Here is a 72,089-nt window from a genome sequence, read left to right on the forward strand (position 1 = left end):
AGTCAATCCATAGGCCGAACAGGAGAAGGGGGAAGGGAGGAGGGAATGGGGTAGGAATTGGGGAAGGGATAAATGAATGATGTGTTTATGTATGCCTCTATCATCTTGTACCCCATTAATGAGCCAATAAAAACAAAGAAAAAAATTATACGTCTAGAAAGAGAAGTGAGGAACATGTTGGCCTGTTCTGTGCTAGAGAACTAAAATTAGAATCAAGCCCAACAATACACACATGTTCTGATCACCGACAAAACAGGACCCTCTTGTGGTCAGCGACTCCTGAGCATGAATCCTCACTCATTTGAGCCTGAAACCTCTACCAGAGCTCTTTGCCGATATCTAATTTCATGTTTCTACTCTCCAAACATACTATATTCTCAAGGACTCTCTTGCAAACATGACTATAAGAAAGGATTGGTTCTTCCAACTCAGCAGAAGAGAAGGAGGACCTGAGAATAATTTCCCAAGAGTATCTGCTTCCCTTTGGTTGTTTTCTTGAAAGCTTCAGAGGTGTTTGATAAGTCAGCCCAAATATGCTCCCGATGTTCATCCCATGCTAACACTGTTTCCAATCATAGAAAATTTATTCTTCGTTAGTAATGAAAAAGACTCAGTAAACCCCATTCGCCATGCTTACCTGAACATCTGGAACTAAAAGCATATCAAATTCATTCATTTTAATGTGCACATTTAAAATTGTGGATTTATGGCTCTCTATCTTGTAATGCCTCAAGAGTTTCAAGCTGGTCCTCATAAAAAACACAACCTTTGGAAATTGTCTTCAAATACCTGCTACCTTCCTCTTGCTACAGCATCATCATCATCATCAACATCCTCATCCTCCTCCTCATCATCATCATCATCACCTAAGCAATTACTACTAAGCACCTATCCTATCAGAGCTCTTGGTTTAAAATCCAGCTAAAATTTACATACAACAAAATCTACCTTTCAAACTGTGCAGGTGGATGAGTATTGGCAAATCGACATGTAAACATTTTTAAGCTAAAACATCCTTCGTGCCTAGATTTTTTAGTCTTTTTTCCCAACTCCTTATCCCTGACAACCACTGATTTACTTTCTGTACTATTTTTTTGTACTTTTTCTAGAATATCACATATATAAACCACACTGAGCGTGGTCTTTTGTGTTACTTAGAGCAATGTTTCTGAAGAACATCTTTGTTAAACACACTGATTCTTAATTCTGACTGGGCCTCAGAATCATGAAACATTTAAAAATTATTCAAATCTTTAGCTTCACACCCATAAAATCAAATTCTTCTTGCATAGGATGAGAATCTTTGTTTAAAGCCCCCCTGTTGAGATCACATAGAAGATTAAGGTGGCCATGGATATGGTAATGATATTTCAGATATTACACCAAAGGCCTAACCTATAAAGGAAAAAAATTAAAAATCTAGACTTTATTCAAATTAGAATTTCCTTGAAAAAGATCTCTGCCAAGATAAAGAAAGACATAAGACATGCCCAGATAGAAAATATTTACAGAAGACATATCTAATAAAAAGACTGTTATCCAAATTATAAGAAACTCTTAAAAATCAACAATAGAAAAACAAACAACCTAATTACAAAAGGAGCCAAAGAACTTAATACTTTGCCAAAAATATAAAAATGTCAATTAAGCATACAAAAGGATATTCCACAAAATAGATCATCAGGGAATGTTTTAAGTCGTGAGATCTCATTAGACATTTACTAGAATGACCAAAACAACTGGAGAATTAATATTATTAAAGTGTTCATGCTACTTAAAATATTCTACAGATCCAATGCGATCCTCCGATGAAATACCAAAGACAATCCACAAAACTAGAAATAAAAACCTAAAATTCATATGGAAGCACAAAAGACCCCACATAGTCAAAGCAGTACTGAGCAAAAAGAGTAATGCTGGAGAAATCAGATTTCAAAACATACAACAGAGTCATAGTAACAAAAACAGCAAGACAGCCTCAGCTACTTAGTGAGGCCCTCTGCAACTTACTGAGACCCTGTTTCAAAATAAAGAATAAAAAATAGGGCAGGGGGTATAGCTCAGAGGTCGAATGCCCCTGGGTTCCATCCCCAGACCTGCAAAAAAAAAGTATGATAGAATAACCAGAAGATAGAATAAAATGCATCTTCAGCCAATTGATTCTTGAGAAAGTTATCAAAAACATACACTGCAGAGAGAACCTCTTCAACAAATGTGATGGAAAAACTGGATATCTGCATTTAGAATATTGAAAGTAAATCCTTATCTCTCATTTAGTATAAAAAGTAAAATCAAAATGGATCAAAGACCTTAATGCAAGACCTGAAATTATGAGCACACCAGAAGAAAACGCAGAGGACACACTTCAAGATACCAGTACAGGCAACAATTTCCTAGATACAACCGCAGTAGCTCAGAAAACCAAAGCAATAATTAACAAATGTAATGCTATCAAATTAAAAAGATTCTGAACATCAAAGGAAACAATAAACAGTGAGAGAAACCCTACCAAATTGAAGAAAATCTTTGACAGCTATGCATATGACAAAGAATTAATATCTAAAATATAAAAAGAACTCAAAAAATCTTAAAAACAGAAGTAATCGATTTTAAAAAAATAGGCAAATGACCTAAAGAGATATTCATCAAAAGAAGCAAAAAAAAAAAAAAAACCAGCCAGTAAATACATTGAAAACTTATCAAGACCTTTAGTCATTAGGGAAATTCAAATAAAAACTACACTGAGATTCCATCTTACCCCAGTTAGAATGGCTATTATATATATTTAATATTTATACTTAATACATAAATATTAAATGCTAAAAATGATTTGAAAAAAGGAACCCGTATACACTATTGGTGGGAATTGGTGGGAATGTAAATTAATATAGAAAAGAGTAAGGAGGTTTCTTAAAAAGCTAAAGTTAACCTATCGCATAATCCAGCTCTATCTATTCTGGATCATGGGAATGGAGTCAGCATACCAAAGAGATACATGCATATCCATGTTCATTGGAGCCCAATTCACAATAGCCAAGATTTGGAATCAGCCTAGCTGCCTGTTCAACAGATGGATGGATATATAAAAAATGGCCTCTATACACAGTGGAGTGTTACTCAGCCATAAAGAAGACTGAAGTCTTGTTATTCGCAGAAAAGTGGATGTAACTGGAGAACATCATGTTAAACAAAATAAGACACAGAAAGACAAGTATTGCATGTTTTCCCTCATATGTAGAAATTAAAAAAATATTTTAAGCAAAAGGTGACCTGAAAGTAGAAGAAGGACTATTAAAAAGTGAGAAGATGCATGGAGAATAGAGAGGAGAGAGGAAACGGAGTAAGGGTAAAAGGGAGAGTGGACATGATCCACGCACAATATATTCATGTCTGGAAATGTCACAGTGAAACCCATTACTTTGTATAATTAACACATGTTAATAAATAATAATAAAATGATCAAAATCTAGAACACTGACCACCCCAACTGCTGGGAGAATACAGGGCGACAGGAGTGCTGCGGGTAGGAATGCCAAATGCACATCCACTTAGGAAAATAGTCTGGCAGCTTCTCACCAGCAAAACTTACTCTTAGCACGTGACCCAACAATTGTGCAATATGGCCTTTAGGCACATGAGTTGAAGAGTTGCGTGCACACAGAAACCAGCACTTGGGTGTTTACAGCACTTTTACTCATAAGTACCAAAATTTGGAAGCCATGAAAATGTCCTTCAGAAAATAAAAAGGTAAATGAAGTGGAGTACATCCAGACAATGGGGTGCTATCCAGTGCAGAGGAAATGAGCTACCAGGCACAAAGCCTGGGATGAGAGAAAGAAGCCAATCAGAAAAGCCAGTGACTAAGAGAAAGAAGCCAATCAGAAAAGCCAGTGACTAAGAGAAAGAAGCCAATCAGATAAGCCAATGACTAAGAGAAAGAGCCAATCAGAATAGCCAATGACTAAGATAAAAAACCAATTAATACATACTGCACAATTTCAACTATATGTAATTCCAGAAAAGGCAAAACTGTGAACACAGTTAAAACAATCCACAGTTGCTGGACAGTAAGAAATAGGTTTCAGAGCAGTGAAATTACACCTTAAGATACTGTACTGATGGATGCATGTCACTATATGTACAAGACCAAGAGTGAACCTCTGTATGAACCTTGAATTCTGGGTGACAGTGTGTTATGTAGGCTCATCTGTTGTAAGAGAAGTTTGCTCTTCTGGGAGATGTTGATAATGAGGGAGGCTATACATGTATAGGGCAATGGGTTTTTGAGAAATTTCTGTACCTTTCACCAAATTTTGCTGTCAGTATAAAATTGCATTAAACAATAAAGTCTAAACAAAACAAACTCTCTAGGCATCCAGGTTTGAGAACCAGCAGCCAAATCACCCCATTTTGCTGGACGTGGTGATGCAGGTTTATAATCCCTGTACTTGGGAGACTGAGAAGGAGGATCACGTAACACTGTTTCAATTATTGTAGCTTTATAAGGTTTGAAATCAGAAAATATACGTCTTCTAGCTTTGTTCTTTTTCAAGATCGTTTTGGGTATCTAGAGTCCATATTCCATAATAGGATAGATTTTTTCTGAAAAATAAATAGATAAATGTATGATAGTTTCACCTAAAAAAAAAAGAAAAAAAGATTCTCTGGTAAGAAAGAAAGCAAAAAGAAATATTGAAATGGTATCTTTAAGTCATCAAAAGCTTGGTATAAGACAAATGAAACTGTTATGTGAGATTATCATTGTTAATTTTGGATAAATTGCTATAATACTAGATGTCAACCACTAAGCCAAGCATGGGAAGGAGGGATGGGGAGGGAACAGAGTGGGGATCGGGTAGGGGCTAACTGGGCGATGTGTGCATGTATGTCTACAAAAGTTTTTTTTTTTTTATCCCATTATGATGTATGAATACAGTGCACCAATAATAAAAAGGGGGATAAAAAAGAGAGACCCTTTTTCCAAATAAAATATAAAATAGGTCTGGGAGTATAGCCTGGACGTAGAACGGTTCCATCCCCATTACCACCAAAAAAAAAAAAAAAAAAATCACCCAATTTTACTCAGCTTTCTCATCATTATGACCAAAGTTCCAGATGAAAGCAACTTAGAGAAGGAAAGATTTACTGGGGCTCGTCGTGGTTTCAGTCAATAGGGCTAGTTCTGAAACATACATGACAGCCACAGCAGCAGGGTGCATGGAAGGGTACTGCTCTCACAGCATGCAAGCCAGAAACGGAGAGAAGAGCCAGGGGAAGGGATCCAAACATTCTACAATCCCCCAGGCCACCCGCTGGCTGACTTACTTTCTCCACATGCCCTACCTGCCTAAGTTACCACTGGATCAATCCATTCAAATTGTTAATTCATCAATGGGTTAACCCATTCATGCAATTATAACCCTCTTGATTCAATTATTTCACTTTTGAACATTTTTGTATTGCTAATACGTGAGTTTTTCCAGGGGAGAGTCTATATCCGAACCCTAAACACCCTCCATCGATTAACCCATATCAATTCCAATGCTCAAACTTGAAAAGTTTGATTATCCTGCTTATAAGTCAGGAAAACACAGCTTTAAAATGTCTAACCAAAGATCATACATACAGTGCTTGGAAAAAATGTGATTCAAACACACGTCTCTTTTTACACAGCCCAGGCTCCTTCTCCTGTACTGCTTCAGGGGAGAAAGAAAGTCTCCTACTGTGACAAAGAAGTACTTCTTGCACTCAAAGGAGGCCAGAGAAAATTTTTGCTTTAAAAAAAAAAATCTCACTCCTGATATTTGGCTGGAGGTGGTGAAAAGCATCTAAACAATTTTCAGAGCATAACTATGTGTCATGCTTCACAGTATAAGCATAGATGAGCAGAAATTTACCAAACTTTCAGGAGAAACAAAAAAAAAAAATCACCTTTGGGCTTAGAACAAGCCTGATAAATTCCAGCCCAAAGGGTTACTTGAAGAATACTGAAGGCTCCCGAGCCAAAGACTTATAATAAAAACGCCTCTGCAGTGATAACTATAGAAAACCAGGGCTGTCCAACAAGCAGCTAGTCTCAGAGGTCAGATTGGTTGGAAGAAAAATTAAAAGCTCCCTTCTAGCCTTTGGTTTCTATATATACACTGTTAACTGGGCCTGTCTGTCGAGAAAGAAGTTTCTCTGCTTTGCTGACTGAGTTCTACAGGAAATGGCAGTGGGCCTGGTGGGACCCTGTTTGTCAGAAAGAATATTGAGTGCCGTGAACATTTTAGAATGAAGTGTGGTTTCTTTCAAGTTAACTAGCAAGCCAGGAAAATATAGTTTTTCAAAGTGCATTCCAACTCTTTGAAATCAGAAATACTATCATGTTTAACAACCTTTGCACTGTGTGTAGTCAGCACAAAACCAGTTATTGGGAATACAGTTGTACATTTGCCTCTTTTGTATTTGACATAATGTAGTAGGATGGTACACCAGCTTCTTATCATTTTATTGTTGTTATTATTGTTATTGTTATTATTATTATTATTATTTTGACCTGAGAATCATGAACAAAGGCCTATTGAACTGAGTGAACAGTCCCATCCTAGATGACTAATTTGGTCATTGTCCACACATCCCACACACCCCTGAAAAAATGCTGTGAATCAGCAAGGGTAACAGAGACTCATGTAAAGGTACCTGTGGATCCCCAGGGACAGAAGCGTGGGTGATGGAACTCTGCTTTCTAGCCATACTCTGTCCTCAGAAGCCACCAAAGTGCTGGAGAGGAGTCCGGATTTCTGGGTTTCACCCCAAAGACTGCATTTGTAAAGGCTGGGTAGGGCCATGTATCAGTTTGCTAGGGCTGCTATAACAACCATCTGGTTTCCACCCTTTATTCTCAGAGAATATGTTTAAAGTTCCCCATTAGATGCCTGAAACTAAAATACAGTACCAAATTCAATGTGTACTATGTTTTTTCCTTATATACTTACCTACGATAAAGTTTGATTCATGGATTAGGCACAGATTTGTCCACAATGATAAATACTAAAATAAAACAATTACAACAACCCAGAGCAAACAATCACTATACTAAGTTAATAATCAATTATAACAACTGGCTAAAGCAATTATATAATGTATCCCTATTCCTGCACTTTAGGACCATTATTAAGTGAAATAAGGGTAACTCGAAATAGCTCTGGGTGCCATGATAGGCAAATCTGATACCTTGGAAATATACTAAGTAGAATGAGAAGCAGAAATAGAGTTGATAGGCTGAACAAAGAGGTGATTCACATCCTGAGCTGGATGGAGCTGGATGGAAGAGATTTTGTCACACTCCTCAGAATGCCCCATAATGTAAGATATGAATTGTTTATTTCTCAAATTCTTCATTTAATGTTTTTGGAACATGACTGATCACAATTAAATAAAATCTCTATAAGGAAAATTCATGCTAAGGAAGAATAGCTGTACCACAAACAAAATAGTCTGAACAACTGGGATTTATGTGGCCACAGTTCTAGGTCCAGAACCAGAGAACAAAGAGCTGCAGCTGCTGGTTCCTGCTGAGGGTTTTTACTAGACATGCGAATGTCTTCAAATTCCCCCTTTTTATAAGGATGCCAGTCACATTGGATTTGGGATCTCCCTACTCAACCCAACTTTATCCTAACATTAATCTCATCTAATATGGCCTTATTTCCAACCAAGATGACATTTGAGATGCCAGAAGTTGGAACTTCAACACAGGAATTTGGGGAGTCGGGGTGCAATTCAGTCCATACCTGGCTGAGTTTGTCATCTCAACAAATTGGCTAGAATAGCTTAGTAACCTGGTTAGAGGACTGGTAATTTGTAGGGGAGGAATCACACTTTGGTAAACTCATCTCTAGCACAGGAAGAAACTAATACACACATACACAAAAGCATGTATTTTTTTTATTCCTTCACTCTCCTCTTATCCCCCCAATGCCTCATCTGTGTTTTACAAAACCCATTTACTATGACCAAAGGGTAAATACTGTAGGGGTGTGGGGCAGGTGTTCTACAAATGGTCATTACAGAAGAGATGTACATTCACATCTGGGCATTGGGGGCCACCTTTACTGAATCCCCACTGGTGGCTATAGTAAGAGCCAGTGGTTATATTTACCAAGAGAGTATTCAATATTACATAGCATTCACAGTTTAAAAAACTTTTCTCTTGTCCCTAAAGATGTTAGCTCTCTCAAACGCCAAGCAAAATTGGACATCAGTAAATAGCATGCTCTACTGTGTGACAAATTCAAAGAAATGGCATCTGCTCCTCTGTAGCTTGACTTGCATTCCATTTTCTTAGGAAAGGGCATGGCCCAAGGTCAAATATATATCATTGTGTACATGGAAAACATCACGGTAGTGTTGTGGATTCAATGGCAAATAATGAGGGAAAGAAAAACTATACATCTGTTATTGTGAGTATAAAAAATATTTGCTTTAATATTTATAGTACAAAGCTCCTTTTTAAGTTGAAGATAGTTCCAAGCCAAGATGGGACATATAAAGAATATCTACAAAACAAAAAGTCTTCTATGCATTGTTACACACCTTTGAGTTTTGTCTAAAAGGGTGGTTTTGGGGAGATGGAGGCTACTATGTAAAATTTGGAGTCACTATTAATCTCGTCTACACACAAACCAGGGTGAGCTTTGAAAACATAAATCAGATCACATGCTCCCCTGCTTAACATCTTTCAAGTATTTCTAATTCTCCTAAGAACAATGCTTAAAGCCCTTCCTGAACTTGGACACTGCCAGCTTTGCCAACCTCTCCCCTGGATTGGGAGAGGTATAAAGCTACAGAATTCCAGCCTTGGGGTGAAGACTGGCAGAGAAGAGGGAGCTTTTTTCTATTGATGACAAGAATCCTGATAGCAGAGGATGAAACTGTAATAATAAAAGAATCTAGTAAAGGCCTCATCAATAGGTAGCCTCTTCAGCACACTCACTCACTAGAGCTGGGACTGGGGTGAGTAAAAGCAGTGTCCAGCATTCAAAGGTTAAGGAAGACATTCTCAGAGCCTGCATGGATGAGATCCTTTAGATTTTGTGCACCAGAGGCCTCTCTGGCCTTATCTGACTCTCAGCTCCATCACACACAACAAAGATGTTATACTCAGTACCACTTGATATTTTATTTCAATCTACTGTCTCGTCCTGTACCCTGCTGGCTTCTGATGAATCCTGGTTGTGTGTGTGTGTGTGTGTGTGTGTGTGTGTGTGTGTGTGTGTATTATTGAAGACTGAACCCAGGGGCACGCTACCTCTGAGCTACATCCTCAGCCCTTCTTTTACTTAATTTGAAATAGGGACGCTCTAAATTGCTAAGACTGAACTCAAACCTGCAATCCTTTTGTTTCAGCTTCCCAAGCATTGGGATTATAGGCATGTGATACCACATACACTGGGCTTGGTCCAGCCGTTATAAAGGAAAAAGAAATGAATAGGAGTCAGAGCTTGAACTGACAGCTTATGATCTCACAAGGAATGAAATACAATTTGCTAGATCCTCAGGACACCCTGACAAGTTCTCTAACAGAAGGGTCAGCAGTAAATGAGGATGACATAGGAAGAGAGAGCGCCTTGGGGTTTGGCGTGGCTTTGCAGAGGACATCACAGTTGGGAGGTCCACTGAGGGAGGCACAGGATTTCTGATGAATAAAGTTGGAAATTGAGAGACTCCGGCAGAAAGGGTGTGAGCGAACATGCTAAAAAAAAAAAAAGGGATAGAGTGTAAAATAAAATGATAGATCGCATTCTAAGAGAGTTTGAAGGGCACCTTGTTCATAGTCTGCAAATATCTGCATGTCATCCAATCCAACTTACCTCTTCAAGCCTGACATTTTGTTGTGTTTTTTTTTTCTGTCATTTTCTTTCTAATTAGTACAAGAGCTGAGCTCTCAAGTCTTAATTTTACTCCCATGCCTGTGTTAATGACAAGATTGGCTATTAGATGGTATAAAAGGCGATTCTCTTCCACATAAAACATTTAAATTGTGCTCAGGGTTAATTCCTTCATCATACACTAAGCTGGAGTTTCTTCATCCAGACCTAATGAGACTTTGCAAAGAAAGGTACTGGGCTTTGACGCACCAACCAGGGGACTAAATGCACTCATTAAAACGTAATGCTGCCCAAGCTGCCCAGCTTCCAAAGATCAGCAATGCCAAGAAGCCAATGAGGCTCAAAGTTCAAATTGGCTGGTGGAGAGAAGAGCAGGGTCCCAGGCGCTGGAGACCCCGGAACAGTGCCAGGCAGCCCTGCAGTTCTTACTTGGAGAGATGAAATGCTTTCTGTGGGCTGTGTGTAACTCATAATAACATAATTTTATTCTTAGAAGCAATTTCCATTACTGGCCCTGTTTATTATCACATTATTTTCTCAATAGCAGCAATAAACACACTAAACTCTCCCTGTGTCCTCACATTTTTATTACTGTTCACAGTCGTCAGGAAAGAGTAAGCTGTGAGGAATGGAGTCATTATCCAGGAGCCCTGGTGTGCTTGGTTTCACCACCAGTCCCAGAGCCCTGACTTCATGGCATGGGAGGCGAGCCTGAGGCCCTCTGTGCTAGTGTCAGTGATGCCAGGACCCACTAGCTACAGGTCCACGCAATCAGGCCCAAGGCTACCACCAAGGAATGCAATTCAATCTCTCTACTTGTGGTTCTGACCTAGTAGACAAGATTTGAATAAATACCACCAGCAAATACTTGAGCATGCTGAAGAGTGTTCTTCAAACTCTAGGACATGTCCCTTCCATGGATTATGAAACCAAACTAATGGATTGTTCTAGTTGGCATTCTTGTGGCTAGAATTTAAATGACTGACCACGTAACTTAGAGGAAAGAAGGTTTATTTTATCATGGTTTCAATTTCAGTCTATGTGAGGCCGGGGACCACAGCTCTCGGGACATGGAGGTAGGAGGTGGAGAAAGGGAAAGCACATGGGCTGAGCTCCTCACATCATGGAAGCCGGAAGCCAGAGAAAAAGCAGGGAAGGAGGAACTACATATAATACCCAACACTGTACCCACAAGAATTCACCCCCTCTAGTCACACCCTACCAGCTTAGGCCTCACCCCAGATAAACCCATTACAATGAATTTATCCACATCTAGAATTAAAACCCTCATCATTCAACTCTACCAAACCTGAATATTAGTAAATGAACTCTTTGGAGGACATTTTATATCTAACTATAATATGGGTCATGACCGGCATTTCTTAAATGGTAGAATAAGATAGAAAGTAGAGTGTGTGGCAGTGACACATTTATTTAAAAAAAAAAAGTCAGTTTTACATCTGTGTGTGTGTCTGTGTGTATGCACGTGCCTATGGGTGGACGTATTGAACTATGATGATTTCTTATCACGCTTTGACGTCAAAAATGTTTGGGAAGCGCAATTTATGATTCTAGACGTCAAGGGAAATGGCAGTCATGAAATCAAAGAGCATCTGGCTTTAGAGTTCAAGAGGCGTAGGTTTGAATCCTCGCCTTCCCTCTTCCTAGCTGGGTGACATAGAGCTCGTCACTTCTGCCTTGGGCTCTGCAGTCTGTGAGTGAGAGGAATGCACCTGCTCCACAGGGCAGATGTAAGCACTGGAAAGAGTGGAGATTCTGAAACCAGACCCCAGGCACTGCTCAGTCCTGTGATTCTTTAACCACCTGTGGTGGGTACCTGGGACATGCAGGTAATGACGTCAACCTCTTAGGTTTGTTATGATGATTAATGAGATAAAAAGATATGAATGTGCTTAGTGAATGGAAAAGTGCTCTTGACTATGAGGGCTTGTTATCTGCTTTTATGTCATGGCAGAGGGTGGAGGTAAAGGCTGTTCCTAATGCTTTCTGGCCGTCCTTCTCAGGAGGTGATGGATGAGGCTGTGGTCTGTGTGTGCAGCCCAGTGTCCCTGGAGGTAAGAACATCAGGCAAGTAACAGGTTCTCAGACCGAAATCCAGAATTCAGGTGCCTCTCCTGAGCCCCACTCTCTTCTACAAGGACTCAAAGGAGTTTACAAGTGCTTTAGGACACATCTATTGATTAGGAGACCTTTCCATGCAGAGATAAATGGTGTCAGTCAGAGACAGCCCAGAGACCTCATTCTAAATGTGTCAGGTTACCCAGTTAAACATTTTTCTCTCTCTTTGTTCCAGCCTTTTAAAAATATTTCAATCTAGTTTCCACTGAGCCATAGGATGATAGTTCCCAAGCCCTGAAGAATATCAGGGCTATCTATACAATCATTTTGGAATGAAGACTCCGAGGCTGAAACCATGTCGGAGGGCCTGGTGTGACACGTAATATACTGTGCTCTTTCTTACATACTTGCTGGTCATGATGATAACATACTCAGTTTCAGAGTCTTTGCCTGAAAAGGTGAAAGCATGACCATTCTGAGAATTAAGTTAGTTCTCTATAGAGAACATTTCTTTACAAAGTGGCCTTTGCACCTTAGCATGGTTAGGGCTTTCCCCAGGAGTAAGGAAGCTTGAAGGATACCCAGCCTCATCTCCCAGATGTTTCAGCCAATGTTAGACCCAGAAGTCTGCAGTTCTAAGCACCTCCAGAAGCTTCTCAGCACAAGGACAGAAACCAACCCGTTGAAGAACACTACAGATTACTGCCAAGTCACTGTATTTCCCAGAGCCTTCCTGCAAATTGGAACAGCTCTGCTGTCTGCAAGTCCAGCCTCCTCCACTGGGCAGTTGAGAGGGTTAGATGAGAATGGTAACTTGTAAACTGCAAAGAGCTGTAAAGTATGCATATTATAGTCAATCAAATAGCTGTGTAACTCAGTGCAGACAGGTCTGCAAGGGCAAAAACCACGTTTCCAGTTCATCAAGAAGCATATCCTTAGGAGACAAAAAATGTCACAATTCCACTGAAGACCAAAAATATATAGTGGAAAATCCAAGCCAGTGCAGGCAGTGTCTTATTCATTCAGCTACCTGGTTCGTACTGAATATGTCCTTATTCATATGGTCTCAGACCCATGTGACAGTGCTTATTACTATCTTATAGATCTTTATGAAGATCTGTAAATGTAATATAAATACAAATTAAATAAAGAGAAATGATTAAAAACTGCACATGTGCAAACTGCTATGGGTAAAAGACATGAGAGCTAAAGAGTCACCTTCAGAGACCATGAGTTGATGAAAGCAAGTCCCAAGGAAGCCCTACCATAGAGTCCCAAAGTCAGAAATACTTCCCTGGAAGGGTAATGTTAGAACAATTCAGGAAGATGTAGCAGCCTCTGACATAATTGGGGATAACTAATAAAAATAAAGGGGTGACTGAAACCTCAAGGTAGATCCCGAGTAATTTTTTTTCTGACAAGTGGGCAGTAAGCCAATAGTTTGGATACCTATGGGTAGATTCAGATTATCAGAGCTAGAAGGCACCTGGAGTTTCTTATATAGGAAAAAAAGTGAGACTTAGAGAAGGTCACACCATCAGAGATACAAAATCTTTTTTTACTCCTAAGTTACTGGTTCTCTCACTACAGTAAGACTTACACATTTTTGGAAGCCCAACATACTTTCTGAATGTGCACCTGGGATTCAAGGATGAATAGGATATAGTCTTGTCTTATAGAACCTCATGGTCTAAATAGGGAGGTAAGAAAAAGTAGTTCAAAGTCAACAACTCAAGTTCTTTCAAGCAATTGTCAAATCAGTGCAAAAGAGGTATGTTAGGGATGTATAATGAGTCAGGCAAGCCCAGAACTTGGCTTGGCTTGGAAGGGCACAGATGGGGGGAAGTAGGGAGCTGTGCCAGCCAGGCGGTGCCAACCAAAGACTGTTCAGAGGCTAATGGAGAGCAGGGTTCTCCAGAGACCAGGACACATGAAAGCAAGAACAGCTGGAGAGAAGGCTGAGTTAGAACATGATGAGCCCCGAAAGTCCTGTTGACAAATTTAGATTGCCTGTGGAACTATTGAAGATTTTTGAGCAAGGTTGCAACCTGATATTATAAAATCTTGAAATGAGAGCCTAAGAGATCTCAGCAGGGCTTCGCAGACTTACAGTGGACTGAATCACCTGCGGTTCTTACAGATTTGGATTCAGCAGCCTGGAGTGGGACCCACGGTGCTGCACTGTCTGACAAGATCTCAGGCTGGGTAATGCTGCTGGATCCCACTTTGAGTAGCAACTTCAGTGTCCACTCTAGCCCAGGGGGATTCCCTTCTGGCAACATACCAGCATCGCTTGGAGAGCTTCCCCTAAACTACCAATGCTATGCCCTACACTGAAAATCAATAAAATCAAAAGAGTTGGGTAACAAAGATATTGGCCATTTTAAATAATTATCAGTGATTCCAGTGTGCAACCAGAGCCAAGATCCTAACTACTGTCCAAACTTTCCTCAGTGATTTCCACAGGACCACACGTTTCAGGGAAGACACTGATATAGGACCAGGTCCCCCCAGTCCTTACTCAGTATCTTTCTACTATGCCACACAGACATTAGTGAAGCCGTCTTAAAAAGTGGGGAAATGGATGGAACTGGAGGACATTTTGCTAAGTGAAACTAGTCAGTCACAAAAAATAAGAAATCTGATGCTCTCCCTAATATGTGAACGCTAAGGAGGAAATGGGTCATAGGAGGGACTCTAGATGAAGAAGGAGATACTACAGATGAGCAAATAAGGCGACCTAACTGAGAGTATGGGAGGGAGAAAAAGGAAATTCTCTAATGTTTATGATGTACATTAACAAACATCAAAACTGATCACTGAGCCAAACATTCGAAGAAGGAAGAGAGAGGGGATGGGGCAGGAATTGGGTAAGGGATAATTGGGTGATGTGTGCATGTATGCCTCCACCATCTTGGACTCCATTAAGATGTATGACTATAATGCATCAATAAAAAATTTTTTTGAAAAAAAAAATAAAAAATAGGGCAGGGGGTATAGCTTGGAGGTCAAATGCCCCTGAATTCCATACACACACACACACACACACACACACACACACACACACACACACACACAAAAGCAACAGGAAGCTGCAAGTCTTATTTGGAGTATTTTTCTAGCAATAGTATTTGGTGGCACACTGCGAGGTTATTCTTAGGAATTGCACTCTAATTTCTGTGATTAATGAGTGAAGCGGAAACCCTATGAGTTCCCTTCCCATTCTGGCAGCCCCATGGTCCTCTAACAAAGTGTATAGAAAATGTAACAGGGAAAACTGGTAATATGCCACAATTATGCTTGGCTGACTAGGAATTGAATTCCACAATAGAAATGCAAATAAATTAAAATTTAAAGCAGTTGGTGACTGGGGTTCTCATTTAGGAAAAGTAACACATTTGCCCATTGGAGTTTTTTTCCTCATGCCCCAGAGATGGCACTGCCTTGGGCACAGAACACTGCCCTAAAGTTGTACTTTGGGGCTCTATGCTGTGTGGCCTTGTGCAGAAAGCTACAGATTTGAGCCTCATATTTCTTGTCTATGACATAAAGGGGTGGAATGAGGTGCTCCATAGAACTCAATGGGAAGGGGGCAACTTAATTTGTTTACAATATGCAGAGTAATGAATTTATTCATTTATATTATTTATTCATTCATTCATCCATTCATTTTTGTGGTACTGACTATCTGTTTCAGGAGCATTCTATTTCTAAGCTACATCCTCAGCCCTTTGGAGTTTTGGTTTTGAAACAAAGTCTCACTAGGTTGCTGAGAGTTTCACTAAGCAGCTGAGGCTGGTCTTGAACTTGCGATCTTCCTCTCTCAGTCTCTCAAGTACTGGTATTATAGGATTATAGGCATCAGTCGCGATGCCCACCTCAGAGGTATGAATTTCAAAGTTAGCAAAAAAGGCAGTGAAGTAAAACTTCAAGTCTGGTAGAGACAGTGGTCTTTGCTTTTCTCATATTTGATTTCTCTTTCTTCCTTAGAACCAAAACTCCAGTCTTATCTCAGATCTGTGGACCACCCTAAAAACTACATTTCCCAAACTTCTCTGCAGCTAAGACTGGCCATATGACACAATTCTAGCCAAGTAGAGAGAAGCAGAAGAGTGCTGACAACTCTAGGTAAAGTTTTGTTTTCCCAATATAGGTGTTCTCTCTTCCTCCCTTTTATTTAAGAAACTGATTCCTTTTCCCGCATAAATCGCATTTACAAAATTCTAACCCATGACATCTTCCAATGCTTTCGAGTAGTTATTATATACCAATGCAAATAAACCCAGTAAGTGTACAACTTCATTATTACTGAGAAGTTCACTATAGCATTGTTATAGAGATCATGCCTCAAAACCCAGGTCAACTAAGTCATCAGTAATAATTAGCTCAGTGATTCACCAAATGACCAATTTGCTAAATTACCAATCCACTCAAAGAGTCGTATTAACCAATTTTAAAGTTGATAGCAATTTTGCTTTCTTTGATGATAATTATTAAAGTTAAGCATAATTTTGGCTTGCAATGTCTTGTACCTTTTGAATTCTACCTGTCAGGAAAGTCATAAATGTTAATTATTTTATAAATGAGACAGTAGCTTTCCTTCATTGAATGTATTTTTATATACTTTTTTTGTGGCAGTGGAGTTCCTGGAAGCCCTTTTACCTCCGGGCTATAATCCCAGACCTATTTTATATTTATATTTTTATTTGGAGACAGGGTCTCTTAATCCAGCGCAGCTGGCTCCAAAGTTGCATGATACTCCTGTCTCTGCCTCCCAAGCACGGGGATTACAAGTGTGCGCCACCACGCCCAGCTTTATATACTTTTATTGGTGCATTGTAGCCTCACATAATAATGTAGTTCAGACTGATATAAAATTGGGTTGTGGCCATTTCTAATTCATTGACTTATTCATTTTCTTTCATGACTGAGCAAAAAGAGGTGGCATCGTATAGTTCACAAAAACTGAGACTATTTCACTCATCTATCTGCATATACCACATACCCATCTAATCCGTACACACCACATCACTACCATAAACACAGAGAAAGACACAGGCAACACACGTCTACATAGACCTGATGCTTAGTGGGGCTGACATGTACGTATTATGACTCTACAGACTATGTGTAAAGAAAGAATAGACCGTACAAAAGTAAACAAATTACTCTCTAATTTTTATTGATCCTGAAGTTATACAGTACATACAACACCAGAGGAAATAAACATGGAAGAACAACACGTTAGCCAGTTGCACCCCATCTTTGTGAGACAAGGAAAGCAGCCTTGTTTTACTAGATGTCGAGGACGATTTGTAGACTATTCAAGGATAAAGAACAGCTTGGCATCGGCTACAGCATCAGCAGGCATGTATCTGAGTGATAATATAAAAGGCGAGTAAAGTCACCTTTGCAGCATCACCCCCAAACACAAAACCCAGTGCACACCAATTCCTTCATTTCTTCCCTACTCAACAAAAAAAGTTCATGTGCCAAGAGAAGTAGGGAAAGCAGGAGATTGAGTTTGAAATGTGGTTGGAGAGTCCACACATTCATTTATATAATTCTTGACATTCATTCTGTGTATTGTGTTGAAGTTTGAGACTCACAAAATATAAAAATAATGCACTAAATATCGACTCTCATTCAGTAAAACACATATTTCCTATAAACTTTCTAAGTGGTTAATTAAAATAGAGGGTTTTTTTTATTTGGTAAAGTAACTATTACGTGAATAAATAGATCTTATTGGTCATTTGCTATTATAGAACTGGAATTGGGCCAATGGGTCATTCCAAGGTCACCAAGTTAACTATTAAGTGAATCTATGATTGATTACCAGTGAACTCACCTAGCACTTTCCATATCTCCTCATTAGCATTAATAACAGATTATTCTTAAGCATTATAGACATTTTCAATTATTAACAATGCCACTGTTTTACTTAAATGATTATTCATTAATGAAAACAATCCCATTACTTATTACATCTGGTGTTTGTGCTTGCAAGTAATTGATATTACATTATGATCTTAATATGAACCTATTTTTATGACAGAATTTTAAATTGTATTGTAAGACAGCATCTTTTATATGCCATTTTTCAGGTTATAGGACCATCTTTATGATTATAATAGCTGCAAAAACTTTCTTGCATAGAATTAAGAAAATTCAATTCTTTTTTTTTTTTTTTGGTGGTACTGGGGGTGGAACCCAGAGGCTTTTTACCTCCGGGCTATACTCCCAGACCTCTTTTTATATTTTATTTGGAAACAGGGTCTCAATAAGTTGCTGAGAGCCTCACTAAGCAGCTGAGGCTGGCTTCAAACCCGTGCGATCCTCCTGTCTCAGCCTCCCAAGAGGGGGAATTACAAGCGTACACCACCATGCCCAGCTTATTTTTTTCTTATTATTAAACATTTAGTTTCAGTTATATACCATTACTAATAATACTGCAGTCCGTGGCTACATGGAATCTATGTATTTCTCTCAAGTTATATCAAAAACTCATTATGCCAAGCATAGTGTAATTCTAGTATTTGGGAGTTTGAGACCAGAAAATCACACATTCACAGCCAGCAACTTAGACTGGGTCTTGGCAAGTAAATGAGACCCTGTTTCAAAATTAAAATAAAAATGGATCTGGAGGTGTAGCTCTAAGGTAGAACAACCCTGGGCAATCCCCAGTAACACACACACACACACACACACACACACACACACACACACTTATTAGGAAACAAGTTCTTTCATTGTTCAGAACCTACAAATGATCTATGTATTACATCATTACATACCATTCTTATCCTACATTACCTACATTGGAATTATGATTTCTCTTTAAGAGCTATTTCCGGCTCTGACTATAACTTGTTTCAAGTTCCCCATTAGTGTTCCATTGCCACCAAATGCATTTATTTAAATGCAGTCCTTGAAATGTGAGGCATATTTATTTATTTCAGAGAGGCCTTGGAGATTTCACTCTCTTTCTGGGTATACTGCCACTGTGTACATTGTGTTGTGTGTGCATGCTCACGTGTGTGTGCATGTGTGTATGTATGTGTGAACGCACTGATAAGTCATATTCTTTATACTAAAAAAGGTAGCATCGTGGTTGATTCCAAACTGAAAATGAATCTCTCAATGTTCAAGCACAAAATCCATCATACTTTCTGCACTACCGCTGGCATGCTTTTAAACATTTTATGCCCTCTACCTTCTGGCGACACAATTATGTAAATGTCAGGAAGGAGGTTACGAGCCATCCATCACCTCTTCATTTATCCTCTAGGACTTCTGCTGCCTCCTGAGACTCCCCGCTGGAGCTTTCTGCATTTATGTTTCCATCAAAAAGGTTCATCTTTCTAAATTTAAAATCCAAATTTGCTAACAGACTATGTCAAAAACTCTGATGAATCCCCCCTCCTCTCTATAGGACAGAGGGCGGAGTCCTAGAAATGGCGCACTTAAACCGGCCCAGCCTGGACTGGAGACCCTCTGAGGACACACTCCTAGGCATCGTGTTCCCAGTGCTTGCTGATGACTTCTCACACACTGATGTTGCATTTCTCCTAAAGAATGTCTCAAAGCAGAGTTGGTTGTTTTTGTATTCTAAGTGTCCATGTGAAGACTAAGAGCGGTGATATTAGTATATTGAAATTTCAGTTGTGCAAACAGTATGATCTTTTCTAAGCTTCTGAGATAAAGTCTTTAAAATAGGACAAAGCCAGACATGATGGTGCACACCTATAATCCCAGTACCTGGGCAGCTGAGACAGGACGATCGCAGGATAATGAGACTCTCAGCAACTTAGAGAGACTCTGCTTCAAAATTTAAAATATAAAGGGCTGGGGTACAGCTCAGAGTTAGAATGCCTATGGGTTGAATCCCCAGTACCAAAAAACATACTTAAATAAGATGAGGACAACAATAGTACCTAATTTAGAGTGTGCTGTAAATATTAAGTTCTATTATCCTCAAACACATATTAAACTGTATTAGTTGCCATCTCAACAGTATCTAGCCTAAATCCTAGAACCCATGGATTCTAGATTAAGATCTCTGGTTTCTAAAGAACCTTAGATGAGAAATTGTTTTTAAGAGGCCGTGACAATCTCTGCCCTGCCAGGCACAAGGCATACCGCAGTCCCTGTGGCATGACTACCCCTGGGCTTTGCAGGCTGGAGAACGCACGGCTGAGCATACAGATTCTCCTGTGGAAATCTTGTAGAATTTTGTGCTATGTATCTCCTGCCACACCCCTCTATGCAATCACTGTAGGGTCTCTGAAAGATGAGCAGCCAGCAGTAGAGGTTTGCAGACCCCTCCCCTAGGCCGGCGGTGCATGTCACAGATCCTTGCTAAGGTCTCCTAAGTAAGAGTGTTCCTCACATACACAATTTCCTCTGGCTTTCAGAAGCTTCCAAGAACCTATCCAGGACCTGTGAGGTCCACAGACCAACTTAGCTCTCAGAATTGGCCTATGCAAAGCCACAAAGCCACTGTTGAATGTAATTCCTTTTTATTCTTGTTTATGTTTTAAGTTGGGCTTCACCCAGTGTAGGCATATAGTGCCCTCTAAATGCTGACTGGTGATCGTATGACAGACTGGAAGCTCCTTGAAAGTATAAACTATGTCTTTTTTTCATCTTCGCTTTCCAATACAGTACAAAGACATAAATAAAAGAGAGTCTTGCAAACTCCAATAGGGTTCGGCAGACATGGGTTCGGAAACAACAGCCATGCCCTCCTGGATTCCAAAGCTTCATTAACTTTAATCTTTAGCCAGCTTCTTGTAGATGTAGTGGTGCCACTGGAGTAATAACTATCTTGGAAAATTCCTGCTTATGGGCATCTTTACCTGGAATGTGTAAGTAACCACTGACCAATCAATGTCTGGTACTATTCTAGTCCACCAATCACCAATCATAGCAACTGGTTTCCTGTAACTTCCTTTGACTCTTAAATTCTTATCTATAAAACCAGACCCTGAAGATGCCATTTAGGAGCACTATCTGGATAAGTAGACTCCTGATGTCCATCCCCACTGGGGCTTTGTTGACTTACGTGGTGTGTCTAGCACTGACTTTTAGATTGATACAATACTAGGCACCCTGAAAGACACCAATGAACAGTGCTCCTATTAGCAATTATGATCATAATTAGCAATTGTATAGTAATTTATAATACATGCAGATCTTGCAGATTCAAACTCTAATTATTTTTGAAATGAGACTGTGATATCATTTGCCTTATTTTCTTCTGAAAATTGTGGGAATCAGAGAAGAAACATGACTTGCCAAAACTACAGGATTAATATCGACGGAGCCAAGACTCAACCCCATGTGTTGTTTTGCTTTGTTTATTCCTTGTTGTTTTTGTTTTGAATCTCAACTGTTTTCACTACACCGTAATTTGTTGGATTAATTTGTTAATTTTGACATGGAGACATTATTTAGAGGTAGATGCTGCCAAAGAAAGGCTTCTGATTTTCTGGTCTCCCAAAGACTCCACTGGAGTTTTCTTGAACCTCGGAAAATCCCTTATATCCACGATTCAGAACTATAACTAATCCATAAGCTATACTAGGGAGAACGTGAAAGGAAACATAGACGTCATTATCTGCAAAGAGAATAGTCTGAAATCACTTCCATCAAGCGCAATGCCAGTAATCTCAGCTGAATTTCTGGAGGGATATATGTAATTGGGTAGGTAGTTTCCAAGAACATTCAAAAGTTATAACACTCCTGCCATTGAATATATGGGAGTATGTTACTCTTTCAGTAAATCCTGACTGTATTAAAGGTTCAGATGATGAATGGACAAAATGAAAACAAGTCTAAATGCCCCTTGTCATTTTTACTACGGACCCACTCCAGGAAGTTCCAGTCAACCTATTATTTTCCAGTTTAAATATCCTTGGATACTAAAGGTTCCGAAAACCCATGCCTCGTTCTCAAGAACATTCTCATAATTTAGACGCAAGCTTTTTATTAAATGTATAAAGGTGTAAAATTTATAAACCTCATAAAAATCTTCCCACTTCAGCTCCCGCCTGTGACTTGCCTCGCCCCCCTTCATACCACGATGCTATTAATGCTGCTTTACATAATGGAGCCATGTAAAAGGCAGCCTGGATGATTTAAATATTTTAAAGCCTCTTTTTAAAGGAGGAAATGCATCCTTTTATGTGTCTAACCAGTGACCTTTTAAGAATTAAAATAAGGGCAGCCAATTCCCAACACTCTTACATATGGCTGGGGAGGAGACCAAGCCACAAAATGAAACCTGAGATTGTAGGAGGTCAGTTCTTTAGGTAATGATTTTTTTTTACCTTCCTTATTAGCATCTTGAATCCAACATATGGATTCAAGATAATTGAGAGACACAGCTGTAAGGTCGTGTCAAAACCTCCAAGAAACGGACAGATAACTTGATGAGAAATTATGTGACTGTCCTCAGGAGTGGATGGGAGAGACATTTATCCCTCAAATATCCCTCCCATAAGACACACTCCTCGGGCCTGAGATGAATCTTCTCGTTCTTTTTTGGAAAGAGAGGTACAATTGTTATGTGGATCCCTGATAATTCATTAAGTGAGACAATGTGTGTGAAATTACTTTATTACTCTAAAAGGCCTTCATTTCAGGTGTAGTGTTGTGAACGCTCTTTGAAAATTATAAACCATCACATTAATTGAGGATAAAAATTATCATGGAGAGAGTGTTCTGCTCCTCGGTGGTTCTTGTTGATGGAGAAATGTATCTTTATACTTTGCTCATTTCCCTCATAGAGACTAATGAAGAAGATCTATACTAAGAATTTCATCTGATCCAAGAGAACTAGAAACTCACTCCTGATCTTTTCATAGCTAACTAAGAGCTACTGAGGAGAAATGAGAGACGTTTTGCAGGACATTATTTTAAGGCCCATTTTTACACATTTAAATAGATCTCTTGCAATGAACCAATGCACACCAAGAAAAGGATTAAGGCTAGAAATGAAATGAAAACAGCTTCATAATGTAAATACTATAACACCCTTGGGAAAGGGAACAATACTCGTAAATTACATATGTTTGGGGAAAGTGTTTATCTTTAATTCATTCAGGCTGTATTGTTTCTGAGAATTATTAACTGTCCTGGGAGGGATGTGTGCATATATGGGGAGGGGCCATCAGCCCAAGCTTTATCCACATGGAACCAAAAGACCCTAGGCAGAATGAGGATGTGTTTTTTACCTCACCCTGGTAGAAAGACATGAATGAATAGCGAGCAGTCTTCAAATGCAAACACCTAGCTCACTGTTCTTCAGACATCCCATGTGATACTGGTCTTGGTAGAACAGTGTGGGCTTTAGGAAATGCATTCACTTACACATGATTGTGATCGCTGTTTGCTGCAGTGGAGAGGGAGGGTCAATTGAGGGAGACCAATCCCTGCAGATGGGCAGGGGTCTTCTGATGGAAATCTGAAGCCCACACTGTGAAGGACTAAGGGAATGGCTATCTCTCTGAGATATTTACCCATACTAGGACCACTGTAAGTGACATTTCTCACTTTCTTTCCTGGGTTACTAAAAACAATCTATTTAGCATCTACTATTAAGGTTTGGAAATTTATATTACTATTAACTTTGCCATCAGTATTGCAGTTTCCTTTGGTTATCCCCAAACTTTTATGGAGGCTCTGAGAAGAACCATAAAATTACATGAGTCGAGTTCTGCATAGTTTAAGGCCAGGCAGGAAGGGGAGCATGGTCATCACACAGACTGCCTCCACTGAACTCAGTGTTCAATAATATCTGAAGGAAGAAAACAGTGGCCCAGAGCTGTAGGCAACAAGCCGCAGAAAGCAAGTAGCCAGGGTGAGCACATGGTTCTGCAAAGAAGCCACTGCCGCCTGCACAGCTCCTGAGCAGACACCAGAACAAAGCCCTCTCTCTTCCCACAAGTGCGCCAGAGAAGTTTTCTCTTGTTTCCATTATTATTGGATACCAGGATTCCAATTATCATTAAAGTATTCCATAAATATTTATGGGGTTGAATAAATGGAATATTTTGTTCACTCTACCTACAAATACTGGCTGAATTCTGACTCTCAGGATATATGATACACCCTGCAAATATCCCCAAATATGTACATGCATAGTCTTGTGTGCATACCCAGGCACACGGATTCCCACACCCACCCATATGAAGGGTTATTTGTAGATACTTGGGCACATTCACATGTGTGCCTAGTCATCCAATGTACACCTACATGTTCATACAACAGGTTACACACTCTAGATACTTGGCCGTGCAAACATTAGCTAGTACTGATGAGCAAAAGTCCCAAAGCCCTTGCACCAGCAGGCCTCCTGGCTTCCTGGCTGCTGCTGTGGCCCTGTGCATTCTGGCAAAGGGGTAGAAATCCTTTTTCAGGTACCTGGATCTTTGATCAAAGATTACTTCTGTTCAGTGGCTGTGAGGTCTCTCTTTCCTGATCAGCCTTATCATTTAGCTGAAGTCCATGGTGCCAGTTTCTAAGCTGATGGTTGGGAGCATTTCTCTAGGGGTTGTCCAGGCACAGCTAAAGCCATTACAGAGATCAAATTGCAAGTAAAAAGAAAGCTAAAAATAAGTCAAGTGGAGATTCATATGGAAGAGTGAAAAGAAATGATAGACAAGCAGTAAGATCAGCTGTCAAGGACATCATGGGATGGTGCTGGGGGATTCAAAACTGAACGTGTCAAATCAAAAGATTCAGAATCTCCATTGATAAATGCTGAGAAAGAGCAGGGGCCATTTCCCGCTTTCAACACGAGGTGTGTTTTGCCAATATGGGAGCGGCTCTTTAACACTTCAGTGAGCAGAACCAGCTAAGCAGAGTGAAGCAGGTTTTGAAATTCATGTTAAAAACAGAAAGTTCAATGATGAGCATTAAAAAAAGATAGTGAAATCAGAATATGGTGGCACACAACTCTAACCTCAGTACTTGGGAGACTGAAACAGGAGCATTGCAGGTTCAAGGCCAGCCTCAGCAAACCTAGTGAGACCCTGTTTTAAAACAAAAACAAGAAAAAAAATTAAAAGGCAGGGGGTGTAACTCAGATGTAGAATGTCTCCATTTTAATCCCTAGTACAATATACACATGCAAAAAATGATATTAAAGTCTATATGTGTACTTGGTGGATTTAGAGTTACCATTTGCATAGACACTGAATGTCTCCCAGGCCTGAATGGGTGCAATGTTATGTTTTTCTTTGGGTTTGGGGTGTTGTAGGCCCTGCATCTGTACTTTTACATACATGGTATGGCAAATGTAGGTTCATGTAAACCACAACAACCTACCAGGATAAATAGAATAAATGGAATTTCTAGAAGAGAATAATAAATTACAATGCTGAGGCTTTCTTTTGCAACTCACAAAAATGAATATATTAAGATTCTATGCCTTTTTTTTCTCTCTCTCTCCCTTTCTCTCTCTTTGGTATTTGTTCTATTTGAGGGAACAGTGACATTTCATCTGAGACATTCTTATCTATGCAGGCTGTTTCTGGTTCAGTTTCTCTACATTTGAGAGGTTTTCACAATGACAAAATCATTGTCTCTCTCACCTTTTGTAAAATGAAAATTTTGGTAATTCTATCAAGGTTATAAATATAATCAATGACATTGTAAAACTGATGTGGTTACATATAAAATGTGATTTATCTTATGAGTTTTTAATTATTATCTAACTTGTTTAGAAACCATTTAAAGGACATATTACCCATTACCCAAAAAGTTAGGTATTAATAATTTGACTTAAGTTGATCTATCTATGTAATAACTACTGTTTTAAGAAAATATTTGCTGTATAAAAATACATATTAAATATTTTCATACTAATAGAAAAATATCCCAGAACTTACTCCCAATTTTTTTTTTCAAAATACCTTATAAAACTTAGTATAGGCCAAAGGAAAAAACTATTTGACGGACATATTAGTAATAGAGTATGTGTGTAAAGAATGATTTCAAAAAAACTTCACAATTTAGAAAAAAGGAGATCTTTTCTGCAGACCTTTTGAAGAAATGAAGACAGCAAGCTCTGGTTGATTAAAGGTTGACAAATGGGAAGTGGAGAACTAGAGAAAACCGAAAATAAGTAAAAGGCACAATTCCTTTCTGGATAGACACTGTGGTAACAAACAACTCCAAAGCATCAGATTTATTAATGCAACACAGATTTCTTTTTCACTTATGCAACATATCCAGTACAGGCAGGCAGGAGAGTCTGCTCACTGTACACAGGGACCCCAAGCCCAGGTGTCTATCTCAACACACACACCCACATTCTCCATGGTCAGGATAAAGACAGGAGGGTCCACAGGAGCAATCAGAGCTACAGCTTGGGGAAGGCACAGCTACTTCTTCAACACTGACATAAGTACCTCCGGCCCCATGCATTTTGCGTCAGCATCCCACTCAGCCTTGAGCATATGTATTTGTATTCACCTGGGTGTTTGTTACTCGATTATGCCATCCTGAGTCTAAGAAACCTGCTGATTCTCAACTTTCTATCACTCCTGTCCATTAGCACACATTTATGGTTATTTCAACTCAAGATTGCTGTGTCTTTCCCCTCTTTTTAAATAATCTTACATAGACCGGGAGCCCAGCTACAGAGCTGACAGATGGCACTGTATATATCACCAGACATCATAGAATTTGGAGTGTCAGAGAGAACTGTCTTCACATAATCCAGGGATGGATGCAAGGATTGGTGGGTAAAGATGCAATAGTCATTAACCAGTATATTCCAGCCTTGTCTTCAAATCGCTTCCCCACTTCACTGTCTACTCAGAATTCCCAAGAGTCTTTGCGTATTGCCCCAGAGACAACTTATCTACAAATCAGAGGATGTCAGTTCTGGCAGGGATCCTAAAGGGCCTCTTAATCCTCTGGTTCTCAAAGTATGCTTCAGAGGAATTTAGAGCTAAGCATAGATGATCTGTCACTAGAATAATATGAGACAAGCCTTAGGAAGATTCTACTTCCTATCATATAATGGATTAGATATGCCATGAAAATTATCACATTCTGCTCCATAAGCAAACCCATGTGACCTTTTCCTTGAACTCATGTAAAAAAACAATGTTAATGAATAAAATTTTTTAGATTGCAAACTTTCCTTGCACAACTCTTCTTGAAATTTTAGCTCCTGGTCTTGCTTGTCTGCTGGCAGGCAACAAATTAAAAGAATATTTAGTTGATTATTATCTCACATGACATCAAATATCATTGTTCAATTTTACAGGCTCATTTTTTGTTATACATGCAGTAGATAGACCTAGGTTTTTAGACTGCTCATATATGCTTTTGGGGGGTGGTCTGGGGATGGAACCCACTGGCATTCTACTGCTGAGCTACACCCCCTGCTCTATTTTTTATTCTTTATTTTGAAACAGGGTCTCACAGAGTTGCGAAAGGCCTCACTAAGTAGCTGAAGCTGTCCACAAACTTCAAACCTCCAGTCTCGGCCTCCCAAATGCTGGGATTACAAGTGTGCGCCACCACGTCCAGCTTCATATACGGTTTTTAAAATATATTTTAGATGGTGTTCCCATTCATGATTTGGAAAGGTGGATATAGATATAAGTTTAGAAAATGAGATCTTTCTTCTGGAAATACCTTTCTTGTTGGTATATATATGGATTAAAATGTTTCCATTATATTGGGAATATGACCATCCAACCATCCTATTGCTATACTATCTAAGCAAATCAGCGAATCTGAGAACAGTGCTCTGCTCCCAGCTCTTCATCCAATTCCCCCAAACTGAGAGCCAATACTCAGCTTGAACATGTGAGGAAATCAAAACATATAGGAGAAAAATGGAAATGGTTTCCAACAGTCTGGAGATCAAATCCAGATGGAATCCCTGGGAATGTTATTCAAACTGCAAATTTAAATTCTCGACCTGTGATTTGGAGATCATGAGGTTTAAATAAAATGACATAGATAAGGTATTGGCACATGGCAGATGCTTGGAGACTATTAGTTACTTCCCCCTACCCCCGACTCCAGGGCCTTCATGTCCATCCTAAAAACCTAAGACCCTCTTCTCATTCTCTCATACCAATGCTTTGCAAAAGCCCCATTCTGAAAGCATCCTCCTCCCACCAGGGTTGCCTCCCCTCCAAACCAGTAAGCCAGAGCCCAATGCAGAAGGACCAGCCACGTTGAATGCTGACTCCGCAAATCTGAAGTGCTCTTTCCTGAGTGCAAATGCCAGCCCCAAACGTCTATTGGAAAATCCTTTACTTCTCAAAGCCTAGAAACCTCGCCTTCTGAAGCCAGCTGAAAAGGCTGATGAGAAATCAATAGCGTTTGATTGTAAGCCTGTCAAAATGATAGTGACGGCAGTACATTAATGGTGGCTCCTAAGTATTGATTCCTCCCCCGCCTTCCTTTCTCCATCATCGCCCATCACCTTCATACGAACAACAGATTCTTTTTTCTAAATTAATCTCCAGGCTTGGGGAAATCAATAGCATTTATTGTGTGTAAATTTTCCTCTCCTCAGAGCTAACAGTTTGCACTGCTTTGAACTTGAAGTCAGGTGGCATCTACAGAGCTTGGGGTGAGACGGGACTTTTCGACCATCCAAATGTGTGCTGAGGCTGAGTCCTTAGCACAGGGGCTGTGCTGCTGCAAGTAAGTAACAGAGAGAAAGAAATTCCACGAGTCTCCATGTATGCTGAAAAGATAGAAATATGCCGGGCATCCTTGTTATACCAGTACTTGAGAAGCTGAAACATGAGGATTTGGGTTCGCAGACAGCCTCAGGTTCTTAGTGAGGCTCTCCGCAACTCAGTGAGAGCCTGTTTCAAAATAAAGAATAAAATATAGGGCTGGGAATAATTACTGGCTTGCAATAATTATTAATGGAAAGAGTCATGAGTATAGCTTGGAGGTAGAAGGTCCCCAAATTTAATCCCCAGTACAAAAAGAAAGGAAAGGAAAGGAAAGGAGAGGAGAGGAGAGGAGAGGAGAGGAGAGGAGAGGAGAGGAGAGGAGAGGAGAGGAGAGGAGAGGAGAGGAGAGGAAAAGGAAGGAAGGAAGGAAGGAAGGAAGGAAGGAAGGAAGGAAGGAAGGAAGGAAGGAAGGAGAAAGGAAGGAAAAAAGGAAGGAAGGAAGGAAGGAAGGAAGGAAGGAAGGAAGGAAAGAAGGAAGGAAGGAGAAAGGAAGAAAGATGATCTTTATGCAAAAATAGATTTGGGTGAGATGAGAGAGATTAGTTGAAATAGTACGGAAGCATTTTATAAGAGGAAATAGACCCAGGTGGCTTTTCTTCTACCTCAAAAGCCACAGAATTGGGCCAAATATTTGATCTAGAAGAGAGATGAGAGGATTTCTAGTGTTCTAAACACCGGCTTTGAGCTGTGGTTTGAAAATAATTATTTTGCCTCAATGATTGCATGCCATTCTGAGTACAGCATTTAAGTTGTTCCTTAGTTTTGTTACTAAAAACAAACGTGAAATCTTATAAAAGGAGTAGAAGTAACATGTCTTTTTGAAAGCATTTTTAAAATGCTGATGTAGTTCAGCTCCATCTAACTCCCTCTATCTAAAGTTGAGCCCAGCACAAAATAAGTCCTGAAGTTCACCTTGATGCTAAATAATTATTTTATAAAGGTAGTAAAGGTTGAGCTATAAGCTCGGCATGGTGGCACATGCCCATAATCCCAGTACTTGGGTGACGGAGACAGGAGGATCTCAAGTTTAATGCCAGCTTCAGCAATTTAGCAAGGCTCCCAGCAAGTTAGTGAGACTCTGTTTCAAAATAAAAAATCAAAAAATAGGAATGGGGGTGTATATCAGAGGTAGAATGATGCTGGGTCCAATCACCAGTATCACACATGCACACAGACACACACACACACACACACACACACACACACACACACACACAAAAGTGGCAATAATTTACTAACCAGCTGATTTTATGACCAGTCTACATAGCCACTTCACATAAGTATTTTCAATCCTTAGAACAATTTCATATATTATAACTATTTAAGAGTTGGGGATTGGGCTCAGAAATGTTATGTAATTTATCCATGATCACGCAGTGACTAGTCCAAATATTTTGGATTTAAACCTAGTCTTTTTGACTCTGTATCTCCTTTTATCTTTCAAGAATCATGCTGACTTTGCAGATATTTACAGAAGTCCAGATACTTGTAGGAATTTATAAAAAAAAAAAAAAACAGAGACTTCGTCTTTCAAATGATTTGTGTACTGTGCTCAAGAGTTGGGATTATCTAAGGTATAGCTGATGATATATTTCCCAATAAGATAACCTTATTGGGAAATAAGACATGATTATATAAAGAGATAAATAACATGTCATGGCATAAATGTTAGTTGTTCATTGAATGGAAAATCAGGGTAAGTAGGAATAGCAGGAAAGCTTTAAGGAAGGATTGGGCAGGTTGATAGGAAGAATGAAAGGGAGATTATTTCAAAGAGAAGTGGCTACTGCAAGCGATAGAAATAGAAAAACATGAAATATGGTGGTGATTTTAAGAAAATGCTGGAACCAGGAGGTTCAATTAGAATGAGAAGAATGAAACTAGGAGAGGGGGTGACATTGCATTAGTGAGCAGATCACTCTTATAAGTGGGGCTAGAGTGAAGATGATGGATTGCAAGGATAAAAGAAGGGCCAGGTAAGATCCCCAAAAGTTATTTCAGTAGTCTTAACATTACTTACAAGGACTTGGACTCCAGTGGCTAAAGAAGAACCAGTAGGAGAGATGTTGTGAAAAAAAACAATAACTTGGATAAGATCAGAAAAAGTAGAGAATGGAAGAACAAGATAAGCAGATGTTGTACAGGATTCACGTGAATGCTCCCGGACTGGGGATTATTGTAGCCTCGTTAAGGAAGTAAAGATGGTGTTAAGAAGTGAAGAAGAGCAAGTTGCATGTTAGCCTCACCATCCTACAAGCGAGTACTTGGAAGTCCAAAGTTCAAGGGATCTACCCAAGACTATCTGATCTTTTGATTTGATGTGGAGTCTGAATTTCCTTAGAGAACTCAGCTAACCAATGCACTGAAATGTTAGACATCATGTCACTATAGCATGCCAACATCCCAGGGCTGAAGATGAAACAAGAGGTGCTGTGCATCTTCTGGACAAGAGCACTAAGCTCCATTACAGTCTGCCACATCTCAAGAATAAATGTTTTGGTCCACCTCATCACAGATCACTCTCCTGCACCAGCACAGGGGCCTCTATCCGGATCTTCCTGTTTCTACCTTGTCTCGATGAAGCAGTCAAAACGGGCTTGTGAAATATGTTAGCTCACATCAGTCCCTGGCTCCCTCTGAATAGAGTCCAAAGTGATGTCCAAAAGTGACTCTTTTGATTCCAAATTAAAAGAGTCCAGGCCCCAGTGATCAGCCCAGTGACCTCTATGACTTTATTCTTTAAGCTTCCTACCTTGCTTCTTCCGCCTTGAGAACAGGCTGCGGCTCTGACTCAACCCTCCCCTCTGGGCCTTTGCTTCAGCTGTTCCCCTGCCTAGAACAGCTTCCCCAGAGGGGCTCTCCTCCAAGCCTCACCTCACCAGCCCTTCCTGTTTGCTCTACTTAGCTAACAACAGCCCTGCCACCTTTATCAGCGACAGCACTCTCCACAGTCTTGTCTCTATCTTGGCTACTGTATATTATATTTATTTACTTATTATCTGACTCCCAATGCTGGGTTCTTGCCTGATGAAAGTAGATTTTTGTCTGTTTTTTTCACTGCTATATCCCCAGTGTCTACAAGGTTTCTTGCATATGGTAGGATCTTAAAACACATCAACTGGATGACAGAATGAATTAATATCCACCCTTAAGGGTTTTTTTTTTGTGTGTGTGTGTGTGGCCTGTTTTTATATCTAGGCTCTATAATTTCTGCATGACCAGGGGGTGCATTTCTTTGTCACTCCATCACTAGCCAGACCTTAGTTACCTGCTGAGTGCTAGTCACAGTGACTCCTCAGCCTCACCCATCTCCTTCTCAGGCTCCTCATTTTGTCTACATCACCTCTTATTTGGAGAACTGGAAGAGAGGGAATAGCAACTTCTCCAATCCAGATTTAGTCTATTATGCACCATGGAATACTGAACCTCTCCAAACCTAGAGACCATTTCAGTAAAATGGAGAGAGCAGTAGCTTCCTCTTGGGCTTGAGAGTTGACCGGTTTAATATTAAACACAATTTTCAAATTTAGTGTAACCTATGGGCCTATACTTTAATTTAAACACACAAATTGTCTTTTAAACCACAACACTTAATCAGGTAATTTCTCTTCATGCAGCAGAATTAAGCCTGGACTTGGGAGTCCATCTAGAAGTCGATATTTCCTGCAGAAATAAAATTTCATGAGGGGAGACCTTGTCCTATCTCTACTAAGTTAGGCTTTCCTTTGATTTGAAAAGCTAGCAATTTCTAGTATGGCACTGCCACAAGGAAAGATAAGCATGAAAGGTATGTTAAGAGGTTAGAATAATTTGATAATCATTTGCTTTCCTGAATTGTACAGTTAGCCATGATTTTTGGAAAAACGGTCATTGGACCTCTTTCAGAAAGCTTGCTTTCATAAAATGTTTGGCAGAAGATGAACCATTTTCTTTTAGACTCCCGGACATTCTCACAGGCCTGAAGATATCTGGAATCACATCTTTATCATGCAACATCGTGTTTCATCTGCTTTTGGGTCTTATACATCTATTTCCTCCACTAGGCTGTGAGTTTTTTAAGAATATAACTTGCATTTTACATCTTTTTAAATGTGGTCACTAATAGTGGCTGACATATTACGGGGGCTTGGTCAATACTTTAGGGGAAAAAAAGAGGAAGAAAGAATAAAAGAAAGGGAGGAAGACTGGAAGGGCAGACAGAGGGCCGAATTTACTTGACATTTTGATATGCTTTTATTGGTGCATTATAGCCTCATATCATAATGTATTTTTGTTTTAAAGGGTTTTTGGTTTGTTTGTTTGTTCTTAGCTTATTTTTTTTAAAGGGGTTCTTTTTTTGTCTTTTTCGGAACCGGGGATTGAACCCAGAGCGCAACACCTGCAAAGCAGGCGCTTTGCCACTGAGCTATATCCCAGCCCTCATTTCATAATGTAAATCATGTTGACAGTGACATATATGCACACAGCACTTGGTGCCCCTCCCCCGTGCTGCCTTCCATCCCCCATACAGAGTACTGAGATTGACATTGGAGTCAACTGGAGTTGGATCAAAGACCTGGAAGTGAGATCAGAGACTTTGAAGCTACTGGAGAAGGGCATAGGTCTAACGCTCCAATGTACAGGCACAGGTAGATACTTCCTCAACAAAACCCCTGAAGTTCAGGAAATGATAACAAGAATTAATAAAGGGGATGGCATTAAATTAAAAGGTTTCTGCTCATCAAAGGAAACCATCAAGAGTCTAAAGAGAAAGCCTACAGAACAGGAGAAGCTATATTCACATTTTTAACTCAGCCACTTTGGAAAAAGTACATTTCATAAGATACTTTTCCTAGCTGGTAACTTGGCATTATATGCATGCTAGAAAATCCACAGCAAATAAAATGAAAACATTCTCTGCCATTTCCCCCCTCTGCTGAGATCAAAATGATGTTTCTAACAACTAAAAGACATTTTAAACTTGGAAGCTTCTTTGGTATTCCACAAGATTTCCTGCTCTCACTTGAACAGACATCAATAACATGAAAGTTTCTGTCCCTGTAGTGTCTTTACAATTTAGCACTTGCAAAAAAAAAAAAAAATAAGGCTTTCCAGCTCATTAATTTGCTTACGCAAATAGAGCCCAGAACCAGTTAATTCTGGGGGGGAAAAATGACTACATTGTTTTCATCTTTGAATAACTATTTCATGCCTGGACTTCAGAGTAAGCTCCTAAGAAATGCCTTACTCCCCACCTGGTTTGCTCAAGAGAATTTGTAAAAGAAAAAATTTAAAAAGGTAAAAGAAGAAATATTCTAGAACATGGCCACATCCTGGTCATTTCTTTCCCTGAAAATGGCAGAGGACATCATTTCTCAGCCCAAAGAGAAGGCTGTAGCAGGCAGGTCAAAATGGCTTTCAATCAAAATGAAGACATAGCAAGGTGTTTTCTATAACATTCCTCAGAGCCATGATCATATTGGAATCCTTTATCATACATCCATAAGACCTTCCCAAGGGTGCCATTATAAAGTACTCTCTGGTTAAGGATAGATGTCTAAGGACCACTGTGACACACAAAAAAACTGAAATTATATAAATATGTTTAATTTTCCCATCTTTTAAAAAGCAGAGATGCAAAGAGTAGAGAACTAATTGACACTTAAAACAACTAGAAGTTTGTTCCTGCAATTCTCACCCTTAAAAACACCGGTTCTTTCTTCCCATAGCATGAAGTCCAGTCAGTCCTCCTTAGCACAAAGCTGAGGACCCAAGTGACTTCATCGCAAAAACATTTCTCTACTTTACCTATACCTCCTCAAGTTCATGGTCAGCCACACCAAGTGGTAGGCTGTTCCCAAGACCTGTCTGCCACTATCCAAATCCCTTAGATCAGGGTATCTTAGTTCATTATAAATGCCATCTCTCATTTGTTTCTTTTCAGCCCTGGTCAGAATCCTCCTTGGTCCTGGGATAAGGACCAAGGTTCTTCTGCAAGCTTTCTTCTCCCACACCACTCTGTGTTTCTCTTATAGCACGGTTCTGCTTCTGAAGCTAATCATTCATTAATTAGAACATGCTCCTGAAACTGTATTTTCTACATTCAGGCTGACAATGAAACGGCAAATTGACTCTGAATGAACTTCAGGTCACCTTGTTATAACTAAACTTACTGCAAAATGAAACCTCAACCTGACTGTTCAATCTAGGCAAATGATAGGGCTTCAGAAGGAAGAATTTCTCCAACTTTTAAGACCCTGACCTCCTAGAGGTATCCAGAGCATATGTTTCCAGAAACCTTTTTAATACTTTCCAAACCTTAATTTTTGAAAACTATTAGGACAATTAATAGCCTTGTAGTTATTTATCACTTATGACCAAAACATGTAAGCTCAGGCATCTTATAATGAACAAATGAAAATAAAATAATCCTAAGACCAATTTCCCCAAATAGGAGGGATGCTTGCTTTCCCCCGGCTTCTGCATCTTAGACTGATCCAGTTGTTTGTGGAGTCATCTCCCCATTAGATCAAGCTCACTAAGAACAAAAGGGACATTTTGCTCATGTTTGTGACAGAAGGGGCTCAGCAGTTGTTTAATGAATAAATTAAGGAAACTGGAAGCTGGACCTAAAAGAAGATGAACTTCTTTTCCATAATGGAACAGGAATCCATCTCAGCTAAAGTCGAGCAGTCCGAGGCATGGCAGGAAATACATCTATTTAGCTTTTACTATTTGCCACGTACTGAATATAGATCATCTTACTGACTCCTCCCAACACCACTAAATACCCACAGTCAGGCAAGATGAAGGACTTGGGTCCAAGATTATACAGCCAGGAAGTAGCAGAGCTAAAGTCTGAACCCAAGGCTCTCTGAGTCAAGGACATATTTAACTACTGTGCCACACTGTCCACTCGCAGCTACTTTTTTGTAAATTTAAATAGATTGTTACCTTGATTAAGTCTCATTTTTTTTTCACATGGGCAGCAGATGAGGTTTTGGACAAACTGTTTGTTCCCTGTCTCCTCAAGTTCTGATATTATACAGTCCTATCAACTATAATTAAGGAACATTTGCTTCTGAGCTAGCCTCTGTGACGAGATAAAATAGTTACACATTTACAGATTCTTCACATACCAGCCAAATAGCCTGTTTTGCAATGTAAAGGCTCAAAATTTCTTTCTAAAATCCTTTAGGACTCTTAACAACAGCCAAGACGAGGAGGCAATAAGGTTTCTTGATGGCCCCTAAAAACCAGAATTCATAGAAAACTATATGAAAGCCATTCTCATTCCCGTGAAGACAGGCACTTCCCAGAGAATACATGCCTTGTGTCTATGTCTTTGGAAGTTTATCTCTGCTGTACAGTTGTCAAGACCAACCTGTCAGTGAAGAGTAAAAACATCTCCCCCAGCACTCTGAATGAATGGGACACACACTGAGTAGCTCCCAGGAAGTGTCCACTAAGCACCTACCATGTGCAGAATGTTTTACCAGGTGGTGAGATGTGGGCAAGAAGAGCAGGGTAGGAATTAAGCAGGGCAGGTGAAAAGAACTGAAAAACAGGGCCAGAACCAAAGGGAATCATGGGACGAGAACCATCTTTGTCCTCATGGACCTAAGACTTTCTTTCCCTACCCAGAAACACTGGAGAAGCCTAGGGAGGAGCGTTTAGGGACAGGTATAAGTAGGGGGTCTACCATATCATTCCCCCATGGAAAGATTACAGCTGGCCTCACCTAGAAAAATCACTTCTGCCCTTCAAAAATCAATAAAAAGGGACCAAAAGAATCCCAATTTTACCTGTTAACCCAAGCAGATCAAAACAACACTACACAGATTCTAAAGTTAGATTGTCATTGGAAGGAGAGTCCCAAAGTAGACTGACACCTACATGCTAAGCCTGATAAGGGTAACTATGCATGAAAATTAAAAACTTAAATAGGACCTAAAGTCCCCAAACATGATAGGCAAATGTCTAGAATACAACTTATAAATCATCTGTCATTCCAGAACCAAGAAAATCAACTTCAATGAGATAATGCTGTTGATTGACACCAACACCAAGAGAGGTCAAATGCTGAGATTATCTGACCAAAGCTTTAAGTCCATGCAATGGACCATGCCATTTCCTATCAAAAGTCCTATGTTGAAGGCCTAACCCCCAGGGAACTCTGTTAAAGAAAGTGTCTGTAGGGAAAAGGTTAAATAGTTTCATAGCAGTAGAGTCTTTATCTGACAAGATTAGTGTTCTAGTTGAAAGATGTCCTAGCGTGCATGTTTCCCTACTTTTCCATGTGTAAGCAAAGCAGGAAGGCAGGCAGACACGACCCAGGACAAGAACTTTCACAGAAACCGAACCAGCCTGTACCCAGAGCTTACATTCCCCAGGCTTCAGAACTGTGAGGAAACTAGCTTCTATTGTTCCAATCATCCAGTACATAATATTTTGTTATGGCAACTTAAGAAGACTAAAAGAGGCAATCATAAAAGTGATTCAGAAATCTATTGTGATCCCCCCAAACAAATAGAATAAATAAAAATTCCAGAAAAAGAATGTATAAAGATTATCTGATTAAAATTATAAATTGAAAATATAAGAACAAATTGAAAACTGAATGGGCTCAATAGTAGAATATAGATCAAAGAACATAGTAGATTCAGTAAACGTGAGAGCAGTACAATAGAATTAATACAATCTGAAAACAGAAAGTAGACTGGAAAAAAAGAACAGTTATAAACATTCTCAGGGATCTATGAGGCAGTAAGAAGAACTCAGAGATTGGTATCATTAGAGTTCCGGAGAATTACAAAGAGAGAATGGGGTAGAAAGAGTATTTCATAAAAAATGGACTGAAATTTTCCCAAATTTGGCAGCCACACTCACACACATTCAAGAAGCTGAGAAAACATCAGACAGGATAAACTCAAAGAGATGCATGCCAAGATACATCATAATTAAACTTTTGGAAACTGAAGACAATGTCTTGAAAGCAGACAAGTGGCTCAATAGCAACAGGGAAACAGCAATTCGATTCACACTGAAATTCTCATCTGAAACCATGGAAGCCAGAAGGAAGGGGCACAATATTTTTCAAGTGTTGAGAAAAAGAAACTGTTAACCATGAGTTCTATATCTGGAGAAACTGTCTTTCAGGAATAAAGGAGAAATGTGAACATTCTCAGAAGAACAACTAAAGGAATTTGTCACCAGCAGACCTACTCTTCAGGGCTGGCTAAAAGAAATTCTTCAAACAGAAAGAAAATGATAAAAGGAAGAACCATAATACATCAGGAAGAAGAGCAGAAAGGTCATAAATAAAGTGAGTGCAGACTGTCTTTTTTATCATGAGTTTTATAAATCTTATTTTGATCAGAACAAAATAATGCCATCTGATCCCACAGCCATGGTAGTTAAAAGTAAGGATGATGAAGGGACTGAAGGGAAGGTAAGATTTCCTCATTCCATTCAAAACGCAGTACAGTGTTAAAAGTTAGTAGGCTATTGAGAATTAGTCTATGTGTATTGTAATACCCAGAGTGACCACCATAAAAATTTTACAAAAATGCATACCCCAAAAACTATAAATATGTCAAAAATAAGTCTTTTTTTAAATGTACAGGTAGGAACATTCATAGGAAGAAAGGAAAATGAAACAAAAATTATAATTGAAAGAAAGAAATGAAAATTAAGTGACAATGACAAACTTAAGAACAGATTGATAAGTATCTTAAATATCTAACTACACCTATAAATTCATAGATTTTCAGACTGAGTTAAAGACACACAATGTAATTCTATGTAGCATAAATGTATTTACTATAAATTCTATACATAGGTAGATTGAAAGCAAAAGGACATAAATCAGTATGTCATGCAAGCATAAAATTGTTAAAAAGTAGGAGTAGCCTACTTTTAATAAAATCTGGTAGATTTAGATCAAAGAAAAGTACATATTTTTTCTGTTTATCTTTTCTTTTTTCCTGTACATGTTCCTATTTGAACATTTTTTAAGATTTCTTTTCATTTATTTATAGTGTTTGGGGTATATATTTTGTATAATTTTCATACTGGCCACTCTGGGCATTACAATATTCATATATGACTCATAACCATCTACTGAGTTTTAACATTGTACCACTTTTTTAATGGAGTGAGTAAGTCTTTCTTCCCCTTAAGTCACTTTATATTCTCTACTTTTAACTATCACTGTTGTGTCATCAAATGATATGATAGGCAAAGAGGAAAAGGACATAATGATGAAGTGATAAATACACCAGGAAAATACAGAATAACCCTAAATATATACAATCCAAACAACAGATGCCCAAAATACATGAAACACCTAGAAAAGCTGAAATGAGAAATAAGAAAATCCACAATCAATGTTGATCACTGAAACTACCTTCTCAGGAAATGAAAACATACTAGCAAAACATCAGCAAACATCTATACAGCACAGTCAAACAGTTGGATCTAATTGGCATATATTGAACATTCCACGCAACGGTATCTGGTTAAACAGTATTTTTAAACATTCATGGAACATTCACCAGGAAAGACTGCATCTTGAACTAAGAAGCAAGCCATAACAAATTTATCGGAGTTAAAACCATGCATGATGTGTTCTAGTTACAATGAAATCAAGCTCGAAATCAGTGCCAGAAACACAGGAGGAAAATCTTAAAGCATGTAGAAATCAAACAATACGTTTCTAAGTAATCCACATGTCAAGAAAGTGTCAAAAGAACTTCCGGGAAGATGGCGACCTAGAAAAGCGGGGCTTAAGAGCCCCGCTAACAACCAATCTCCATTACCACAAAATCAGCACCTTTCATAGCCAGAAAACACCATCACCAGAGAAACAAAAAAATCACTAGGCTCCAGAGAGAAAGCGGACTGAGAATAGAGCTCAGAGCCACAGAGGAGATAACCAGCCTCACGTCCGAGGACGCGGCAGTAGCGCCATACTGCCGGCGGCAGCGGCAAATTCACCGGATGGCTACAGCAAGCCGAGGTGAGCCGCTGCGGAACAGCCAGGAGGGATTTCTCACTGCAGGTAAAATCTAAAGCTCTCAGTGGCTGAGCTCAGCACACGCCGCAGGGATTAAGAGTGGAAATCAAAACCAAGAAGAAATACGCCAGCCTCACAGCCGAGGGTGTGGCAGCGGCGCCATATTGCCACTGGCGGCAGCAGCAGAGAATTCACCGAATTCAGTACGGCTACATCTGTGTACTCAAGAACAGTGAGTCAAATTGCGGGCCACAGAGGAGAAATCCAGTACTGTACTCCCTGGGACTTGACCCAGTGGGGGAGGGGCGGTGGCAGAGATATCACACCATAGGAGAACGTGCAACCATAGGAGAACGTGCAACCTGGCACCCCCCACAGTCTAAAGCAGCCTCTATCGACTCTCTGGGTCGGAGACTCTGTGATACAACCCAGTAAAGGAGTAGTGGTGTCTGAGATACTACTGACTCGAGATCCAGAGCAACTTAAGTGAAGTCATAGTGACCCAAGGGAAGAACCCAGAGAAGGCACAAACTTCCGAAATCATGGGAAAGAGGAGTAACACTGGAGCAATGAATGCCCACAACCTCACAACATCAGAACCCGATAAAACAGAAAATCAGAGATTTCTAGAAGATCAAATCAGGAAAATAACTGTAGAAATAATAGAGGTGCTTCGAAAAGAACTCAGAGAGAGCCAAAAAGAGATAAAGGATGCAATTAATGAAGTAAAGGCCTCAATTCAAAGCACAAACAACCGATTAGACTACATGGAGAACAGAATCTCGCTCTTAGAAGATGATCATTCCAAAAATGAACGCATAGTTTCTAATCTAGGAAAAATATCTGACAGCAGGAATTTGATATTGAAGAAATATGGGCCCATTTTAAGAGAGCTAACCTAAGAATAATTGGAATAGAGGAGGGAAAAGAAATTGAAAACAAAGGGATCAACAATCTCTTCAAGGAAGTAATAGCAGAAAATTTTCCAAACATAGAGCAAGAGGTTGATACACAGGTTCAGAAACTTATAGAACTCCCTTTAGACAGGATCGGAGAAGAGGATCCCCACACCACATAATTGTCAAAATGACCAATGTGGAAGCCAAGCAGAGAATCTTAAAGGCAACAAAAACAAAGGGCCAAGTGACATTCAGAGGCAAGCCAATTAGAATCACCACAGACTTCCCAAACCAAGTCATGAGAGCCAGAAGGGCTTGGAGTAACATAGTCCAAACTCTGAAAGAAAACAACTTCCAGCCAAAAATTTCCTACGCAGCAAAACTTTCTATCAAATTAGATGGAGAAATAAGAAGCTTCCATGACAAACAGAAACTGAAGGAATTTATGTCTTCAAAACCAGCACTAGAGAAAATACTCAAAGAGATTAACTACAAAGAAGAAATAGGTAACACACACCAGAACCAGAGAAACAAGAGTTTCCATCCAACAGTCAACTAAGATTGGTTATCTGTGGAGATTCATTACTTATGTTAGTCTTTTACCTATCTCTAAATGGTATTGTTTGCCTTTATTGTTGTTAATTTTTAGGATTTCTAGTTGGAATATTAATATACCTTCAGATATAGCATTTGGAAATATTTTATCCCATTCTATTAGTAACTGTTAACTCTGTTTACATTGTCTTTGGATATACAATATTTTTTTTTATTTTTTAGGGAGTTTGTATACTCTTCTGTTGCCTGTGCCATTGAAATCATATCCAAGAAATCACTGCCAATTTCAGTGTTTTGAGGTTTTATGACCCAGATTTTCTCCTAAAAGTTTATAGTCTTAAGATTTATATTTAGGTCTTTTATCTATTTTGAGTTAATATTTGTATATGGGATTAGGTAAGGGTCCAACTTTATTCTTTCCCATGTAATTATTATGTTTCAACAATATTTAGTTAAAAGATTATTATTTCCACCACCAAATGTTCGTGGAAACCTTGTCAAAAATAACTTGACAATACAGGGAAGAATTTAGCTCTAGGCTTTTATTTAACTCCAATGGTTTATATATCTGCCTTTAGAACAGTACTACACTGTTTCAATTATTGTAGCTTTATATGGTTTGAAATCAGAAAATATATATCTTCCAGCTTTGTTATTTTTCAAGATCGTTTTGGGTATCTAGAGTCCATATTCCATATTAGGATAGATTTTTTTTCTGAAAAAAAATATAAATATATGATAGTTTCACCTAAAAAAAATAGAAAAAAATATTCTCTGGTAAGAAAGAAAGCAAAAAGAAATATTGAAATGTTATCTTTAAGTCATCAAAAGCTTGGTATCAGACAAATGAAACTGTTATGTGAAATTATGATTTTTAATTATGGATAAATTGCTATAATACTAGATGTCAACCACTAAGCCAAGCATGGGAAGGAGGGATGGGGAGAGAATGGGGTGGGGATCGGGTGGGGGCTGACTGGGCGATGTGTGCATGTATGTCTACAAAAGTTTGTATCCCACTATGATGTATGAATACAGTGCACCAATTAATTAATTAATTAATTAAAAATAAAAAATAAAAAAAATAAAAAAATAAAAAGGCTAAACCAGAAATATATTAACAATTTGTTCAACAACATTCTTTTTCTGATTAAATATTATTGTTGTTGAGGGATTTCTAAGCAGTTTGGGTTTTTTGTTGACACAGGTCACTAAGAGACAGGAAGTCTGACCAAAAAAAAAAAAAAAAAGTATAAAATAGGTCTGGGAGTGGAGCCCGGAGGTAGAAGAGTTCCATCCCCAGTACCATAAAAAAAAAAAAACTGGGCATAAGATTTAAACACACAGTTAATATCCAAACTGCTAATAAATATGGAAGAGTTACAAATATTAATTTAAAGGAAATACATGCATGGTGGTACATGCTGGTAATCTCATTAATTGGGAGGCTAGGACAGGAGGATTGCAGGTTCAAGGTCAGCCTCAGCAATTTAGTAAAATCTTCTTTCAAAAATAAAAAACAAGCTGGGTGTGGTGGCGCACGCTTGTAATCCCCACACTTGAGAGGCTGAGACAGGGGGATGGCACAGGTTCAAAGCCAGCCTCAGCTACTTAGTGAGGCTCTCAGTAACTTAGTGAGACCCTGTCTGCAAATGAAATATATAAAATAGGTCTGGGAGGATAGCCTGGAGGTAGAAAGCCCCTGGGTTCCACCCTCCAGTACCACCAAAGTAAATAAAGAAAGAATAAGCTTTTAAAAAAATAAAAAATAAAAAATAAAAAATAAAATTGTGCTAGGGTGTAACTATGAAGTAAAACTCCCCTGAGTTCAATCCCCAGTACTGCACACACACAGAAAAAAAAGAAAAAAAGAAAGTGTCAAAAGAAGGTTTAGAAGTATATAGAATTTAATGAAACAAAACATACAATTTATCAAAATATGTGGGATGCAGCTATGCCAGTTCTGACAGGGAAATTTATAGCACTGAGTGCTTGTGTTAGAAATGAGAAAGAAAGTCAGGTGTCGTGGCACACGCTTGTAATCCCCACACTTGGGAGGCGGAGACAGGAGTATCTCGCAGGTTCGAAGCCAGCCGCGCTGGCTTAAGAGACCCTGTTTCCAAATAAATATAAAAAATATAAAAAATAGGTCTGGGAGCATAGCCCAGACGTAGAAGGACTTCCACCACCAAAAAAAAAAGAAAGAAAAAGAAAAAAAAAACACATGAGAAAGAAAAATGCTCATATCATTAATGCAAGTTTCTCCTTGAGAAACTTAAAGGAAAAAAAACCTACATCAAGGAAAAGGAAAATAATAATGATAACAGAAAAATATTGAAATGAAAAAGAAAAAGAAAAATGTAATTAAACAATCTCAATCTCTGAAAAGAACTAACACAATATATATCTGTAAGAAAATGACAAAAATAAGAAGACACAAGTCAACAATATCAAGAATGGAATAAAAGATTAGACTGTAGATCCTACCACCCTTCAAAGGGAGTAGGACACCCTGTGAACGACTTTATATTCATAATTTTGACATGGCCACTCAAAGCACTTTTAGTCCAGTGTTAGTTAATATGAAATCTATTTTATTATCCTTTTTCACCTCTTTTTCGGGTTTATATTTAAGATGTGTGTCATATAGTAAACATGTAGCCTAATAATTTTATCTAATCTAACAATATCTGTGTTTTGAATAAAATATTTAAACAATTTACATTTATGTGCTTGTAGATACGGTTACATATAGCTATTTTTGCCTTGGTATCTGTTTAGATTACTTTGATTTGCTCCTTGTTTCTCTTTGGATTTTTGTCTGCCTCCTTTTGCATTGAGTATTTTATAATTCCACGTTATGGCTTTTATTGGCCATTAGCTAAAACTCTTCATTGTATTATTTGGTGCTTGATGTGAGGTATAGGATACATCCTATCCCAGTACATCTTCAAATTATAACACTTCATTACAATTTACAAATCTTAGACATTTTACTTGTTTTTATCTTCCTGTTTTCCTATACTTCTGCATTTTTATGAATCCCATCTTACCTTGTTATTATTTTTGCTCTAGACAGTTCATGTGGGATAAATTTAAACAATAGAAAAGGCCGGGCGTGGTGGCGCACGCTTGTAATCCCCGCGCTTGGGAGGCAGAGACAGGAGGATCGGGCAGGTTCAAGGCCAGCCTCGCGCGCTGGCTTAGGAGACCCTGTTTCCAAATAAAAATGTAAAAATAGGTCTGGGAGTGTAGCTCGGAGGTAGAAGGGCTTCCAGGAACCCCAGTACCACCAAAAAAAAAAAAAAAGGCATTTGAACTGACCTACTTGGCATTGTAAATGGTCCTCATTCTTTTTGCAGGTCAGGATTTTCAGCTGGTATTTTTCTTGTACTTGAAGTACTGACTTTAACACTTCTTAGAGTGAGATCTGAAAATGGTAAATTATTTTAGCTTTTGTATGATTAGAAAAAAAATGTTTTCTCTCCTTTTCCTAAAGATATTTTCACTGAGTATAGAATTACATAGTGACATTTTCTGGTTGTTTTTTGGTTTGTTTTTGTTTGGGTACAGGGGGGGTAGAACCCAGAGATATTCTATCTCTGAACTGAACTACACCCTGTAGCCCTTTTTGTATTTTTTATTTTGAAACAGGTTTCGCTAAATCACTGAGGCTGGCCTTGAACCTATGATCCTCCAGTCTCAGCTTCCCAGTACTGAGATTACAGCTGTGTCCCACCACACTTGGCTTATGCTGACTTACTTTTTCTTTCAGTACTTCTAGTATGCGTTGTTTCTGAAGATAAATTTGCCGTCACCCTTTATTTACCTGTATATAATGTCCCACCCTTAACCTACTGTCTTTAAATTGTACTCTTTAGCACTGATTTTAAGCAATTGTAATTATAATTAAGAAAATATAATCATGATTTCCCATCCTCTTTTTATTCTTCAGGCCTTCCAATTACACATATATTGGGTTTGTGTGAAATTTCTCTATGACTATTTTTCAGTTTTTCTTCTGTTTCTCATTTTGAATTATGATGATATGATTTCAATTTTACCAGTAATTTGTTCTACAGTATTTAATACATCCTTAATCTGATGCAGTATACTTTTAATCTCAGACATTGTAGTTTTTTCACTTTTAGAAGTTTGTGTCTTTTTTATATCTTCCATTTATCTAACTGTTCATTCCTCCCTTTATAGCCTCTTGAACCTATGGGATACAGTTTTAGTAACTGTTATAACTAACTGGCCATTCTATCCTGTGTCTTTTTTATATCTTCTATTTCTCTAACTGTTCATTCTTTCCTTTATAGCTTCTTAAACCTGTAGGATACGGTTTCAGTAACTGTTGTAACTAACCCGCCATTCTATCCCATATCATTTTTAGGTTAATTTTTATTGATAGTTTTTTTTTCCCCTTTCATTTTAGATCATACTTTTTTCCTTCTTTTTCTGCTTGATAGCTTTTTATTGGATTGTAGACAATGTAAGAGGTATCATGAAGGATGTTAGACTTCTTTTTTATTCCAATAAATATTTAGAGCTTTATTCAGAGATGTAATGATTTTTAAATAGTTCAATGATTTTAAGGTTTCTTTTTAAATTTTATTCATCAGAACCTAGTGGTGTTTGGCCTAGGAGTGCATTAACCACAGGCAAATTCCTTCTGAAATCTTTAGCCAATGCTCCATGCAACTTGAATTCTGCACTCCAGCTAGCGGAAGCAAACATTTCCTGGCCTTGTGGGAGATGTTAGGACTGGCCTTTGTCATCCTTTTACTGGTCATTTACCAATCCAGCTCAAGTCCAGGAGCTGATTGCTACATAGCTGTAGATGTGAGGGGACCTCTGCAGGACACAGGGTTCCCTCTTTGCAGCTGTATCTTCTCCATTACTTTGCTCGGCATACTCTAGCTATCTTGGCCTCCCAGGGCTCCAAGATCCTCTCAAGTCTTGGAGACTACGGAGTGCTCCCTGAATTTCCCTTCTGCACCATCTCCCTAAAACCCCTTCCCAGGTACTAAGAGGAGCAGAGAGTTCACCTTCTTTGTTTCTCATCACTTAGAGGTCACTGTTATTTGCTGACTGGTGTTCATTCAGTAGTTTAAAAAATTACTGCGTGGTGGCGCACGCTTGTAATCCCAGCATTTGGGAGGCTGAGACCAGAGGATCGCGCTTCGTGGACAGCCTCAGCTACTTAGTGAGGCCCTCAGTAACTTAGTGAGACCCTATTTCAAATTAAAGAATAAAAACTAGGGCAGGGGTATAGCTCGGAGGTTGAATGCCCCCCGGTTCCATCCCCAGACCCACAAAAAATATATATACTGTACATATATTGTTTGTTATTCCTTGCTACAGATGAGAAGGTATATATAGCTTTTCTTCACACTGCATCTTGGCCCATTTGCCCACTTTCTAACTGTATATAAAGTTGATCCTGATTACTCATACATTCTGCATGTGTGAACCTGCCTGCTCACTAAAATGCATTTTATCCATAAATGTTTGTGAATTTACCTACTCACTAAAAAACATTTGTGAATATACCTACTATATATTTGCGAATTCACCTACCTACTAAAATGCATTCATATCCCCCAAATCAGTACTCGTTATTAAGATATGCACAGAATGTAAAAGATTTTGAGAGATGCAGTGCACATATGCCCAGTGAAGGTCAAACTACCGGCGGCCCTCATTACAGCTTCATACTACACGCAGGTGTGCTCGTCCACCCTATTTAATACAATGTTTTTACACATTTGTCCTTTTTATTGGTTATTTTGCTGTTGAAAATCGCTGCAAGCATAGTACTGAGTCTGTCTAGTGTCCCTAGCACAAGAGCCTGAGATATGCCTGATAGAAAAAAACACGTGTATAAGTGTGTGTGTGTGTGTTAGATAATCTTCCTTCAGATATGTATATAGTGTTTTGCTGTGAGTTTCATGTTAATGAACATATATATGAATATATATATGAACATATCTATTCAAAATATAAATATATGAACATATATAAATATATGCTACCTTTATATGGAAATACATATTTAATACATATTCAAAATGAGGTTACATATCACTTGGTTGACAAAAAATATTGTGACCACAGACTCACAAGAAGCAGTGCTTCCAAATTTTCTAATTCAATGTTTATGGTAGCTTTATAGAATATAGAATATAATCACCAGAAATAATGAGAATAGATTCCATTTTAGCTTCGATGTAAAGTAGATCAATATCCACACTCTAACAGAAATCTCCTGTGCTGTGTTCAGTCCGGCAAGGGGAAGAAATAATTCAAGCCAGGTAGATATAATTGTGTTAGTGTCAAGGACTTGGAAAGGTTAAGTGGCAAGAAAGAAGAACAGCCTGAAGGGTATTTGGAATTATGAATTTACTGCCAGTATTATTGTTTCCTCAAACAGAATGACCTTGTCCACTAGAGGAGAAAATTCTCTTAGGCTTTCCTCGCAAATTCTATTGCTGGAAATACAAACTCCTTCATAGTTCATCGAAACCAATAAACACACACTCCACATTTCTGATGTGCCAGGCCCTGTGCTCAGCTTTGAGGTTAGGAACTAATGAGATTTAATTCTTGCCTTTCACAAGATCAGAATCAGACCAGGGGTAGAAAGAAGCAGTATCAGAGTCCCGTCATCAGTGCCAGAGCATTGATGCTTCTTGGGCTGCTATAGAAATAGAGACATCTATCAGCCTGTGTAAGCAAGGGGGAAAGGGAAGTAGGGGAGGGGGCTATCCTTGGGGCATCTCGGAGGAAAATAACTTGAATGGGTTAAATAGAAGTTTCCCTGTAGAATGGCAGTCATAGCTGCATCAAGTTAAGTGTCCTTAGGAGACCAAGGAAGAGATCAAAGAGATAAGGTTAGAGAGAGACTCAACCAAAATAAATGCAAGACCTTATATACAGAAGTTTGGACTTTATTCTGTAGGCAACAAGAACCGTGAAAGGGTTTTAGGCAAGTTGAAAGGTCCTTCTAGTTGCTGTGGGGTGTGTAGATTTGATGGGGAGTGTCAGCAGGTGAGGTAGAGTGACCTGGCTGGGTTGGTGCTGCTGTCCACATCCCCATCCTTTTGCTACAGCTTTGGCCACAAGAAGCCACCTACCTACCATGCTCCCCATGTGTCATTATTTGGTGGGTTGTTTATTGCTTAGTTTTGGTTTGGTTTTGTTTTGCTTTGCTTTGCTTTGGCAGGCCAGATCTCTCATGCCTGCAATTTTGGGAAACTCTCGTGTCATCCTTACGTGTACCTCTACTTTCAATCCTTCACCCACACCCACAAGCAGAGCTTGCCTCTCCTTGATCCCTGTGTTCATAGCTTATCTTCACTATAGCACCCTTCAAACTAGATGAGTACTCGTTAATCAACTTAAGGTCTTAGCTAGATCAAGACCTGTGTGAGGACCAGGATTATGCCATGTGCACCCCCTATGTGAATGGGCTATATGCTGCAGATAAGGTGCTCTCAGACTCAGAATCTCCTGAGGGGTACTTGATTAAACACCTATGGATGGCCCACAGTTTCTTATTCACTCAGTCAAAGATGAGACATGGGAATTCATATCTGATAAATTTGCAGGTGATGAGGACGCTGGTATTGCTTGTCCAGGAGCCACATTATGAAAACCACTAGTCTAGGTTTCCAGACTAGACTTTTGAAGTCATGAAGTTTATCATCCACACCCCTCCCCATGTCATGATCTTGAATCATGTATCTGTATCTTTGTGTAGAAATGCTGGGCTACAGTGTACATACTCTAATTTACTTCCTTCCTACAAATATTTCAACATATCTATCCTTGAAACAAAGAGACTTAGGCATAAATTGTCATTTTCACCCTGTTAGGTCATTGAGCATTAGAAGAGCCATCCCATAAACCTTCTCTCATGCACTTACTTCTACTCTAACCTCAGAGACCACTTAGAGTTCTCTGGAGTTTTCTACCCATGATCATGTATCTAGAATTAGAATCCTCTTTTTTTTCCATTGTAAATGAAACTAATTCCACACCAAAACAAAACAAAAAGACTCTCCTTTTAGCTAAAATGATCAAGAAAATATATCATTCATTTTTTAAAAAATCTGAACCACTGTCGTGATTACTAATAAGTTCAAAGGCCTGCAATCTAGGAGAAAAGGCTGCAGGAAGGAAGGACTAGACTATCTGTATCACGCCTCCTACGTGACCAAGGATCATCTCAATGTTTGTTTGGGTTTGTTTTGTTTTTTGTTTTTTGTTGTTGATTTCTGTTTGTTTATGTTTATATAAGCTAGTGCATATCATCCCACTGCATCACAAAAACAGTTTTTCTTTATAAAATCTATTCCACCTCATTTTCAGTTAGTTGTCAGACCTCCCTAGGGGTGCATGTTCTACTCAGTTCATTTGTTTTTGTAAAATTCTGCATCACATTTTCTTTTTGTTTTTGTTGTAGTCTCCTGATAACTTCACAGCTTCCCTACAAAAAAAAACAATAATAACAACCAAAAAAATACTAAAAGATTGAAATATTTTACATTATTCTTTAATTTGTTGGGATCCAATGAGAATGTCCCTGAGGCCCATATATGTAAATATTAGCGTGTTTTTTGACATGTCTACTACTTTCATGGGTTCAAATATAATTTTTTAAACTTCTTAATAATGGAATGTGCTCCTTTATTTCTTAATTTTTCACTGAACTTTGGAGTTATTACAAAGTTATAAATTATTTCAGGGCAATTTCTATTTATTAAAAAATTCTAATTTCCCCTGGGCCTCTCTTGTAGAGTTGTTTCCATATATGTTCTGACTTCGTGCTCTCTCTGGAGACTTCTAACATAAAATAATTAATTATACACTATGTTTTACAGTATGTTGAAGATTCTTCAGATCACTTGAGAGAGAGAGAAAAAGAGAGAGAGAAATAGAATTTGAGAGACAGAGAGAGAAGTAGAGAGAAAAATAGAGAGAGAAATATAGAAAACAGAGAGAGAAGAGAGAGAGAGAGAGAGAGAGAGAGAGAGAGAGAGAGAGAGAGAGAGAGAAGGATGAAGATCACAGGCCCCTACATCTGCTTCTCCTTGTTCAGTCTACAAGATTTCAGGGGCAGCCTTGAAGTGTAGGCACTGAGCAATTACACTTATCACCATTGTTGGACTCTATCTCAGGAGAATATGAATGCCTATAGATTTTTCCCCATAATCATGATTTGATATTTATCTATTTAAAACATACAATACAGCCATAAAACTTAAAAATGTCACACAAAAGAGAAATGGTGTAGCTGAGTCCAGATTTGCTGGGATTACGGGCATGGGCCACATTGCCCAATAATGAATTAGTTCTTATTATGCATCTCTGTAGTGCTAGACAGTAGATTTTAATTAATACTATAATAACCACATATGTGAAGGATTTTTTTCTCTGTATTTATTGAAAAAGAAACTTAATCCATGAAAGTAAAGTAACTCAGCCAAAAACACAAAACTAGCAAGCGACAGAAACAGCCCAAGAACATGTGTTCCAATTTCTGTGCTGTGTAGCATAATGCAGGTGATAGAGCCAGAGGTCTCTGGCCAGGTTCAAACCTGACTCTGGACTGGGTTACTTATCCTATTATTTGAAAAATAACATGATCAAAAATTTCTTCATTGAAAAACAAAACAGAAATTAAAATAGTGTTGTGTCCTTAGGGCTTTTGTGAAGATTGAATAACTTTGAAGACTAGATAACATAATTTCTTCAAATCTCTAAGCATAGTGGTGTCTGGTACACAGCAAAATCTTGGGAAGTAACATCTATACACAAGTTTACAAAGTCAAAAGATAGGTCATGTCTCCTACAGATCAGCATGAGTGTGATTTCAACCAAAAGAAAAGAAAGCCTATATTTTAAAGCACAAAATACCTTCATATTTCTGATATCCTCTGTCTAGGAGCAAAGAGATGAGGTGATTAAATAGAACTCCTGATTTCAGATCAGGAGTGAGGAGAGAACATTGTAAACATCATCTCACTGCCCTCATCGTTCACTCCCATCTCATGAGAAAATACTAATCTGGAAAAGGTGCCAAAAATAACCCAAAGATTATGGGTAGTCATCAAAGGATTTTTTAAAAGAGGTAAACAAAAGAATGCAGTTTTAGGTAGAGCTGTAGATGGTGATTTCACCTGGAATCAATTGTTGCATCCAGTGGATATTTATTTAGCCTTGTCTGGAGATAATTTTGATTGTCTCAATGGCAGGGGAATGCTACTGGCATTTATGAGAAAAAGTCCAGGGAAGCTACTAAACACTCTGGAAAGCACAGGATAAATCCTCATCACCACCACCTACTACTGGAACAAACAAATACAGTCCAAAATGCCCTTAGTTTCAAGAGCTGGAGACCCTGATTAAGAGATGTAGGAAGACTTCAAAAACTGGAACAGTCTGAAGGAAGGGAAATGAGTCAGGTGGCCATTGCAGTAATCCTGGAGGAAAGCAAGAGACCCAGACCTGTCAATACAGGAGTGGAGGAAAGTGGTGGGTAGGAGAGAGGCTAACAGAACAGAACTGGCATGACTTGGACTTAGTGAGGGGGAAGAGCAACCTAAGAGGCTTTGGTGACTGAAGAAACCATAATTGAGAAATTAGAAGCCCTGTTTCAGTTATCTAATAGTAACAAACCAATCTAAAATGCAATGGATGGAAACATTGACTTTTTATTTATCATAATGGTAGGTGTTGGCCAAGTGATTCTTTTGTCTGACACAATGTTGGCTGGGCTTCAGGAACAGTTGGATGAAATAAATGGTCTCATTCACAGAGCTGGAAGTTGCTTGTAGGCTTATACCTGTGGACAGCTGCACTTTCTCACAGGATTCTGGCCAGGTTTTAAGCATTTCCGAAAGACAAAACCCAGTTCACAAGGGCTGGGCAACCCTCTGCTTACATCACACTTGTCAGTGTGCCACTGGTCATAATTAATCATATTCCAGGACCAGTCACAGATTGAGAGAGGATCGTAGAAGGAGTGCTTGGGTGGGTGGCTCATCAAGGGACACAAAAGTAACTGTCTCTCACAAGCCTCCTAGAAAAGGTGGGTCCCATTCCTAGCACTCTGAAAATTTCCCATCCTTACGTATCTGCTTATATTATCTTCCCTGGTATAACGTACTCTTAAAGGGAAAGAACTGTGTTATTTATTTTACCAAATCTCCCACCATAGAACTTGGAATATAGTAGATGTTCTATTAATAGTCAGTGATTTATAGAAAAAGATAGAATGATAAAAGAAATGGAAAGAAGAAAGAAGACCGATGCAATCTTAAATATTCTCATGCTCTTTATTTCTCAGATAGAAAGAAAGAGAAAATTATATGGTCTCTAGCCCATTCATTTTAAGAATTCAAATCCCAATTTGTGTTATAAGAAAACATGGAGCTCAAAGGCCAAGCCTGTTCAGATCAAAACAGGTGACTAGCTTTGGGCTCATACCACACCCATCTATTTCTGTAATCTAAAGCTATTTCACTCAAAATGCTCGTGTGGAAATACTGGCCCAACTCTAATTCAAAGTACCAACTATCAAGAGCTGTTGGAGTCTGAGCACACAGCCCCAGACTGAGAGCCAAAAATTCCCTGCATTAGGAAGAATTTCTTTACAGAACAAATCTAGCTCCTGGCACTCATACTTTGTTGTCAGCCAAAGTCTGCCCATTGGGAAAACATCTGAAAGCTGTGTCAACAATGAATAAGATCTAAAGTTTCTGACTTATCATTTCAAACAGAGAAGTTGCTCAGTCTTTCCTTCTCTCTTACTTTGGTCTTGGAAAACTCAATCACTTCCCTTGTTCCCATTTTGAATTATTTTTTTATATGTTGGTGTTGCCCAAGCCTTAACCCCAAGCTCAGACATTTCTTCTCATCTTCAGATCAGTCCTTTACTATATGATTAAACGTTCTACAGGACATATTAATCTATATAACCCACAGGCAACTCAAATCCAGCAAGTCTAAATTTCATCTTATCAAACACCCTTAACTCTTATTTCTTTCTATATTACTAATCCTATCGAGCAGCAGGACTCTTGACTTAGGCAAATAAGCTAGAACTCTTTCAGCCATACTGTACTTCTCCCGCACATTCCTACTCCTGACATGATCAGTAACTAATCTCTACCTTTTAAACTGGTCTAAGCCAGCCCCCTTCATCCATTGCAAAGTGTGTTGGAACAGCCAAACAGCGGGTCTCCCTGTGTCTAATCTTTCCCAGCTCCATTTCTTCCCCCTCTACTATAGCCAAATGGTTCTTCTAAAACTAAAATGTTTTAGAAAATCTCTTTCTGCTTCAGAATTTTTAATAAGCTTTTATTGGTGCAACCTAATTATATATCATCGTGAGATTCAAAATAATACAATCATGCATACAGCACATGGTGCATTTTCCTCAATATACTGGTCCCTCCTTCTTCCTTCCTCTCCACACGTTAGTGAGATTGGTGGTGAAACCTTAAACAAACATAACCCTATTTGCACTGTTCCCTTCCTCAATCCTTGTTTCTCCCCCATCATCATCTCCCTCCCCCAACCTCTTTTCATTATTCTATTGTTTTCTCCCCTCATTCAACTAAAGACCCTTTTGCTTCCTGTTTTTGTTCCAGTTTCCTTCCACACACAAGAGAAAACACGATTCTTGACTTTCTGAGACTGGGTGACATCCCTTAACGTAATAGTCTCAAATCTCATCCATTTTTCTGAAAATTACATGATTGTGTTCTTCTTTGTGGCTGAGTAAAATTCCATTGGTACATATGCCACAGTTTCAATATCCATTCACTTGTTGATGGACACCTAGGTTGGCTCTGTAATATGGCTGTTGTGAATTTGCTGCTATAAACATGAATATGCATTAACTTTACTTCCTTTGGAAAGATACCAAGGGGTGATATAGCTGGGTCCTACAGTGGTTCCATTCATTCTCTTTTGAGGAACCTCCATACTGATCTCCAAAATGATTGTACTTATTTACAATCCCACCAACAATGTATAAGAGTTTCTATTTCCCCACATCATCACCAGCATTTATTATTTTTTAGTGGTTATAATACCACAAGAAAAAATTAAACTTCTTCAGGCTTAGGAGATTTCTTGGGCTTGGGTTCCTTCTTCCTCAGTTATACTTCGCATTTTGCTACCCCACCTATTTCTTCTGAACACTTGTACTGACATCATGTTCTGAATACTTTTTTTATAAGGAAGAGGTATTTCTTTTTATTTGACTATTTGCCTGAGTCATTCTTCAAGATTTCTTCTTAGGAACGGAGTTTTACCCCCAGTTGTGCCTCTTAGCATTCCACATTTCCCTCCAATAGAGGACACCCACTGTCCTGTGAGCTTTTCACCTCATGACTATCTTCCACAACTGATTGTGCATTCCTCGCGAGTAGAGATGGCACTATCCCCGGAGATCAATCGATAACACTTTACTTTTACAGAAATAGTATCGTTACTATGATACAGAACTCTTCAGATGTGCAATGCCAGTCATAGCTGTCGAAGTTTAACGAGTGGGAAAGGACTCAGCCTACGAGAGTGTTCTTCCCATGCCTGAATAAAGCAGAAAGTCACACACAACTCCCATCTAGCCAGGTTCCCATCACATGGAGGTGACCCCATACAATGGCTAGCCTCTTCCCTAAGGATGGGAGAGATGATTTGCTCTAGACTGGAAACTGTTGGTCATTTATCCTGTGCATGAAATGTCTTCTTCTACTTGGTGGAGACAAATGCTTCCCCAAAACCCACAGCAGTATTATTCTCTTAAAATGTTATCCCACATGTTATCAGGGAAAGAATTTCTCTGATTTGCAGCCATGGAAACCTCTGTATATCACTTATCTAAAGTATTCATTACTCCACACTTAAATCTACCCCCTGCTTGTACCTGGAAAACTTCCGGCTTCCCTTTAAGATTCACTTCAAGAACTATTACCTCTGAGATGCCCTCATTCATCTTCTACAGGAAATGGTAAGTTCGTGGATGCTAAAGGCAGGAACCCTGTTCATGTTTGAAACCCCACTGTTTAGTGAAGTACGTAGAATTTAGTAAAGCCTAGAAAAGACTTTTTTTTTTTTTGCAGGTTTTGGGGATGGAACCCAGAGGCATTTGACCTCTGAGCTACACCCCCTGCCCAATTTTTCATTCTTTATTTTGAAACAGGGTCTCACTGAGTTGCAGAGGACCTCACTAAGTAGCTGAGGCTGTCCATGAACCGCAATCCTCCGGGTCTCAGCCTCCTGAATGCTGGGATTACAAGTGTGCGCCGCCATACCTGGCTAGAAAAGACCTTTTTAAATGAATAAGTTAACTTCTAATAGTAAACACAATAAGCTAAAAGTTAGAATTCCCAAGTTGGAATCTCAGTTTTGCAGCTAACAATGGTTATGCTTAGGAACCAATTACTGAACCTCTCAGAAACTTGGCTTCCTCACTTGTAGGTTGAATACATGAAAGTTAGCATTCTCCAGGATACCTTGCTGCTGTCAACATCTCCAAGCCTATGTCCTTCAGCTTCTCCCACCCACTGCTTTTCCCACCACACAGCCCACAAGTCCCGGCCATCAGCACTCTGTCACCACCTCCCCCACACACCTCCACTCAATGTCCCCAGTTGTCTCTGTTCCATCTGCCTAATTGGGTGTATCTCAAATCCCACTCACCTCTGTCCACCTGGGACATAATTTCTCTTTGAATCACCTCCTACTTCATGTCCAATGAGCTGTCTTCTCACCCTCCTTCAAAAGTTTTTCAAGTTATTCTTCTACCCAAAACTTAGATAATATTCTATACAAGTCTTTATACATGTGAAGATATGTGTGTATAATTTAAAATAATTGGGTTATATGTATATATATATATATATATATATATATATATATATATATATATATATATATCCACCAGCTTTTACTACATTAAGATGTAGAACTACAATGCACCTATAAAAAATTGAAAAATAAAATAAAATGTTTAGCAACTTAAAAAAATAAAATAATAGCCACCAATACATCCCAATCCTTCAAATTCTGTCTATATCCACCATCTATTTTACTTTTCTCAGTAATCCAAGGATAGTTGTCAGTACAAATCATGATTTGGGAAGAAATTAAGATTCAGGACATTTAAATGGGTTGCTCAGAACCAGAGTTAGGTGATGGGAGGGTCAAGATTTGGTCTCAGGTCTTCTGGTTCCAGTTTTTGTTTTTGTTTTTCTTTTTCACTCTACCCACAGTCTCTTGCAACAGCAATTATATATTCAGAACTGAATGAAAATGCCATACATAGCATGAGCAGTGAATGTTGTTTAATCATTTGATTAATTTGTGACAGTCCTCACCTACTGACTCAAGACGAGGCCCATTTGAAGGACGCAAGGGCTCAGACTGATAAACCTCTACAAAGTAGCCAATAGAGAAAAATGAGTCCTGACAAGAAGGGCCAGCTGTCAGGGAGCTTTGGAGGTGACATCTTGGAAGAAACTATAAAAAGTCCTATGCTCCTGCAGCACTGAAGCACAGTCTTATATTTCTATGAACTTGAAATGTCTCTGTCTTTTTAGTTTTATGGACATCTACATTTTCTGTCTGGAAACTTCCAACCCTGACATTCATTCATTCATTAATTCATTTATGGCACTAGAGTTGAACCCAGGGCCATTCTACCTCTGATATACACCCCTAGCAACCTCAGTTCAAGGTTTGCTGTCCATTTTGAGATAGGGTCTTGCTAAGTTGCTGAGGCTGACTTTCAAGTTACAATCTTCCTGTTTCAGCCTCCCAAGTACTGGGTTTACTGGTGTGCACCAATGCACCTGGTTAAACCCCACCCTTATTTTGTTCTAGAAAATCCCTACTCACTTCTTAAGACTAAGATACAGTTCAACTCTTCCACAGAGCTTTCCCCGAGCAGCCTAGGCTGGGCCCTGTGTCATTCCTCTAGAATCCAGTGGCTTCCTATGCCACCTCTATCACAACACTCCACCCTGAGAAGAGTAATTGTCTGTTCAAATTGACTTCACACTAGATCCTCTGTTCCTTGAGAGCAGGGTGATTTAGTATGTATTTTTAACTTACCTGTGTACCCAGGACACATTAAATGCTCAGAACATGTTTGTGAATGAATGCATGCATGAATTAATGAATGCAATACTTTTCTAGGTAAATCCTACATTTGGAAGTGTTTCCTCTTGGCATATCCTACTCTGCCCATTGAATCCTTTTAATCCCTGCAGATTTGGGCAGTGAGTCTTACAACTAGCATACCTGTATAATCAGAGATTAACATCTTCATCAAAGGTTCTAGGGTTTCTAGTTTGATTTCTTGTTTGGCAATAAAACCTCAATGTCAAGAGCAAAAAAAAAAAAAAAAAAAAAGTAAAAATAAGGGCCTTCTGCAAAGTATGCATTAGGAAATCTCTGAAATTACTAGCTAGCCAAAATGCTTTCATGTGGCTGTGGAAAAACATAAGACAAAGAAGCAAGTGAAAGCATTTCAAAACTTAAACCAGATAAAGTATACAATCCTAAGAAGTTCTCAGGTCATAGATGATAACTTTCCAGACAGTTCCCTAGAAAGAGTATTCAATAGGTAACAGCATCAACATTGAGTGGAAGCCTTTTCTCATTTGCAATCTTCTTAAAATATTTATATATAAGGTAACTTAATAATTTAAGTGATACATATCATTTGTAGATAATTTTCCTTCTTTCTTCTTGCCTCTATGAAATCTCAATTTAAAGAGCTGTTCAGGAGTTTTTTATGAAGCATAGGTGAGTTGGACCCAAGAGCATCTGTCATTCTTTTGATGGAGAAAGCAGGAGATAAAAGTAGCAGCTCTTAAAGGATGCAGGTGGACAGAGCCAACGCTTATCATACTGATCACCTCCCCTATGCTCTGGGGCACTGTGGCCAGGCCTGGTTAGCTGCGGAGTCTGGAACATGGACACTCTCAGGAGCCACCAGATCTGTCAACCCGCATTGCTAGGCTGGAGACCAGAAAAAATCTTGCATCAAGCCAGGGGCCTGGTGATTCTCATATGGTGAATGGTAGCTTTTACCACATGTGCCTGCAGAGTACAGTGCAAGATGCTGACTGATGTGAGGGTCTGACTTCAATCTCTTGATTCCTTGATCCCAGTATCAATCCTGTTCCTTCTGGATTTGCTGTGTACCATTCTTCTCAACCCAGGAGGACGACTCCTTGCTTTCATCCAGCCCCACATTTATGGAATCTCAAATTCCCTGCTCTTTCCTCTGGCCTAGAACCCAGCCCTGATTCTGACTAAGCTCCTCTTTCCAGATTCTCCCACATGGAAAGAATTCTATCATGACACAGCCAATAAAGAGGACATTTGATATTTGGTATAGAGCTTTCAGTGGTGGTACTCAATTGCAAATTTTGAACTTTCCTCTCTTTTAGGGAAATCTAGAATGACACCCAAAAATGTTAATAATATAAACATTTTATGCAGTAAACCCATTGAAATCTTGACTAGCAACACTAAAGATAATGCAAATGTTCTGAAGAATTGGTGAGACGGCATTTTTTCTCATTGAAACAGAGGGACAAGTTTGGGTATATTTCAATTAAAAATACTTGTCTGCTTTTCTTTATTGTTACTACTGCTAAAAGGAATTGTCAAAATGCCAGGTTTCTGTTTCACCAGGGACTGGTTTCAGTTACCAATTTCCACAGGAAAAAAAAATTGTCACTAAAATATCAATGTGCTATTGCTGTGGAACTGTAGGACTACTAGAAGGAAGCTGAGTATCACTGACAGGAGATGTTTTTGGGGGTTACCATGCTGAAGCATCTTCTAGAGAGGGACTGATGGATTCTAAATGACTTGTCACATAGTGACAGCAGGATTTGAACTCAAAGGCAGACACCAGCACCTAAACCTTTGTCATGTGATATTTCTCCATCAGAGATGCATTGACAGAACTAACAAAATATAGTTTTATTCCCATCAAAAATCTACAGAGACTTAATTTAAGCAAAGGGTGTTCTCCAGGGTGCATTAATGAGTAGTTAAGAATGGTTTGCAATTAGCCAATCAATTTCTGGTACCTAAATCCATGCTCTTCGATGGCTTCAAATTGCTCGAAAGTGTTCTCTCAAGCATTTTAAATGTTTTCCTTTAGAATCTTGTTTACACTATCCATTTGTGAAACTCGTAAAGAAATTGTCTTACTTGACTGAAGATTTTATTTCCCCAGTAGTCGTAGCTAAATGAATAAGAATCGTAGTTGTTGTTTCTTTATTAAGAGCAGAAAAGGATCTCATGGACCATTTGGTTTGACCGATTTATTTTTAAATGAGGAAACAGAGAGGTGCATTTAAAAAGAAATTATAAAAATTGTCCAGCAAGGTATTGAAAAAGTCAGTCCTAAAACACAGATCAGCTTTCTTATAACTGGTCAGGGGCCTATATTATATCCCACTATAGTTCTCTGAGGTTTTAAACTTTCTCAAATGATTCCTTTGCTCTATTCTAAATTAAGAGAAAACTGAAGCAACATTAGAATTTTTTATATGGGGTTGAAATTGTAGCAAGCTTCAGTGGTAAATTCACGCACATTAAAAAATAGCTTTCCCCTTCTTTTTCAATCTATAAAATGTATGATTTCTCCTATAAGTCGATTACCACATTGACCATTATTTCTCATACTTTAAAGTGAAAATTTCAAGTCATTTTCTTAAATAAAATTTTAAAATAAGAAAAAAAATTGTAATTTTCCAACTTACCATGGAATCTTTCAACTGAAGTTCCATATTGAGGACCAGAGCAAAATGAAATTAAACTGTCAGGCATTGTTTCCTGACCCTTGGTCCAACAATCTACCCTGAGCTTGAACCACTATGCCACTATGATGTCCATGAATGATCAGTCTCAGGCAGGTGGAGAAGACCTGGCACTGCCTTTGACCAGGAAGGCCAACTCTAGTTCCAGGCAAGTGCTTGACAGACAGCCATCTCATTTCCAGGCTCAAACAGCTATTGTTCTCACAGCTCAGGTGATCAAAGTAACTCAGAGAGGCGAGAAAACCTGCTTCACTCTCACATATAGCAGAGAAGATAAACTAGGACTGGAGCCTTGTTTAAATGATTTCAGTTTGCCTACTCTTCTCACTATGGAAACATCACATAGGTATAAGGTTACAATACATAGGTATAAGGTTACAATTAGGTAAGGAAGAAAGAAAAGTTATATGTTTTGTCAATAAAAATACAAATATATTGGTGAATAAATGAAAATGCAAATAAAATTATAAATTAATTTACTAGGAGGTCATTTTTACCTCTTCCAAAACTAGCAAACAGCATTAAGTATAAAATATAGGAGAGAGTCAGTAGACATTTATAGGAAACAGAGAAAGTTGTTTATACACAGCTGGGGAGGTTTGAGTGAGGAAGTGTTGAGACTACAGAGGTTACAGATAAGATTAAACATTATAGACTCTGTATTTAGTGCTCAAATAGGCTTTACAACTTAGTACCAACAAATTCTCAGAAACCTGATAAGATAATAAATGTTTGTTTCAAACAGCTATATGTAGATTGGAGTGATTTGTTGCACAGTAATAGATAACTGATGAATCATGAAACTAGTAAAGTTTGCATTTGGGGCTCTTCACTCATCCTCTTCCAGTGCTCATAGACAGAGGGATGCTAGAAGTGTGTTCACATGGTCCCAAGTCTCTGTAACACTGATAAATTAGAATATTGAATTTTGTGATGTTTGAGCTATTTGTTAACATTTTAAAACTCATAATTAGTTGTGCTGCTTTTAGTCACTCTACACATTGACTTTTATAGCAAAATACATGTATAAATATGTAAATACATGGACATACACACACATACACATATGTGAGACGCTATGCTTAATTATACATTATACAGTATGATGCTGTGTTTAGTGGTATGCATGTAAGAAATTATATGTGAACAATATATCATCTGAAGGTATAAATATGTAAATACATGGACATATACACACATACACATATGTGAGACACTATGCTTAATTATACATTGTACAGTATGATGCTGTGTTTAGTGGTATGCATGTAAGAAATTATATGTGAACAATATATCATCTGAAGATTTAACCATTCATGGCCATCAATGAATCTAGAGATGTGTTAGATAATCTCTACTTTTTGTCTATCTTTCTGTCTCTCTCTGTAACAGCCCCTCACCCTTTCCATTCAGGATTTCCAAATTCACCAGACACTGTATGATTTTCTAGTGTCTTAGAAGAGGCTGGGTAGTCATGAGAAAGAGACTGAATCATGCCCCTCAAAGAAAGCATTTTGTCTAATTCATTTTCTCTGCACCTCTATCTCTCTCTCTATCTGCACTGCTGCTCAACATTTGACTACATTCATACCTCCAATTTAAAGTAAGACCTTTGCTGATCCTCTCAGACTCTCAGGAGTTTGGTTCAATATATATTTTTGACTACTTTTGTCCTGGACACAGCTCCCCATAATTCTAGTAAACGTGTTACAACTCATCCTAAACCTATGCTGAGGTATGGAGTGAGCATCCCCATCAAAATACACCTGCAATGAGATGCCACTGCCCTCATTTACTGAAGGTTAAAGATCACAGTGAGGCCAAGAGCAGAACTTAATTAAGGGCTTAATGAGAAAATACCAGAGTTAGGCATACTTCCAATATATCACAGTCATTCCAAATAAATAGACCACACAACAGGATGCAGAAATTATAATTTGCAGTGTTTTGAAGAGAAGCATTCTAAGAGAAATTTGAACTGTCACAAAGCAAGGACAGAATAGTTCAGTGAACGCAAAAGAAACTGGGTGGTAGCAATCAGTGTTTTATTCACATGGTGAGAGGTGATTTGGGTTCATCAAAACATAGCTTTTTGCATTGAGAATGTAAATATAAAGTGTATTCATTCTTCTCTTTTGTTTGTAAATATATTTTTGCTTTGTGTACATATAAAAATTATAAGTTTAAGGAAACACATTTTATTTCAAATTCATGCACGTATAAGGAAATACTTGGAAAGCCGTGGCCATTTATTTTTTTTAAGATCTAAGAAACTGGCTTTTGTGAGTAATGCTAAAATAAACATGAGAATGTAGACATATATTTAAAATTCCTATGTCAATTCTTTTTGGATACAGAAATAGCCTAAAAGTCCATCAGTGAATAAATGAAGTGTATATACATCCAATGGAATATTATGCAGATTTAAAAAGGAAATTGTGCCATATACAACATCATGAATGAACCTAAAGCATATCATGCTAAGTAAAATAAGTCACACTAAAGAACAAATATTGTATGATTCCATTTATATGAGATATCTAAAGTGGCCAAACTCATACAAGCAGAGAATAGAATGATGGTTGCCAGGGACTAGAGTAAGAGAAAAGTGGGAATTGCTATAGAACAGGTATGAAGTTTTAGTTATATAAGATGAATAAATTCTAGAGATCTGTTCTACATCAACCTGCCTGCCCTTAATAATAGTGTTATTGTGTACATAAAATTTAAGAGGATGGTTCTCATGTCAAGTTTTTCATTACAATAATTTTTTTGTGGCACTGGGGTTCCTGGAAATCCTTCTCCCTCTGGGCTACACTCCCAGACCTATTTTTATACTTTTTTAAATTTAGAAACAGGGTCTCTTAAGCCAGAGCGGCTGACTTCGAACCTGCGCGATCCTCATGTCTCCGCCTCCCAAGCATAGGGATTACAAGCGTGCGCCACCATGTCCGGCATTACAATCATTTTTTTCAATCTTAAAAATGCACTAATGAAAATTTACTTAACAAAAAAAACTTAAAATTAAATACAAAAATTTTAAAAGAGAAATATTGGCTTTTAGAAAGAGAAAATGGAAAAATAAAAAAATTCCATGACTTCAGTTAATCATTTATTTATTTGCTTGTTCAATATCTATTTCTTAGTTACTAATTATACATAGGAATAATCTGAAACACTGGGTGAAGCAGTAAGTTAAAGTCATGGTTGTCCTACATCATACCTTATATGAAAACAGAAAGAAGAAAGAAGTAAAATGTTTTTAAAAGCCAACTTTAGAATAAAATATGTGCAAGCCAGGCATGCTGGCACATGCTTGTCATCTCAGTATGTGGGAGGCTGAGATAGGAGGATCACAGGCTCATGGCCAGCCTCAGTTACTTAGTGAGCCCTCCACAACTTAGTGAGATCCTATTTCAAAATTTAAGAAAAATAGGGCTATGGGTGTAGCTCAGAGGTCCCTGGGTTCAGTCCCCGGTACCACAAAAAATTATGGTATGTACATGGAAGAAAATATTCCAGAATTGATAGCAGGAGATACTTTGGCTTGGTGAACAGGAAGAACGTTCCGTGGAAGGGACATTAGCAGTGACACTTGAGCCATGAGAAGTAGCAGCCTTGTCTAATACCCAGAAAATGAATGCTTCATGCCAGGGAAATAGGAAATGTAAAGTCCTGGGAGTGAAATATCTGGAAAAATGTGGCCAAAGGGGTTGAGAGACGGGATAAGCAAGGTCAAGCCACGTGAGAGAAAATAGAAAATGAGACTGTATTTTAGGTTTAATGAGAAGTGTTTGGAAAGACCATTCCTCCTACCTTCTTCCACCACCTCTCCACAACCTATGGGCAACACAACTCAGTGACCTGGCCTCCTAGGGAGAGATCCCAAAAGGAAAGTGAAGGGACACTTCCTGGGTTGACAGCCCTCACATAAAGGGCGCTGGCTATAGGCTCCCTTTGAGCCATGGCTGTGGCAGATACATCACCCTATTACATACGTTATTTCTGTATCCAACATCAGCACCTCTCAACTTCGGCTCTCTTGGCATTTGAGCTGAGGAACTCTTTGCTGCCTGGAGCCAACCTGTGCAATATAGCAGTTCCTGCTCCCCACTTATGACACGTAAAATGCTTCCAGACATTTCCAAATGTCCCCTGGGGGGAGATCACCCTGGGGTGACTACTAGTGTTTATGCCATAACCTCACTAGAGAGCTATGATCCAACCTCAGGAATGCAAAGAAGCTGAAACACAGCTCTCCAGTAGGTTGTCCGAAGCCTTAGTACTGAGCAATGGCACCCCACACCTTGGCTCGAACCATTTATCATTCTGCTTTTTGTTTTGTGACTCCAAAGTCTAGCTCAAAAAAAATAGATATCTTTTTTGTTTGCAATACTAAGGATGGAACCCAGGGGCATTATACTTCCAAGCTACACCTCCAGCCATATTTTTTATTATTTATTTTGAAACAGGATCTCACTAAGTTGGAAAGGGCCTCACTAAGTAGTAACTGAGGCTGGCCACAAACTGGAATCCTGTCTCAGCCTCCCAAATGCTGGATTGACAAGCATGTGACATCACACCTGTCTTCAAATTTTTAAGACTAGAGGCATTTCATAAATGGTTTTTAAATATATAAATTGATTAGTGGGCATCATAATTCCATACAATGCTAATACTTGAGGCTCTAGTGCTTCATCAAAGTAAACAAGCATATTGTTTAGACAAAGTAGTAGACTCTACAGAGTCTGAGAGTTAGAGACTTGTCCAATGGCACTTTGGTGTACACTGGACTCTCCCTTGAAGGGGTTCATGTTACATGAGGTTATTCTCTAAAACAATGTATAGCAGATCAGAGAGCTCACACAAGCTATGTGACAGACCTGGGGCAGGCTGTTGGTTTTTTTAAGACTGTGATTTCTCATCCATAAGCTACCCAGATTTATGCTCCTGTATTGAGAGAGAAAGTAGGTAAATGGTCTATGACATAACCATAGGTGATTTATAAGTAAAAATTCTTACCATCAGTATTACTATCCATGTGCAAAAACATCTGCCTATCTGCAGCAAGTAAATCAGAGAACAAGAGGATATTGTCCCTTTCTTCCCTGAGATTAGGTTACAAATTATTTATGTGTGGATTTTAATTCTTAGAATAAGAAAGAGCCTTGGACTGAGAGGAGACTTTTATTTTAGTGCTGACCCAAATTAGCTATGAACCCATGAATATGTGCATCTATTATTTGGTCCTCTGATATTGTCGCACTATCTGATACTTGAAAAATTGAACTATGATAAATCACATTTTTTCTAAAACTCTTGTTCTTCAAACCTGTGCATATAAAATGACCATCTGCCATCCTTTCCTGGATCTTTGTCCTTTAAACCTACGTATGTAAGATGGCCATCTGCCGCAGTATTAAAACAACAACACAACAATCTCATCAACGACCTTTCCATGAATCTCTATAGAACTCAGATTAGAGCGATAAAAATCAATAACACATCACCAAATATATGTTAGCCATCATGACTTGGTTATTTCTCCGCATGGCAAATAAGTTTGATATAAATATGCATGCCTTTATGATAGCCAGTTCAGAAATGTGGTCTTTCCATCATGTATTGAATAAAAATAATCAATGAAAAATAATGCCTTCCATCAAACTTCAGTCAAATTGAATGTTGAAGAGCCCAACTGCAGAGACAGCATATTCTTTAGAAAAAAATCAATCTTTCAACATGAGGCCTAAATCTGTAAATACCAAACAACCCGGTCTTTGCTGTGGAACCCCCGCCTCTCTGTCTCTGCAACTGGCCTTCTGACATTCTTCCATTCTGATTGCTCTGTCAGATTTCAGGGCTCAATACAAATGAACAATGGAGTCTCTGGAACTTTCTAACCGGAGGTGATGCCTGCTGCCTCTAAATTCATTTATTCAGCAATAGTCATTAGGCTGGGGGGTTCATACCATAGTAGAGGAGTTTCTGAGCTTGTATGAAGCCCTGGATTTGATCCCCAGCATTATAAAATATATCCTCCATCATCATCATCATCATGACAATTATTGAGTCCCTCCTCTATCATATTTCTTGGACTCACAGCAAGGAGATTGTCGTAAAACTATTTGGAGGTGCTCCGTAAGCACCTTACACCCTGCAAGACTGAAGAAAGGTTTTGAGAGCAAGTTGGGGAGGTGGGGCAAGAGAGGAATAGGAGGTCGAAGAGGACATAGCCAGAGTCACAGCCTTGTTTTTTAATTATTCCATCTTCCACACACAAGGCGCTGTTTCCAGAGCATTGATTATCAGTTAGCATTATTCCAAAGCCTGTAGAGAGAGGTCAAGGATGATTTGTATAAACTGGCAGAAAGCAGTCCAAGTTTAATGACGGAGTGGACAGGGTGACATGAATGTTTTAGATGAGAATTGTCAGAGGATAAGGAAGGTAGATAGACTAGAGGACAGCAAGGCCACAAGAAGACAGGAGAGAGAGAAGGCTGTGGAAGTGATGTAGATAAGTACCAAGGCACTGGTACAAAATCAACAGGAGAGATAAGTGACAAGGGCAGGAAGGGATAAGGTAAAGTGAACATGACTTTATTGAATGCAGTAATTAAAAGAGAAGTAGCAATCGACAATGAAATCCTGATTCCTGGCTTGAAGACAGAGTAGATGACGATAGCACTCAGCCACGTGACGATTCAGTGGGTAAAGCAGATTTGGGATGGTAAGACCTATAATTTGAGGTGTAAGGAGTTTGAAGTATCATAGAAGCATATCACGGATAGTGTCCATTAAACATTCAGATATAAAAGACGAATTGTTCAACTTAGCGATATAAGATGAAGATGTAGATATATTTTAAATATCTTTGTGAAAAATAAGCACATACCCAAAGAAGCACATGAGAATAAATGTACAGCTTAATGAGTTATTATTACAAATTAAATATTCACATAAATAGTACTCAGGTCATGAACCAGAACATTTCCAAATTCCAAGAAGCCACCTGCCTAATCACAACCTAACAGAACTACTATTTTGATCTTATGATAATCGCTCTCTTGTTTCCTATTTTAGCACCTAATTACACGTTTTTAATCACTCTAGTTTAATTCTGCCTATTTTGACCTTTATAGAGATGGAATTATGTGGGGTGTATTTCTTTATGATGCCTGAGGTCTTGTCTTCAAGATATTTTCAAAATGTATCCACAGTGCTACGTGTTGTGGTCGTTCAGCTGTTTTCATTGAAATATGATATTCATGTCCATTTATTGCTGGTGGGCACTTGAGATGTTTTGAGTTTGGGCCATTGTGAATAAAACTATGAGTAACACACACTTAACATCTGGTAAATACTTATGTCAGATAAATAGTTTGGAAGGAATTGCAAGGTTAAGTACTGTGTAGCATCCCTTCAGTTTAGCACATGTACTAAAGTCACTGTGCTGATTTGGACATCCACAATAAATAAACAGTAAGATTCTCGATGCCTCACAAACTACCCAACACTTGCTATTGGGTGGCTTTCTTATTTCAGCTACCCTGGTGGGTGTTAGAGGGTGTCACATATGAGATGTCATTAATAACTAATAGAAGAGCCCTCCTCTGTCTGTGTGTCAATCATTTAGATATCTTCTTGTATGGAATGTCTATTCTAATTATCTTGCCCATTTGGTTACTGGATCATCTGTCTTCCTCTTACTGATTTATAGGATATATTTGTATTTTCTGGAGAAGAGCCTTTATCATTTACATGTATGCCCACTGCCTGAATTGTGCCTGAATTGTGCTTTGTTTTGTTTTGACTATTATTAATGGTGGTACTGATGGACGGAACTTCTTAATTTCATTGTAGCAAAATTACCAAATTTATTATGCTTAATACTTTTTATTCTTAGCTTTGTGGAGGGTTTGTTCTTGTTGTTGTTGTTGTTGCTGTTGTTGTTGCTGTTGTTGTTGTTATCTATCCTGAGGGAGAAGATATTGGTTGTTTAGGTTAATGTTAAGGTCCATAATTTACCTGGAATGGATTTTGCATACGGCTTAAAGTTGATAGCAAGCTCATTTTCCTCTACATGGTTAATCAATGCTGCAACACAGTAAGTTCTCTTATGCATGTTTGACTTTTTCTGAGTTGTTCACTCTGTGGCATTTGACTCTGACTTTTAATCAGTATTTTGATTTCTTAACACTGTAATTATTTTAAAAAATAGTCTTTTTATCTAGTAGAGCACATTCTCCTACATTTTCAAGGATGCTTTTAGCTATTTGAGGTTCTTTTCTATCTGTTTGAATAAAATAGATAACTTTGCAGTCACAAAAACCACTGAATTTTGATAGGAATCACATTAAATCTCTAAAAACATTTAAGAAGAATTTATAGCTTTATTATATTGAGTTTTCTAATCCATGAACATGAGCTACATTTTCATATACTTTAGTTTTCATTCATTTCTCTCAATTTTTCTGTATAGAGATCTTGCATATCTTAGGTTAGATTTATTCCTCAAATTTATTTTCTAATTTTAAATTATAACTTTCTGAATTTTATCTTTCATGTGAATTTTTATTGCTATTTATATGAATAAAGTGCACTAATAAAATATTAAAAAGAAAAGAATTGACTTTCATTCTATTGATCTTTTATATAGTAACCTTTCTAAATTAATTTTTTAATTTTAAATACTTCCACATCCTCTTAGATGTATCACATACAAAATCATACCATTAGAAAATGATGGTTCTATTTCCTAATTTCCATTCTTAAAACTTATTTAATTTTCTTGCTTTCTTCCACTGGCTAGACTTCTCAGGGTTCACTGTCACAAGTGGGTTCTCAATTAAAATGGAAAATCTTTGTAATGGACACATGTGCAATATTCTAAACAAAATATGAATGAAGTAATCTGTGTAATATATCAAACAGGCCAATGCATTATATCTAAATTGAATACTTCAGAAATGAAGGATTTTGAGTGACATCAGTCTTTAGTGGTTTTAATAGATATTTCTATTTGTCTGATTTTTCTCTGCAGGTTTTGATTGACTTATGAAACTACATAGGAAGTTTTGTTTCACTTTCTTTCCTCTGGAGAATTTTGTGTAATATTTTTCCTCACTTATTCAGTAGAACTGATTGGAGAATCGATATGATCCTGTACTTTTCTTGTGGCAGTATTTTTGTTTGTGTAGCTATGTAACTAATAGTAATAGAACTATGATTTAGATTTTCTTTTCTTGTGGCAGCTTGGAAACTGTATTAAAATATGTTAATTTCATTTATATTTATGTTCCTTCTGACTTTTTGCTATCAATTTAATTGTTTTAGTTGTATACATAAAAAGTATATCATTAGCATTTTACCAATTCAATATTGGTTCAGTATAATTTACCTATTTACCATATTCTTCGCATATAATTTTTCTATACTGAAAATTTCTATCTGCTACAATGTTCTTTTTGTCTGAAGAACACCTTTTAATATTTCCTTCAGTATTTGCAATGTTCTGTTCTCCTGATAGAAATTTCTTATTTTTTATCATATTAAAATAGCTATTTTACCTTCAATCTTGAATAAGATACTTTGTAGGTTACTGAATGTCACATTGGTATTTGCAAATTTAAGATATCAGTGTCTGTAATGATGTATCTAGTTGCAGTTCGCTCATTTTATTTTTTTTTTTTTGCCTACTTGAATTTAATTGGATTTATAATCCATGACTTTCCAACTTTCATGTATTTTGGAAAAATCTCCTACATTATTACTTTGAATTTTTTTCCCTGCCTGTTCAATTTTCTCTTCAATACTCAAACTACACTATTTCTCTTTTTTCCTCTTTCTCTCACATACCCTTTTGTTTGGTACTTTCCACCCATTCTTTTCATTGTGTTTGATTCTGAATATTTTTCTCTGCTATTCTTCCTATTTCCGTGAATGTAGCTGTGTTTAGTTTGCTATTCATCTCATTAATTGAATTTCTAATTTCAGACTTTTTAAGTTCTAAAGCTCAAATTTGCTTCTCTTACAAATTTATCCTCTTCTTTTTTGTAATTTCTAACTTTATGAAAAAAAATCATCTCTTATTGGATTAGATGTACTGAGCAACACTCTTTTAAAGACCTTTTCTGATCAGTTCAGTGTTTGAAGTTCTTGTGGGTTTGTTTCTATTGTGTATTGCTTTGACTCGCATTTCATTGTCTGATGATGTGCTTTGTTATTTTTTATTGTGTTCTAGGTACTGTTTAAAAGGATTTGTAGAAATATTTCTAGTCCTCAGAAAACATTATCTGCCCCCAGATATTTTTTTTTTATTTTTTCTGTCTCTCATTTGGGTTTCTCCAGCTATCTAATAGCATCAGCAATAATATAAAATCTCAGCACTATTTCTATGCTTGAAATTTTTGTTTCTACCATAGAGACAACTTAAAGCAAAAAAGAAAGAAAAGATCACATATCATAATGACAGAGTCCATTGATTTGGCAACTAAAAATCAAGTGAAGGTATTACTCATAGAATAGTAAAGAAAGTCAAGTTTCAGGAGACTTAAAGAAAGAATATTGAAATAAAGAAATGAGGAAGTAATTTGAAACTGTTTTCAAAAACTTGACATTCAAGCCGGGCGTGGTGGCGCACGCTTGTAATCCCCGCGTTTGGGAGGCGGAGACAGGAGGATCGCGCTCGTTCGGAGCCAGCCTCGCTGGCTTAAGAGACCCTGTTTCCAAAAAAAAAAAAAAAAAAAAAAAAGGTCTGGGAGTGAAGCCCGGAGGTAAAAGGGCTTCCAGGAACCCCAGTACCACCAAAAAAAAAAAAAAAAAAAAAAAAACGACATTCATGGTAAGTAAAGAACTAGGCCACAGGCCATGTTTAAGCTATTTTATTCTTCTTCAAAATACGTTTATGGGAAGGTTTACTTTCCCTACTGGTGAGTAATTTTACCACGAGTTATAAGATCTTTTTGAAGGCCTGAACTTTGATTTCCACTCACTTGCAAATCCAGCATGTATCTCAAAAACTTGTACATCATTGATGCATGATTAATCTAACTGAAATCACTACATTACTCATTTGGGACTCATTGTGAAGACTGAATCCCAACAAAATATGAATGCATTTTGCTTTGTGCTCTCTGTTTATCTCATTGGTGTCTGTGAGAAAAGATAGTACATTCTCCATGGACTAATAAGAGCCACAATAATTTATGAGCATCTCCAAACATGTGTGCCTGCAACCTGAATGTGAGTTTGAGTCAAAAGGAAGAGGAATCCATCATGACCCATCTGGAGAGGTTTCTAGTCAGGTAGAGGACTCAAACATGCACATGCCACTTTAAAAAAAAAAAGATTTTTCTTTCTAATTCTCAAAAAATGCACACATTAGATCACAATATTGCTTCCAAAAGTTGCATTGAGCAGATATTTATCTTTCAACAAGTACTCCTTTGAGAAAACTCAGGATGATTCTACCCTCTCAGTAATTTAAGTGTTCTATTATGTGGTAACCTATATTTTACTACTCAGCTTAAAATTTTATATTGCATTCTTTAAGAGTTTGGCATTGCATTGCAAAACAGGCAATGTAAAATACCTCGGAGATGCTTTCATTCTATCAGTATCTCTCTCTTTCCCTGGTGGGAAGAGCGTGGGGTGATACCAGGGCTGTCTTGGCAATTCCAGGGTCTGGAAAGCCAGAATAGCATGTGGTCCTTCCCACATCCATTGCACTCTGTTCACAACCAGGAGAGGTGAGGACCTCAGAAGAGCATTCCTTTTCTATCAGAAAAGGAATAATGTCCTAGTAGGGGCTAGGGCCAGAATCGGGAGATAAGAGACAGGGAGCAAAGGATGGTAAACATGCAGATGCCAGCAGCAGCTGATCAAGGCACAGTCCCAGAAGGGAACTGCAGATCACTGGCTTTTGCTTTCAGCTAACATTCTGGAAGTGAGCCAGATTTATTTAAGGATGCTATAACCAAACAGCTAGCTTGAGGGGATTCAAAATGGCAACTGTGGGAGACAGAACTTCTCAGTAGCTGAAATAAATAAAGTTCAACTACCTAGAAGGCAGTGCCTTAAAAAACAAAACAAAT

The sequence above is a fragment of the Muscardinus avellanarius genome (genome assembly GCF_963383645.1).
Source record: "Muscardinus avellanarius genome assembly, chromosome: 15".
NCBI classification, from domain to species: Eukaryota; Metazoa; Chordata; class Mammalia; order Rodentia; family Gliridae; genus Muscardinus; species Muscardinus avellanarius.